A 52336-nucleotide genomic window follows, 5' to 3' on the forward strand; every position below is an offset into this window, starting at 1 on the left:
GAAAAATAATTTAGCATTACCGGAAACTCAGCAAAATGTAACGTCATGTCAAGTTTTGGATATGTTTGATAATTAATTATCTTGCCACACTTGGGATTATGGTTGCTCACTGTTGTTTCGAACGTTGCTCACCGACTTTGTGTGAACGCTCAGACCCGTAAGGAAAATTAGAGGGAACATTGATGATAGGTAGCTAAGTAGATATCTGTCAGGAATATCTTGTCATCATAAAGAGCTAGGATTATTTCTGAAACACAGACATGCTCCCAGTTCTGGCAGATGCCCCCCAATTAATGGAACTCTTCCCTGCTTCTGTTTCTTCCCATTCCACTCTTCCTTCTTCTTCTTTGAAACAATTGTGGTGCTAATTCTCCTTCTCCTTCTCTTCTTAATCTTCTTCTTCTCCTCTTCCTTCTCCTCCAATTCATCCTCCTCCTTCTACTTCTATTAGCAAAGAACCACAAACAAATCACCTCCCTGCCCTTCTTCCTCTTGTCCCTCTTAGTCACCTCTCCGTCCTGCCTGTCTCTTTGAACTACTCCTCTTATCTCCTTATTTTTGCCTTTCTACTTCCCCTTCTTATTTTTGTTCTCATCCTTTCCGATTACTCAACCATATATTCCTTTTTCTCTTTCCCTCTTCTCCTCCCTCTCCTCTCCTTTCTTCTGCTTGCTCTTCTTCTGCCGGTTCACTTTAAAAAAGAGAATTGTCTAGACCTGGGCAAAACAACCCTTGGATTTGCTCATAGTCTTGAGGCTACAATGGAAAGAAGAAAAAGATGGAAAGGAAAGAATAAATAAAAGCTTATGTAACAACACAAGACACATCTCTTGTAATTTCTATCTTTTTTGTAGCTAAGTGTCACCCAATGAACTTGAAATTGACTGTAGACGTACCCCGATTTTTTTTCTGAATTCCCAAAAATCAGTTGAGCTTCTTGTCGTTAGTACAGCAAAGTACAAATATCAACGTAAGGGTTTGTAGACCCCTTCCCCAAAGTCCAGCGTTGGTTCACACACTCGTTCGCTGCACATTCACTCTTCTAACTGTGGCCTTAGATTATTAAGGTGAAGTTTGAGGAAACGATTGCCGCGCTGATGTTTCCAGTCACAATGCGACAGGCCAGAACAATGTAGTGTTAATTTGTTTGCTTTCCGGCCAAGGGCTGCCAAAACAGCCGTTGCCGTCCCGACAGGAAAAGCCTTTCGCAGATGAAGGAATGCGAGCCCGCTGCAAAATAACAACCAAACGGATCCGATTGGGATCGGAAAGGGATAAGCTGTGGATGTACATTAGAAGAAAAAAGAACTCTGTCATGATTACCGATGTGAATCACCTTTGTGAGCTCATATGGCGCCAACCGCTGCGGGCTCTGATTGGCTCCCTGTTCCTATTTATACCCAGTCCTGTCAGTCAGTCCCCTGTTGTCAATCCGTCTGCGAACCTCTGTTTTTACAAGGCAAGCCTTTTTCGACCCTGACTCCCGCCTGTCCCGTTATTGCTCCCGTTTGTTTCCGGCTTACGACCCATTTTTTTTTACCACGATTACGTCTACTCTCCTGTCTTGGCTTACGACTCGTTTCCTACCCCAACTACGCTTTTGCTCTTGATTACAGAGTTGAATCACCTGTGCCCGCCCATTTGGCGCCAACCGCCGCGGGTTCTGATTGGGTCCCTGTTGCTATTTGAACCCAGTCCTGTCTGTGCCCTGTTGTCGGTCCGTCTGCGAACCTCAGTGTATACCAAGCAACCTTTTTCGACCCTGACTCCCACCTGTCCCATTTTTGCTCCCGTCTGTCTCCGGCTACAACCTTTTTTGATCCCGACCACGTCTGCTCTCCCACTTACGACCTTCTTTGTCCCCGACTAAGTCTACTCTCCTGTTCTGGCTTACGACTCGTTTCCGACCCCGACCACGCCTTGCTCTCCCAGTCCCGGCTACCGACCTGTTTTTCCGTCCCTGACACCGCCATCGCACGCTACGGAAGATCCACTTCTGTATTCGGATCACAATCCGAGTGCGAGAACGACTTGCTTCCTGCGCCCAGTGAGCATCAGATCGTGGGCGCTGCCCTTCCTCTTTCTTTCAATAAAATTGTGAGAAAACGTTACGCGATTGGGTCTTCCTTGTGTGGTGGTTGTGACAGACTCACATTGGTTTGAACCCATAGTTTGTCCACAACTGGATACAATAATTTGGATAAAACAGGCTTAGTTCTGGGGAGTTATTGCTAAATGTTCGAACTGGGTTCAATGGTTACATTCCAGCAGCCACTCCAAGAAGACACTAGATCCAGCTGAGAGTTTCCTCGGCCACATCCACTTCTTGTTTCGCTGACAACAGCTCTTTGCCGGGACGTCAAGCGTTTTGGAGAGGCGGAGGACATTGGCCCAGTTGTGCAAAGTTCTCCAAGTGGAATCGACGCTGCGTTAAAGCTCACCAGGTTGGGAAAAGTCACTCATGCACACTATGGTTTAAGTAAGTAGCACTGGAACCACCTCTGAAATTACTTAATGTTTGGTATTCATCAGTTATCTAACCACTGTAAGACATATTGATTTTATCAGCAATGAATCATTGAGTGACCAGCATCTTTACTTCAATGAAGGGAAGTTCGCTTCTGGTTCGAAATCATTTTCAGATCAGGTTTGTTTGCAACAGCCTCCTGAACCCATTCTTCTAATGACATACATTTATCCATCCATCCATCCATCCATCCATTATCTGCACCGCTTATCCTCAGTAGGGTCACGAGAAGGTGCTGGAGCCCATCCCAGCTATCTTCGGGCAGTGGGCAGGGGACACCCTGAAGTGGTTGCCAGTAACACTCACATAATCATTATCATATTGCAGAAATGAGCGTTCATCAGTTGAGTTGAATTTAATTGAATTGCATTGTATTCGTTGTCCTTGATATCAACGTTGTGAAACCTTGAATGAATGGAAGATTAGACATGGCACTCCAATGTTTACAAGTGATAAAGACTTTAAAGAGAAAAATAGATAAAAGACTATCAGGATAAAAGGTGAAAGAATAAACAACAACGTAGTGTTTAGAGACTGGCTCAAGTTATTATAATATTGTGCAATGTTTGTGAATGGACAAGAAAAGAGCATCGTAACAACAAATGAAAAGACGTGAATAACATTTAGCAGGAAAAAAAAAATCCCGAAATAAGTCACAAGGTCTTTATCTACACAATTTCCTTGAATAACATTCCGCAGCACCCAAAGAAAGGAAAAAACAAAACAAAATAAGTCGCAAGATATGTTTTCACAGTATTGTGTGCTTGTTTAGGATGGTGATGGCCCTGGAGGGAAACACTGTCTTTGAGCCTGTTTGGCCTCGTTTTGAAAACTATTTTCAAGATTGTAAAGATTAGTAGCCCAGAATGATCTATTGTTTTAAAGAATAATTACTGGAGGATTCTCTCGTGATTATAGTCGGTGGCGATTTTAGGTTCAGAGCTTGGGGATGCTGTGCACCCAGAGAGTTTGGCAGTTTTAATTTTTTTCTATTTCACTTAAAGTGATTTAGGACCATTTAACACTGTTAAGGAGTGTCATTTACCATTTGTGAACATCACATTACACTCCAAACTGATCCACTGGGTAGCGTTGACAACCATATACAAATAAATTAGGAGGAGGTTTTGTGTATTTCTTCATAGTTACTGTAGGTAATAGACTTACACCTAAATATGGTGCTTTTTTTCCATAAAAAAACTGTGAATGTTAATGCTGGTGCTGGGAGGATGACCACACACATAGCCTACACACACGCAAGAATGAAGCTATGCTGATTATTGTTGCATTCGATTCAATGCAGCTAAAATGAGGACTAATATCTGTTGATGATAAAGGTGTCCCCTGCCCACTGCCCTGATTTAGCTGGGATGGGCTCCAGCACCCCGTGACCCTACCGAGGATAAGCGGTGCAGATAATGGATGGATGGATAACAAAGTCATGGTATCGTGTGGTAAAATAGTAGTTCAACATAACCACTGTATTATATACTCTCACTGTAATACATCGGTGCCTCTATATGTAACAGGTGTAATAATAACTTTTGTTTTATTGAAATTTCTGCTGAAATATGTTGTATAGTTTCTGTATAAGTGTCATGCAATGATGAGTCCAACAGTGCCACCTGCTGGTATGTGGTAAGGTTTGGTTTGGCTTTAGACTTTGCGACAGGAAGGTGGGGGTTTTTGGCAGTCTACAACGAGTTGCCAACGGTAAGACACGATCTTTTGGTGCTCCGCAAAAAAAGTTAATTTTAAACATTAAAACCACAGCTGACAAATCTCTCAACATGCACAGTAATGTGATTGATGTTGTCAAGCTGTTTGGATTTATTTTCGTTTTGTTTCTGTCGCCTTTTATGTTAGTTTTGCCGGACGTTGCATGTTGTGCTAAAATGCTAATTCCCCTTATAGATCAAAGAGATCAAAGCCAGCAGAGAAGGCTAACCACGTGCTGTGACTCATTCATTTGCAGGTAAATTGTACCCGTTTTTATACTCATCATTGTTATTATTTCTATTTTCTTATATATATAAAAAGGATGATGTCGGTTAAAATTCAGACGAAAGAAAAATATGTTGAATTCATTGTAAACGTTAAAAAAAACCATACGATCTCTTGTTAAAAGTATCTTGTTAAAATGGATGTCAAAATGTATTGTGATGGTTGATGTTTTAAAATATATTTTATGTAAACTGAAAAGAAAGCTCTTTGGTACGTTTTGGGCAGTCTACAACGAGCTGCCAACGATCAAAGAGATCAAAGCCAGCAGAGAAGGCTAAACACGTGTTGTGACTCATTCATTTGCAGCAACTGTGATAAAAACCTCATCATCCAGTCCAGCGTGAATGTGGATCTTTGGTGGGACAGGTTACATATAGACTCGGCCGCTATGCCGCAAGTGACACTAGCTGAGCGAAAGAGGGGGGTGTTACGTGGCTGGAATGCTTCTCTGTTGCAGTAATGTTCATTTACTCTGTTTCAGCTGCAAATCGAATTTTGGAAAACTGGTAGAGTCGGTAAATAAGTTCTGCCTCCAAACGTGTTTCAGGTTATCGCTTCTCAGCGCTTTGGATTACCTTGAATTCGGGCTGGTTACGCCCTTGATTATAGTTTAACATACTTTACTTTGATTTGTAATACCACACAAACTCATCCATTTTTGCACTAGAGGGCGTCCTCTAAAGGCCATCAACAGAAAATACAGATCTCACATCTTACTTCGTAGTTATGACTTTAATAAAAAAGGCATTGGTTGCAATGTGGCACCTAGCTCTGAGACTGTATTATCATTTCTAAATGGATCAAGATGAGAACATTTTAAAATGTTTGCTCTAAATGCGGGATTTCCTTGGACGCTTTGTTTTAGGAGTGTGACCTACAATAAAGGTCAGCGGGCGCTGGCTGGCCACAGACAAAAGGAAGCTGGCAGGAAGCGGGTAGCCGCCTGCAAAGGAAGCTGTCCGAGGCCGCATCCTCAGAGGGATGGCCAACATGTGAACGTGTCCGCTTCCGAACATCGCGTACGGATGAGCTTTGTAGAATCACTAAACACCAAACACACTTTCCAAACAATGATTTGACGCTTTCATTTATCGACTCGGTCCATGGAGGGCCTGTGAGTCACACTTGCATAGTCCCTTAATCACAAAAAGTCTCAAAGGGGGCACAGACTACAGACAATTACATCATCCCCTCATCTAAAACCTACATGAGGGCAAGGAAAAACTCAAAAAAACATTAGTAAAATTTAGAAACCTTGAGAAAGGGTCACAAATGACATAGTCCCTCTTCCAGGACAGACAACATCAACAATAAACATAAGTCAAATCATGTTTATTTGTGACGCCCTTAATCACAAAGAGGCTCAAAGGGCTGCACAGACTACAGATTATTGCAAACCAAAGACTATTATTACACCATTCCCTGATCTAAAACCTACATGAGGGCAAGGAAAAATTCAAAAACCTCAGCATGAGTTAAATGAAGAAACCCAAAAACCTCAGGATCAGTCAAATCATGTTTATATGTGACACCCTTAATCACAAGGAGTCTCAAAGGGCTGCACAGACTAGCAAACTACAGACCATTATGACACCATCCCCTGATCTAAAACCTATATGTGCACTACAGTACTGGTAACCAGATGTTAATGAATCGCTTTTTGTTTGGCATATATTCTTTTGTTTAAATATCAGGCTGCTCGTTTAAAACTGTGGGTCATTAATTTAGACAATATAATAAAGACATATAACGAGTTTTTGTATAGATAGAGATTCGGGGGAATACATATAAGAGCAATATAGAATCGTTTATTTAATTACCGAAAACAATTATAAGGATTTTGCCTAACGTTCGGTTTAAAGAACATACGACAAACTGTTTATAAAATCCAACTTGTTAAAATTTAAAGATATAGTCAAGTCATGTTGATTGTATAGCCCTTAATCACAAGGACTGCACAGACCACTACAGACTATTATGACACCATCCCCTGATCTAAACCCTACATGAGGGCAAGGAAAAACTCAAAAACCTCAACATGAAGAAAATTAAGAAACCTTGAGAAAGGACAAGTAATAACTGAAACCCTACAAAAAGTCCAATTGACAACTGAGGTCACCAATGAGTTTATTTCAAATTTTCCGTTACTCATCAATGTGAAAGACTATCAGTTTAATATGCATTCGTAAAAAGAGCTATTATGTTATTACTATGTTTATTACGTTATTACCATGTTGTACCTAAAAAAAGTGTGGTTAAAATAGGCTTATTCAACCACTTTAACAATACCTTACTCAAGGGCATTAAGTGATTTACATATATTAATTATAGGCTGATTTGGAAAATTATTTTGGAAGAATTGATCATGTATTTACAGGTACTGCTAATGTCAATGATTTCTCATGCCAGTTAGAAATCAAATCTCCTGATAAATCCCAAAGATCCATTGCTGGTGAGATATTGTACATCCTCACAGGTGTTTTTTGTGGGGATAACAGATGGCTGCGGGCACCAGGTTGGTGAACCCTGGCAAACAAGTTGGGGTCCCATAGTAGAGCTTAGTTGGCCGACCTGGAAAAAAAATAATCTTTTGAAAAAGATCCATTTTACTTGAGTGTTTTTCATGTCAAAAGAATACTACTGTATTAGTGTTAGAGTCATTATTACTTCCAGCCATCCATGATCTGCACCGCTCCTCAGTAGGGTTGCGGGGGTGCTGGAGCCCATCTCAGCTGTCCTTGGCAGTAGGCAGGGGAGACCCTGAACTGGTTGGCAGTCAGTTGCAGGGCACACAGGGACAGACAACTAACTCGTTCATTCACACCTAGGGACAATTTGGACCGGCCAATCCACCTGACATGCATGTTTTTGGAATTTGGGAGGAAACCGTAGTGCCCGGAGGAAACCCACACAAGGACGGGGAGAACATGCAAACTCCACACAGGAAGACTGGTAGCTAGATTTGATCCCATGATCTCATAAATGTGCCGCGGACGCGCCAACTACTCAGCCGCCATGCCGCCTCATTGTTACTTGATCTGAGTACCGTAAATTCCGGACTATAAGCCGCTACTTTTTTCCCAAATGTTCAACCCTGCGGCTTATTCAATGATGCAGCCAATTTATGTATTTTATCTAACAGCCGCCAGCGGCGCTCGAGTACAAAAGGTAAGATTTAGACCAGTGGAATATATGCGAGTGTGTTGCTAGCGTGTTTTTGAATAAAGGAGCGTAGGACGACGTCTATATGACTAAGTCTCTTTCCTACACTGGGGAAGACGACTTTAATGACGTCAGTTATAAGGAGGAAGATGAGCACGGTTTACCATGATTTTTACAAGTACCGTAATTTTTTTTAGCAGACCCCTTTCCTTGCGTTGCGAGCGTGTTCCTAGTAGCGTTTTGCTACCCTTCACAGACACGGTTTGGGATGAAAGTTATAATATTATTATTAAAGCTTTGAAAACTCTCTCGGTGTACCGTCTTTCTTTGTAAATATGTGTAAACATGTATAATATGTATTTGCAACTGTATATTTTTGTAATGTATTTATTTTAGAGACTTATTCTGATATGTTTTCCACGGGCGAATCAAAAAGAAGGGGCGAATACAACGGGGGCTGATGGGAAGTGGAGTAAAGGTGAGACGTGTTTGTGGACGCAGCGGACAATAGTGGATATATATTTTTCCCACCCTTACCTTTGGAAATATACATTTTTTTTCCTTGGATTATTTTCAACGGGACCCGGACCCTGCAGGTCTGCATCATATCTTAAGGTCTGGTATCATTTTACGTTCAATTTGCCGGCTGTTGTTTTTGGACTGTGTACTTCATGTTCAGTTACAATTGCGGGACTCAAGGACGGGTTTGGGTTAATTTCGTGATTGGGTTGCATGTTTTAATGTGGGCGCATGTTATATACAGGTGCGGCTTGTGTAAGTACAAAAGTGGTTATCCTCTTAAAATGGGGTGGGTGCGGCTTATAATCAGGTGCGCTCTATAGTCCGGAATTTACGGTAATTGTATTCGAAACGGAACATGAGTTTTTTTTTTTTAAAAGCTGTTCTGAAAATGAAGAGCATGAAGCTCTACATATCAATAAAATATACAGCGAGATTTTCGGAGCGTTCTAATGCTTTGAGAGCTAAAAGCATTTTGCATCTGTCGTCTTTCTTACAGTTCTACTTTCCGCGCAGATGTCCGTTGTTTCCTTCCATTGTTTCGTTTTATTCCTGCAGCTCCCCTCAGTGACACACGCACTGTGAGTACGTGTGTGTGTTGAGCCACTTCTTGTTTTGGGTGAAGTAATAAGGAAACTCATAGTCAGGGCTTTTGTCAAGCCACACTTCCAATTGGCCAATCCATTTCAAGAACAATAGCAGGAAATAGAAAGTGGTTGTGTAAGCTGCTCAAAGGCTGCTGGTGCGAGAGTACAAATCTGACATAGTATTTACTATTCCTTCAGACTTGATGTTAATGTGCGCATGCAATCACATCACTTTGAATGAAAATCTTGCCATCAAACCTGGGAGGCAAAGAGCAGATCAGGCCCCAGGCAAATCTGAAAAAGAGTTGATATTTTGGTCCGTCTGTTGAGTGAATCACAATATTTCCTTTTCCTGCCGAAGGTTTTCTGCTGACTTTTGCAGGTGACCTCAAGTTCAGGCGGCAAAACTTGCAGTGCTGACATTTTGCTGTCACAAAGTCAGAGATCCTGAATCAAAGAATGGACGGGCAACGAGTATACGCTGCTCTGCCCGATCCTCCGAATCAAAGACAAGACCATAAGCAAGAAGAAGAAAAGGCTTTTGGGAACATTTGCGCTGAACTGGAATCAGTGGATCTTCCTCTGGGAACCACTTTAAGGTATCGTCATCGCTTGTTTCGGCGACAAGCCAAGCTGGAAATTTCCGCAATCGAGACAGAATGTGCAAGATAATTAAGAAAACCTTATATCAGATCAAACTATCTTTTGTGAAATGTTCAAATTGTAATTAACTTAGTTATTAATGTACAAATACTGATACAATGCAATAATACAACAAACCTCTTGAGGTGTGTTTAAGGGTAATATTTAAAAAGCGGTTCTTTGGTAGAGCTGATTCAAATGTGAACACAGATCAAATTAAGTAACTTGATTGAGTTGTTTCTTGCTTTAAATATGTTTCCACTTGGGATTTCTTAGGTAGGAACACGTGATGTAAAAACAAACGTGTAAAACTTATAAACAATAGTGTTCAGAAGATTGGGGTCACACAGACAATAGTGTGTTTTCCATGAAATGTCGCATTTTTTATGAACAAATGTAAAGCAAAATAAATAAATAGTTGAGACATTGAGAAGGTTAGAAATTAAGTATTTATATGTAAACTAACCTTGGGATGACAAGGATACTAACAATATTATTTTCCTCAAGTGTTTTCCTATTGCCAAGATCACATCAGTGAGATGTTTTTTTTTTTCTTTAAATTGGAACTTGATGAAAAACAAAACTACCACAATATAAGAAAGAAAAAACACAAAAGACAAAATAATAAGGCTATATCACTTGAATAAATGATTCTTTCAATGAATAAACATTTTTCTAGGTTAATGTCAAGTGATTAATTAAGCCTATAAATCAAATTCCACCAGAAATACATGAGACATTGGAAATGTTTTTGATATTGATGAGTTGTGGAAAAATGAAATTAAAAGGAAGGGATTGAATCCAATGAAAAATATTTACATGTACGTAATTTTTTTTTTTTAAAAACGATTGTTGTGACATTTCCTACGTTTTTAGGGGGTCGAACGCGCCCCATCCTCTCTATTTTATTTCCGGGTTATACACATCGTTAGCGAGTGCGGCGCGCCCCCTGCCGGCCAGGCCAGTGCGTGCACACTTACTGGCCTCCAGCTGCCGTCATGGCGGAGAATGAAAGCTTGGAGTGTGTAACGGAGCACGAGCGGATTCTCCAGGAAATCGAGAGCACGGACACGGCCTGCGTCGGCCCTACTCTTCGGTAAAAAAACACACAATTTTCCCTTAACAACAAGACATTTATTGTCATTTTCCGCTCGCATTTAAGGCAAACGTTAGCAATTGGACTCGGTTATGCTAGCAGTCTTAGCTCAAGGGCTATTGTTGAACACAGGGAAATAAATTCCCCTGCGTGAACTTGCATTGGAATACCCAACAAGGTTTTAATATAATGGGATCGTCTATTAACGTTATATACAGAATTTGACATTTGACGCCCGATGATCTGTCCTAATGTAAACACGTCGTGTGGGTGTGGTGATGTGGCTGTCAATCACGGACTGGACCATTATTGTTGTCAGCTAACGGTTTCTGATGATTAGCTAGCTGCAAGGCAAAGGTTGCATCTCTGCCTTTCTTTTGGCAAGTTTATTTTCACATTCGCTTTTTCGTCTCCAGAGGTGGGTAGATTAGTTTAAAAATTACCCAAGTAACTGTACTGTTACTTCGGAATAATATGACTTAAGTACAAGTATAAAGTAGTCATGCAAATAAGTACTTGAGTAAAAGTGAAAAAAACTACTCAAATACTGAGTACCGTAGCAACGTCTTATTTATTGATTTTTTTTTACCCCCAAACGACCTTTAGATCAGATCATCAATGTCCATTCAACCAGGTTATCAAAGTCCATCCATCAACAATGAATTACAAGTCTGTATAATTGTAAGTCTGTGTACTCAGGACTGTCTGGTGAACCCTCTTTGGATGAAAATAAAATATAAAATAATTATATACAGTCGAACCTCGGTTCTCGACCATAATCTGTTCCAGAACCCTGTTCGAAAACCGATTTGTTCGATCACCAAATCATTTTTCCCATTAAAAATAATGTAATTTGTTTTAATCTGTTCCAACACCCTGAATGTTTACCTTGACTGTTTACCGTGAACATAAAGCTAACCCAGGCTAATCGTACGTTCGCGTTTTCGTAATCTTCCGTACGAAAGATTACGCTAACATGAACGTGTAAAAATTAAAAAAAAAAGGATAAAGAAAAGAATTATGCATAGGATTTCTTACCTTTGTGGTGGTCAGCAGAAGGCGCAGGTAGACGGTGGGGAGAGGATCAGACACTCGCACACCTCCTTTTGCTATTATTTCTTTCTTAAATGCAATAGTTGTACGCACTACTTTTCTTTTTCCACCTGTAGCAACTTTGCTGATTGCACTGACTTTCTTCGGAGGCATAATTAGGGGCTAAAACACTTTGTACACCTACATTAAAAGCGAAAGCAAAACGAAGCACGTCCGCACGCGATAACAGTTGGTCACGAAAAGAGCGATCTACACCCGTACGCCGCTCAGCATCGCATCCTAGCGTACGCACTCACGCATTACCGGCGTTCGAACTCTGATTTTTTGACCGAACAGCGATGGTTCCACTGTATATCCAACCAAGCCATCCATCATCTTCACCCTTATCCACAGTAGGGTCACGGAGGGTGCTGGAGCCCATCCCAACTATCTTGGGGAGGGGGACACCCTGAACTGGTTGCGAGGCAGTTACAGGGCACACAGAGACATACAACTCACTCGCTCATTTACATTAAGAGACAAATTTGGACCGGCCAATCAACTTGACATGCATGTTTTTAGATTTTGGGAAGAAACCGGAGTGCCCGGAAGAAACCCACGCAAGCACGGGGAGAACATGTTAACTCCACACCGGAAGGTTCGATCTCATGACCTCAGAACTGTGCCGCACATGCGCAGTTTAAAACATCTATAAATTATTGAAACTGAAAATGTAGTTGGTGTGCCAGGATTTTAGTTGCTAGTCGTTATGGGGAAAAAGTTGGCAAAGCTATCCAACACTGTGTGGCTTTTTTTCCCTTCTAATCAATTTAAGCAAATTATTATATTTTGTGTGCCGGGATTTTTTTTTTGTCAAGTTGATAAGAAAAAATATTAGCATTAAAGCCAAGCTAAGCTAGCCAACAATCCAAATGTCATGTGAGAATGTGAGCATGTTTTTAGATTGTGGGAGGAAACCAGAGTACCAGGAGGAATCTCACGCAGGCACGGGGAAATCATGCAAACTCCGCATGGGGAGGCCGCGGTAGCTGATATGGAACACTGGACCCCTGCCCCGTGGGGCTGCACGCTAACTACCCATCGGCCGTGCCGCACTAATATATAGTTTGTGTGTATGTGTGTGTCTACAGCTCTATATACTGTGCATCGCGCATAAAGTACAGGAAAAAAACTTCCTAACCCTGCCTAAAAGTGCCACCCGCTGGCTGTTTTGGTCACTGGTAAAAATCTAAATAAAAGAAACCAGGTCTCTGACTAAATAGAATCGCCTTCGCAGAGACACACAGACTTGTACTTACGTGGAGGGGATTTAAGTGACGGCTTCAATGTAGCCTATAGTAGCGGAGTAGGAGAACAGTTTCTTCTTCACTAATCGACTCAAGTAAAAGTAAAATGTGTGTTGATTTAAAGATACTCAAAGAAGTACAAAATTTCCCAAAACCTACCCAAGATAATTGTAAAGGTGTAAATGTAACTCTTTATTTATTAATTTTTTTCAATTTTTTGGGGGGGATTTGAACAATTTTATTGACACTATTGAAAGCAATTGAGCATATTCACTATTTCGTTATATCTAACAATATGACGTTTGAACAATTTTTTTCGGCATTTTTAACAGCAATTAAATACATTCACAATTTCATTATATCATATTCTAACAATATGAGGTTTATTACCTACTTCTGACTGTCTCTCACTTTCAGTTGTGAGACAACAAATGGTAACTTGGGTGATTTTGCAGTTCATTTTTATTCGTCACTCTATTTTTGTTGGATGACATAAGGATTCTGTTGTGTCAGCAAAAAGCTCTCTTACAATCACTCAGACATCTTTGTGTCTACATACTTCAGGAGTGGTGCAAGATGTGGTCAGGCTGATGACTTCTTGCAGTACTCTTTGACTTTGAAAGCAACATTTGCAAGATGTTTTGACTTGTTCTGACAGTTTTTACAGAGAATGCGTCGATTCCCATATTTGTTAGTTGAGACGTTTTGTGAAAATGAACTGAGTGCACGGTTCCTGATATTCCCCAGCATTTAATCTTTTTGTCAATAGATGGCGCTGTAATTGCACAAAACAATCAGGCTTGTCTCAAGTAGGTGTGAAGTTGCGTCCAGCTATAAATTGATAAATTGTCTACAATTCAAACCTTATTACCTTATTTATTTAGGCTTGAAGTGTGTAAAACTTTGATATGTTGCATGGATGCAATTTCTTTGGAGTTTTCATATTCTGTTGTGACCGGGTTATGAAATCTATCATTTACATAATGACAATAATAAAGTATATCTGCTAGCCCATTCTAGGTTTTTGTTCAAACAAGGATAAATTGCTTATAAGATCAAATATGATAAGGGTTTACAGTTGTAGTTGTTGACTTTGATTTGCATTCATTTAGCCAAAATTCAACGGACAATAGATAAATACTCTTTACACCAGGGGACTCCAACGTGGTCTCCGCAGGCATGAGGGTCCCCCCTTAGGACAGCTGAGGTGCCTGCGGACCAATACCTCACCACTGCTGGGTCATTGTGATTTTCTAGTAAAATGTTTTGATTGTGCTTTTCTATTTAACCATATTTCCAATAATCAACCCGGTAATAACATATTAACAACATAGTAATTAAATATAAGTTATTTTAGAAATATATATAACACTTGGTGCCCTTTGCGCTAATTACCAACAAAAAGTAGCTCTTATCTTGAAAAGGCTAGAGAGCCCTGTTTTACACCATGAACTGATGAACCTTTTCTTTTTAAAAACCGTTTTTTTAATGCTGATGATATGTAAAACATATGTAGTGTATCCATACTTTATGACTTAATTGAGTTAATTATATATTTTTATGTTTTTCTCATTAAGTGAAATGTATCTCTCAAGGTGGGGTGCATAGTTTAACGTGCCCTTATATCGTCTAAAATGAAATATTTTCTCTATTAGGTTTGTGTTGACCATGCCTAACTGAGTTTAGAGAGTATTCTAATTTGTTAGATTAACAGAGGCTGCAATGATGATTTCAGCCAGTAGGTAGCATCAGGAAGTAGACTATTTTGAAGTTCCGGACACCACCTTTAATGTAGCATTCTGATAATGATAGTCAAGTTCCATTTATCTGGTAGGATGTCTACTCATCTTCAAAAGTATGCTCTGGGTTGGCATTTTTTTCAACACTTTGCTCTTGTGCGCCAGGTCAATCTACGATGACACGCCAAATGCCCACATGCGCTTCATGGAGAAGCTGGATGCCAGGATAAGGAATCACGACCGTGAAATTGAGAAGATGTGCAATTTCCACCACCAAGGATTTGTGGATGCCATCACAGAGCTCCTCAAAGTGCGCACGGATGCAGAGAAGCTGATGGTGAGCCGAGATTGTTCGGGCTGTAACAGATTTTGAGAGATGTTCTTGGGCTTAATGTCCAATAGATTGGCATAATTTGTGTGATATTATGCTATCCGGAGCCCCAATTCTGCGCTTCTTATTTGGGATCTAATTATTATCATTGGAGTTACATTATTAGCGGATTAGTATGTACCCCAACTGAAAAAAAAAGAAAGCAAAGCCCCTCAATATTATGATGACAAACTTTGCCACGCTAGTCAGGAAACTTCCTGGTTGAAAGGGTTGCATAAAAAGCCGACTGGTCAATTGGGTCATGGCGCTGAGCCGTGTGACAGGAGCACATAGTTCAAAAATCCCCGTCCAGAATCGAGAAGTTTGTCACTGAATCTGTGAGAAAGAGCCTGTCACAAGCCATTAAACTCCATGAAAGGCCCAGTGGAGCGATGATGGGTTCAGGTCCCCGCTGCCTGGTTAATCTGAATTTGCCCGGCTTTGTCCTTGGCCCTTCATGGACAATGAGCTGATTACAAGGTTGAGCAGCTGCAGGAAGAGTGCTGCAAAGGGAAGAGAGAGGGCACGCAGGGGGCATAGGGGCAGGGGGGGCATACAGCCGGGGACAAATTGACTCTCTCTACCTAAGGACTTTGCTTGATGTCTCAGTGAAAGGGTCAACAGAGACTTGTGTAATGTCACAAAAAGATTTGCCATTGCCTGATTGAGGCAATAATATTTTGGGGGGGATTGATAAAAACAAGTCATTGATGATTTGTAAAAACGACAAATAACTGTCTGATTAGAATTAATCTGGTGTTTTACTTTTTCCTTGTAAGTTAAAAGTGTAAAGTATATCTTTTTGTTTTATTGTTGATTGCTTAGGCTAAAGTTTAGCATTGTGTTTTTTTCCCCCAAAGGGCCAGGTGACGGACACAAATCGAGGGCTGCAAGAGGCTGGAAGGGAGGTAGGTGAAATGTCCATTGTGCCATCCGTCCCTATTAAATTATATAGTTCTTGTTGGAACATACAGGGTTTCCCTACGTGCTTTATAAGCGTGGCAGCACATCAGGAATGTTATGTTTCCCATCCGGCTAAAAATGAATAGTAATATTTAAACTCTCGCATTTAATCGACCGCCTGACTTAGTTTTTTCAGCTAAAATAGAGTTCAAAGCCTTTCCACTGTGACCAATAAGATTACACATATGCTGTTTATAGTTTACCCCCAACACTCACACGTATACACACCCATTTGACCATTTTTTCCCCATGTTCATTTAAGTTTCAATGTTGTACCATCCAAGACTCCCAGTTTTAGCAATATTTCTGGGGGAAACCTGACCAACCCAAATTATTATGACAGTTCTCTTCAATTTCGTTAATGGGGGCTCAGTTTTGAGAACGGTAACTTTCAACCTGATTTCGACAGGTTACGGCTCAAACCGGGGAGGTGATTCGCTGTCGAATCCAGCAGAGGAACATGGCCACAACTGTTGAGAAGCTTCAACTCTGCATACCAGGTAACACCTCAGAAGGGCAAGCGTCATCAAGGTATTGATGCTGTGCTATGGAAAATAAACTGGATAAGGTCATAAAATGCCAATGATAAATTAGATTGATTCGGCACTGGTTTACATCTTCGACTTTGTGTTTGGATTTCGATGAATTTTAACTTGTTTTGTTCTTTCTTGTAGTGCTGGAAATGTACAGCAAGCTGAAGGAGCAGCTTGAGTCCAGAAGGTATCACTTTTACACATACGGGTCAATGTTTTGGGAGGTTTTTGTTGAAAATTTGGGTCAATCCTTTATTTCTCCTCTGCGCCTGACAACGATCTCATCTGCTTTCGAACCGTGTTGATCCTTTTCCTTTAATTGATTCTATAAGAACATTTCAAACGCTGATTAATCTGTGTGTAGGTGGTCATCTCTAACCATGCAATACAATACTGACAAGCTTCACTTTTATGACATTTCTTTATGAGGATTTTTTATGGTATTTTTAGGAAAAACAGCTGCAAGCATACTTATTATAGTTTAATAAAAAGTCTCAAAGTAGTGAAAAAAAGCCTCTTCTTAATATTTTTATTGAAAATAGAAACCTAATGTTTTGTGAGTTAAAACAATTGTCATATTAATGTTTTTTTTTGCTGAGTTGTAAATATCTCCTTAGCGATTTTGCCTGAACTTCAGTTTCCCCCTTGAACTTCAGTGCCCGACAAAAAATCTTCCTTCTTTTTTTTGTTTGATGGCTGCGTAGCAAAGGAGCAGGCCATTCACTGGCAAGACAATTGACCCTCAATGTGGCCTTGTTTGCGAGCGGGCCTCCTCGTGGCGGGCCGGTCCAGGCCCGCTGCCAATGGGGGGCAATTAGACCATGTTTGCCACTGTGTGGGCTATATGGATGCGCTTCTACTTTCAGCTCTAATGACACGGCTGACACGCCGTTCCTTGAAAGCGACTGGAGCGAGACTGACTGCTTGAATCCTGAATGTGGTTGCCAGGCAGGTTCCAGTCCCGCCACTTGTTGCTTTCCTTTCCTGGTGTGCGGCACTCTTGACAGAGCTTTTCACCCTACGCATTATGAGGCCGTCTTCTGTTCATGAGTGTGTTCAGTATGAAACTGGCCGGGCCAGCAATTAGATCCCTCACAGGCTGCCTATCAGCTTAATGATGGGAGTTGAGCACACTGAACTGAGGGTGAACCCTTTTAATTTGTGCTCACTGGAAAGAGCCGTGATGTCTTTAAGGACCTTGCATCACACCGTTGCCGAGTTCTGCACAGCTGTGATGGGCTCGACCCGCTCTGCTTTGCCTTTTACAAAAGAGGGATACTCTCGTGGCATACTTTCAAAGCACGTACATGAAACGCATGAGATGTGTTTGGCTTTTTGTAGAACGCCGATTAAATCCCTCACGTAGTCTCAACTCTCAAGCAAGGTTGAAGTTAGTGTCTAAAATCCAAGTTCCTCTTCAACTCTTCGGCGGCAAATAAGCAAAACCATCAACATTATTGCAAGGAAGTTGCTAAAGAACATGTCACAAGCCAAGTGAGAAGCTATAAAGGCTAATGCTATTAGCTAAATCAACAATCGCGTCAAACAAGGGCAAATCGAGTGCTTCATGTCCTGTGCACTACTTTCACAAGTTTGGCTAATTTACTTAGCCACTCTTATTGCCACCTAGATTTATTTACCTGGGTTGGCGCTGACTGAATCTGATTTTTTTTTTTTTAAATTCAGAAATAACTAATATTGGTTGTGTATTTTTTGTTTCTTCCATCATTATATTTTTATAGATACTATGCTGCACTGAAAACGATGGAACAACTGGAAAAGGTCTACATCCCTCGGTACGAAATTCCCATTTTCTTAAACTGTTACCAAACTGTGATGTTGCTACTCACAATAGTCATAAGAAAACACCTTCGCTTTTTCTGAAGAAGAAATAATAAGCCACTGGTGTGTGATGTAAATGTGACCGGATAGGATGAGACAACAGCAATTTTAGTGACTACTGCTTCCCACATTGGCAATTCATTTGAAATGGGAAGGGGAAAAATGTTGTTTGGTTTTTTGTTGTTGCTTTTTTCATCCTGTGGTTGCACTGTTCCCATGCAGAGTTAGCAAATATAGATTCTGTCAGATCATGGCTGAAAACCTGCCCAGGCTGAGAGAGGAGATCAAGGAGATTTCCATGTCGGACCTGAAGGACTTCCTAGAAAGCATAAGAAAACACTCAGACAAAGTTGGAGAGACTGCCATGAGACAGGTTCTCAGATTTGTCTTGTCAGCAGCCAGCCCAAATGAGCGTTTGTTGCTTATTGCATTGTGTGTCCGTCCAGGCACAACAACAGCGGACGTTCAACAGCGCTCTGGCCAAGCAGGCCGGCACAGGCCACCACACTGCGCCTTTGTACTCTCTTAACGGGCAAACTCACTCGCACAACAGTATCATGATGGACAATGACGCAGAAGATGAGGATGGCACTGATGAGGAGGTCATCAAACTGCATGCTAGTTACAGCATCAAATGTAGTGTCGACGTTTGTTGACATCGGTGGTGTTTGAATTTTAATGAGAATGTTGTGATCGCATTGAATCAGGAACATTACTTCAATTTGAGCTGTGCCTTTATCTGAACAGATTCTTACTGCTCAGGACCTGGTGGACTTCTCCCCAGTTTACCGATGTTTACACATTTACGCCGTGCTGGTATGTTGAAGAAATTTGGCAAATCATTTTTTCGCCTTTCATAATGATGAAGAGATAATAATAATACTCCTCATTTTGTGTATTTGTAGGGGGACCGAGAAACATTTGAGAATTACTACAGGAAACAGAGGAAAAAACAGGCCAGGTTGGTCCTGCAGCCGCAGGCTAACATGGTGAGTGACCCTTCACCCAAAAATTTAATAGCAAAGAAATGTGTAACCATCAAAACATAGTTATTTCTCGTTTACATTTAGCATGAAACAGTGGAGGGCTACAGGAGATACTTCAATCAGATTGTTGGGTAAGTTTCGCCTTCTTATGAAAATCATCACATGTCAACAGAATTTAGTTGTTCAAATTAAAGATTTTAAACAAATAATTAAATAAACACAAATTAAAGAATGAATAAATACATTTAAATCTATACATTTAAATCAAATCATATCAACATTAATTAAATTTACAATTTTTAACAAAATAAAATAAGATAATAAATACAAATACTTTAGAATATTCAATACAAACAAAACATATTTTAAAAAACGTTTTATTTGGAAATAAATATACTAATTGTGCAAAATATTATGGCGGTTGAGTGGTTAGCGAGTAATCCCCATGGTGCAGAGGTCGAGGGGGTAATTCCAGCTACCGGAGTTTGCATGTTCTCCCCGTGCCTGCATAGGTTTAGTCATCCCACATTCCAAAGACATGCGTGGCAGGTTTATTGGCAAGCCCAAATTGTCCTTAGGTATAAAGGAGCGAGTGTATGTCTCCATGTGCCCTGCGACTGGCTGGCAACCAGTTCAGGGTGTCTCCTGCCCACTGCCCGAAGATAGCTGGGATGGGCTCCAGCACCCCCGTGACCCTACTGAGGATAAGCGGTGCAGATAATGAATGGTTGTAAAGTCTTCTTGTTGTCAAGGGAACGGGAGAAAGTTATTGATAGTTTTGCTTCCAAAAGTAACAAAGGTTCTGCTGGTTCTTTGTTATAAAAAGGAGGCAGAAAAAAGGGAAAAACAGCATGTCAGGTGTGATCACAATCCTATTAATGGCTATGAACATGACTTTTTGTGTGGACACATTCAGGTTCTTTGTTGTCGAGGACCACATCCTACATGCCACTCAAGGCTTGGTAACCAAGGCCTACACGGACGAATTGTGGAATATGGCATTGTCCAAGATCATCGCTGTGCTGCGGACGCACTCTGTAAATTCACACTCACACATCCACTCAGATACTTTCAGAGAGAGATAATACTGTCCCCCGAGCATCTATTTATCCACAAGGAAGATGCATTTCTTTTTTTCTTTTTTTTCTTTTTTTGCCTGCGCGTAGACACCCCACACAAAAGCATGGCAGAGGTCAGCACCCCCACAAATACACTAACGACTTGAAGGGTGAAAACACAAACAATCAAACAGGTCATTGGCGCCTTAATGAGCGAGCGACTGCAACAATAACAGCGGTGGAAGATGGCATCTTCCTGAGCGCTGAGCTGCTCTCACTTGTAAATGAGCAGGGGGATTATGCTAACAGACAGTAGAATGAGCCGCCCAGTGTGGGCCGGGTCGTACAAAAGCCTCTGGTCGCCCTCCTACCGGCAGGCCTTATTCCTGCACGCCGGCAGCTCCGCATTCACAGGCGGCGCTGTACCTGTGTTGCCGTTTTTGCCTTTCTCTCGGCTTTGTGACCAAGTCAATAAGAAGTCATTTAAGTGCTGCTCTGTGTCAAATCTCAGGCTGTGTTCATTCTACTGGCTGATTTACAAACTCCAGAGTTTGAGGGTTTCCCCGGGGGGTTAAGACAAACACAATCGGGCCACTTACTTCGTAGATTGTAAATCATTCCTTCCCACTTTTTTACTTAGCCTAATATTACTCTTGATGAGTTTACAATTTTATGTTGGCTTTATTTAAAAAAAAGGAGATTTAAATGTGATTTCCTTTTGTATGATCAATCACTATAAATTACGGTCTCTACTGTACGCATCATTTATTTTTCCCCTCAGTCATACTGTGAGGATCCAGACCTGGTCCTGGAGCTGAAAAACCTCATCGTCATATTTGCCGACACACTGCAAGTTCGTGTTTTCCTTCTTTCCCACTTTTCCAATGCCTAACTTCAATCTGTAACTGAAATTCACATGCCTCCTTAAAGGGTTTTGGTTTTCCTGTAAATCGACTATTTGACCTCCTGTTTGAAGTCCGAGACCAGTACAATGAAACGCTACTGAAGAAGTGGGCGATGGTATTCAGGTGTGTATTTTTTTGTAAGACTCGATTATGGGCTGAAAGCGATGCCTGAAATAGAGAACGTCTTTTTTTTTTCATTTTTTAAAGGGACAGTGTGTGATATTTAGGGCCTCCCAGTGGTACAAAAAACTTCCATTCAACAAAAACAATCCATTGATTTGAATATTAGGCAAAAATACCTGAACTATCATACACATGTTAATTAAAAAAACAACATAATTCGAGAAATTTGTATTTCTTTTGCATAGTGGAATCCTTACCTAAGGTTATCGCCATGTTTGTCTGGCAACCGCTACCTTGTGCCCTGGGGCACTGGTTTTCGTTCGCATTAGACAATAAAGTTCCGTCTAGTAGTCAAATATTACACAGTGTGGCTTTGAATTAAATTTAACTTTTGTAATTAAGTATCCACTGTCATGATATTCCCAATGCTTCACTGTGATTGTTTTCCATTGGCAATTATTCATTTTATCTGTGTAGGGAAATCTTTGAATTGGACAACTACAGTCCCATACCAGTGGAGACCGAGGAGGAGTATAAATTGGTCGTTAGTCGCTTTCCATTTCACGATGCAGAAATAGAGAAGGTACATTTTTACATTATCATTGAACTGACTTTCTTTCATTGAAAATTGAACCCTAAGAAAAACGTCCTTTTAGTTTCAATTAACTTGTTTGGGCAAATAGTTTGGATTATTGTTCACCTCTGAAAACTTCATCAGAATGTAAAAACACATATTAGTGTTAATTTCAGATCTCAGGTTGTTAAAGCTTAGTTTTGTGTGATTTATTTTTGATCCCGAGCAGCAAGATTTTCCCAAAAAGCTGCCCATGTCGCAGTCGGTGCCGCAGATCTATATGCAAGTCAAAGAATTCATCTATGCCAGTCTAAAATTTTCTGAATCACTGCACCGGAGGTTCGTATGTCTCAATGTAGACATATCCAATTGTTCTAGCTCTGGGTAAGACATTTTTTTTCTAAATCCAGCTCAACAGAGATTGATGACATGCTACGTAAATCCACCAACCTGCTGCTAACCAGGACACTCAGCAGTTGTTTGCAGAACCTCATTAAGAAGCCGCATATTGGCCTGACAGAGGTATGAAACAAATGGCGCCAGCTTTGCTGTTGCCCCACTGTTGATTTTTCTTGTCTTAAAAGTTAGTGCAGATCATCATCAACACAGCCCACCTGGAGCAGGCCTGCAGGTACCTCGAGGAATTCATCACCAATATCACCAACGTGTCCCCCGAGACCGTGCACACCACACGATTATACGGCTTGTCAACTTTCAAGGTTTGTCGTTTTGCTCTCTATTGCAAATAGTTTGTAGACGGTGGTGATAGGACTAACATAAAGGACGTTTTCTAGGATGCTCGTCATTCTGCGGAGGGGGAAATCTATACCAAACTCAATCAGAAAATTGATGAGTTCATACAACTGGCCGATTACGAGTGGGGCATGGCTGAGCCTGACGGTCGGGCCTCAGGTTATCTCATGGACCTGATCAATTTCCTGCGATCCACATTTCAAGTCTTCACGCATCTGCCGGTGAGCTAGCTCGACTTTTTACACCTGTCCACATATTTCTTTTGACTGCGGCGTGCCGAATTCTAATGAAAGCGGGTGCTTTTTTGTTCCCCTCGGCAGTACATTTTTGCTTTGCTGTATAGACAATATGTAGGTGGCATTTTTTTCAAAACACCCCTTTATCGTGTTTATACATGAGCAGCATAGTGATTGTATATGAGATCATCAAGTGAGTTCTGTTAATTTATTGTATGGGTATTTTTGCATGCAGGGAATAGTCAGATCAACATCAGAATATTTGGACCAATTTGAATACTCCGTTTACATAACGAGGGACAAGAATTTACCCAGAACTGTGGCCAATTCACTTTACGCCCGTCTAGACAGTTAGCCACAGTTAGCATGTAAAATCATTTTGGTACTTTAACTCTAGTTTTTAACTGCACCAACAAAGAAAAAAAGAATAGAATCAAAGCATGTACAATTCTGCACAGACTAGTCAAATGGGTTTACATGAACGGGTTGTCCGACAATATAAGGATTAATTCAACCCTCTTGAGCACACTATTAGCGTTCTAAATAAGAACATATTCGGATTCCTTGAAGCGTTTAAATGGCTTTACATAACCCAAATATTTCCAATATGTCATCCATAACAAAGCAGATCTAGGAGCGACTCGGGATTGGTCATTGATGTTGCGCTTTAGCTCCTGCTGCCTTTTACTATGCTTCCTTCTCCTAATTATCCACTTCCCTTCTCATTTTTTGAAATTTCTTATGATTCCCTTCTGCTTTTTTATCCCTTGAATAATTTGACTTGTGTTTAGCACGCTGTATTGCGTGACTTGAAATTGTTCTCCTCCTGTCCATTTATTGTTGCCACCTTTCTTTTCCTGTCCTGTTCTGTCCTTCCCCTTTGCTCCCACCCTTTGGTCCATTTTGGGTTGCTTTGGTTTCGGCTCAGAATAACAACAATGACCATGCATCGATGTCGGTGAGTATTGCTTTATGGATGTTGCACTATTTAATCTAATTCAGGGCTGTAATGAAAAGCATGCCAGTGATTTGTTGGGTTTTTACTAGAAATTGATGTCGATGGAGTCATACCTTTTGGTTTTGGTTTCCAAAGTTGAGTGCTGAACCTGCAGCAATTAACCTTAGAGAAAAAGGGTTCTTGGGCTTTCCAGGGTTAAAACTGTCAAAAAATGATCACATTTGGCAAATACGTTACATAGGGCCATTAGAAAAGTGATAGCAAGAGGAAGGAGGCTATTCAAGCATCTACACATTTTCCACAGCGTCTACAATTTTGCAACAGCGGATCGATCTGCTTATGACTGTTCAGAAAAAGGCCTCATTGATCTTTGCTTGGTTTGTTTGTTTTTTTTTCAAATGTGGCAGAAAACATTTTATGCTGGAGTCAGTTTTTTTTCTTCTGCATTTGTTTTCATTTGTTCTGTCCGGGCACGAGCGGGCAATATACAGTGACTTTGTGAGACATGCTCTGTGGGCGCTCTGTTACCTATAGTTATCTGAAGTTGGGAGCCCCTCTCACTTGGCCAAAGTGAAATAATATGTCGACGGATATGGTTAGACACAGATGGCTTTAAATGTTCTCTCCAGTTAAAACAGGTAACATTTCGGTAGGTAAAAAGCATGCACTGGAAACGAGCAACGGCAGCTCACATACAGCTTTGGCATGTCCTTGTTATAAACTTAACCTGAATTTTGATGCCCTCCCATCCACTTCAGAGATTTTTTTTGCTTTCCAAAGGACATGACACCTTTTCATCTGTATTGATAAAATCCCTTTTGTTTCTTTTTCTTTTATGCCTTGTCTTGTTGCTAGGGCAAAGTGGCCCAGACGGCTTGTATGTCGGCCTGCAAGCATTTGTCAACGTCTCTGATGCAGATGCTGCTGGACACAGAACTCAAACAGATCAGCATGGGCGCCATTCAGCAGTTCAACCTGGATGTCATTCAGTGCGAATGTGAGTCCAAATAATGGTTTAAGTATTTGATTTCATCGGATTGTTTTTCAGCGGGAAGGCAGTCAAGCGTCATTACAATTGAGTGTTTTAATTATTGTTAAAACAAAACAAAACAATGAGTTAGCACATTTTTGACCATTTTACTTTCATGTTTTACTAGAGGAAACAATCCGACATTTTAGGATATGTACTGACTAAATGAATGGGGTTTGATTTTAACAGTGCGATTGTAAAACATAATGCACATGTTAAAATGTAAGCATCAATGGCTCAACACTAGCATTCACAGCTAGCAGCGGTATCCATAATGTTTGCATTAATAATAAGTGTTTGACACACTTGCACAGGGGACTCCAACATTGTGGTCATTGTATGTAAGGACAGCTGAGGTGCCCATGGACCTCTTCTGAAAATTTCTCACCAGTGCTTAGTCGTCGTGTTTTTCTAGTAAAATTATTTTTTTAGTGGTTGACTGATTCTAGTCGGCGAGCCACAGGACTGTTTATAAGCAAATACATGTCTGTATGACGTCACCAGTCACTGAATTATGTCATTCCACATGTCATTGGAAAGCTTGTCTTGGGATTCACGATATGATTTAAAAATATACTCGTCACACAAATATTATGATCAGTCTGAAACAAAACACCTGAAAACAAAAGAGTTGATACCATGAAGCTTTTTCCGCCAATTGCTGGGTTTTGCTAAAAAGGACCCCCCTTCTTTATCCCAGAATAACTTAAGCCAATAATTACCGATTCAAATGATGATTGACACATTGGTTAGCCAAATTGTGTTTGAATAAATTGATATGAAGAAGTCCCTATAGTATTCAAATCAGACCTGGAAATAAGTGTGTGTAATACCAATAGTGATTCATTTTTTTATGCACCATTTTACACACAAGTGTGCACAATGATTGATTTACTTCTGGCAAGAGAATTTAAATGTTTAAAACTCTTTCACAATGAATATAAAAATGGCCAAAGTAAAATACACATTTTCAAAGATTTCAATGTTGAAGACTGGTCATCTCCAAATGGCCACTTTTGGGAACACCGAAACCTACTCAGAGAAACATGTGTAAAACACGGTGTTTAGTTTTTCAGATTGTGATCAGATTTGTCAAGGTACCTAGTATGGCTTCAAGCTATTGTCTCACCTGTTTTCCAGCTAAGATGTCCATGCTACACTCATCTGCAGGCAGTTAATTGCAAATAAAAATCCCCCCAAAAAACCCTTCTATTTCTGTGTGTTCTAACTCGGATTACTCAATGTTAGTAGCACTTGCGGTGATTATTTCACTTTGGGACAAAATTTCAGAGTCTTTTTAAAAGAGACATAAACCGTCTATTTTCTCCAAATGGTTCAAGAACAGAATTTAATTTACTTTGGATGCGTCTTAGATTGGGTTTTTAGTTTAATTTTACAGGAACGTTATGGAGTTAACCATACTTCCATTATTCACTGTCTTACTGCTGTAACAAGATAAATTTCCCGATTGTGGGACAAACAAAGGATTATATTATCTTATAATTCCAATAATTAATCTGGTTAAAACATAGTAATAACTTGATTAGTTGTTATTTTAGTAATGCACATCAAACTGGTAGCCCTTTGCACTAATTAGTAAGAAAAAAAGGTTTAAGACCCCTGCACTAGCATCTTCCGCTAAATAAATTAGCATTGAGTGCTAAAATGATGCCAGTGGCTCAATCGAAACTAGCCAACTAAGTGATGCTATTTGCTAATGCAGCTAGCGGTTGCGTCATCAACAATATGCGACTGCCAAAACAGAATGGAATAAAATCTTCCCACTGCGTTTGCATTTAGTGTTGATGATTTGCTTTGAGGATTATTAAAGTTTTTTTCTGTCTCTTGGTCAGTGTTTGCCAGTTCGGAGCCCGTGCCAGGCTTCCAAGGAGACACTCTGCAACTGGCGTTCATCGACCTAAGACAGGTAAGGCAGGCAGAGTCCAGCCGGTCCTCACTCAAGTGTACTCGTCCCAATTCCGTATTTCTGCTGAGCTCTTTTTGTAGGACCATTTTCATGCTCTAGCTTATTATTGTTGAAAAAGCTTCTTTTGTTCTTTGTGTAACCTTTTAAAATTTTCACTGGCCTCTTTTTCAACTGCTCGAGCAAACCAGGGCTCAACATTTTACAGGCGTGATCTCACTAAGTTGCTTTTTTTGTAAACAGCAGTGGTATGTAAAGTGTTGCCAGCTCTCATTTACTCGTGTGGAAGTTGACCCGTTAAGCTCGGCCTGAGGTGCAGACTCGGCTGATCATGCAGTTCAGGTCACAACCTTCCTGAGCTAAACTTTGCTGTGTATAGGTTCTTACCAGAGGTGGTTATAGCCAAACATTTTACTCAAGTAAAAGTACTGTTACTTCAGAATAATAGTACTCAAGTAGAAGTAAAAGTAGTTATCTAAATACTTACTTGAGTGAAAGAAAAGTACTTGGTGAAAAAAATAACTCAAGTACTGAGTAACTGCAGCGACATTGTGTTTATTTTTTTTTTTTAAACAACCAACCAGATTATCAAATTATCAAAGTCCATCCGATCCACAAAAAATACATTGAATTTCAATGTATATTAAAATAATCAACGGAAATTCAAGTGTTTTAATAAACAATGAAATAAAAATAGTATAAATCAAATAATTAAATTACGCATATGTAGCCCCAAGTAGCACATTTAAAGCCCCAATACTTATCTTAACAAGCTCTGCAAGCAGAACAAGCTAGCCCATGAACTCAAACAAAGGAGACATTGCATATTGTAGATGGTGTTTCGCACCCTTTTTAAGGGGAACATGCTTTTGATGTGAGGCCAGGGGTATTCATCCTTTTCTGTGTTTTCATAGTCTGTATTGCTAAGCGACATTTTCGATCTGTTTAATCCGTAAACAACTCTTCCCCCGCTGAAGATGAATATGGTCATGTGGCGAGGCTGCTATGTTTAATTGGTTAAACATGGTAGAGCCTGGCGGAGTTCTGCGTCCAAATAAATGCGCCTTAGCGGAGACAGACAGACGCATACTTACGTGGAGGGGATTTATTAAGTAATTAAGTAACGACTTTAATGTTGCCTAATATAGCGGAGTAAAAGTATCGTTTTTATCTTCACACATTTACTCAAGTGAAGGTAAACGTATAGGGATTTAACAATACTCCTAGAAAGTACAACATTTCCGAAAACTTACTCAAGTACTCTGTTACTACCCACCTCTGGTTGCTACCAAATACTACCCAGATTTGAAAATATATTCGAACAATGGTTTGAACATATTTACAGGTTGATGTAGATGCGTGATGAGCTTCCGTGGTGGGTGACAATCAGTTGACTTGTAGTGTCCACGATTAACAAGCTTCTCTGGGAATATCTTGGGATATTTTGTACAATAATTACTCGGCATTGACAGCTGATAACGAAAGCAAAAATTATGAACAGATTCTTGACAAGAACTTGCTGGGTCGCTTCGCTCGTGATATTACGAGTAGCTAAAACGAGGACCACCCGGGACACGCTGGAGTTACGCGCCCTGCCCTGTTTCTCATCCATGTGGAACCTGGACAAAGTGGCTTAGGAAAGGAAAGTCGGGGCTTTGTTGTGTTTTTTTTCAACCAGAGCTAGATAAGCATTGGAAAATGGATGGATTGACAGATGAGTGTGCGTGTTCGCATGCTTGACATGGTAATCCTGGCCTTAGGTAAAAGATTTTGGAGTCATCCACTGGGTGAGGTTACGCGAAGGCCATCCATTGACTATTGCTTAATCTCACTTTTGTTGATTTTCGGCACAAATCTTCATTGATGGAAACTTGAGATTTTGAAGTGGTGATTATGAGCGAGCAGGTCCTTTTCAGAAGCCAATTCCTTCAAGTGACAGCTGGTCTTTAGAAATCCCTTCCAACTGGATCAATCTGAATTTCAATTCAAGATCTCTGGCTCAGCAATGCAAAGACAATGACATCTGAATTTCCAAGTAGATTGAATCTTGCCCCTCTCCATGAATAATTAGTCTGCCCAAGTGGTCAGAAAGAGCTCGCTACAACCAGCTTCCATGAATGTATGTTGAGATGCAACCAACTCTTGCATTTCCTGGTATTAATCTGGAAACCTATTTTCACCCCCTCAACAATCCACAAATACTTTTCAAAATCGAGCACTGGAAACTATTTATTAGCTACTTGATCTCCTTCAGCTTATTGGAACTTGGGATCCTGGTTTTCAGGCTTCCGGCCAGCTTAGTTGCTTAACACATCAATGAGGCGCCGATGAGCTTATGGAGAGTTGTAGCACACAATGCTGATGGGCTCGTGGCTCCTCACGAAGCTTCAGGTGAGAATAAAAAGCATTGTTGTGGCGCCGCACTCACTCAGCCGAATAATCGTATTATCCCTAAGCTGCTCTTTCATTGGGAGCTAAACACCCAGCTGCTTCACCCTATGACATTAGCATACACTGTGAGTGGGTGCACAAGAGGAAGGGGGGGGCACCAGGTTAACTTGGGGTCACTTGAGAGGGTCATTCGAAACACTGTCCAAATTTAACGTTTAAAACAAGAATTCCTGCTTGCTTTACAATTTTTGTTGGTGAATACTCATCCATCACAGGCTTTCACTGTTTACAATTCTTTAATGGGGTCTTAGATTTAATGAGCTTTTGGTTTCTGGTTTGCAGCTCCTGGACCTCTTCATGGTGTGGGATTGGTCGACTTACCTGGCGGACTACGGTCAGCCAACCTCCAAGTACCTTCGTGTAAACCCGTCCACAGCCTTGACTTTACTTGAAAAGTGAGTGCTCCCGCCGCTAGATTTTTAATTCCACAAAGGGTTGCCTTGACTTATGCCATATCGTTTTTTATTTCAACCAATTCCTAGAATTATTTCCTTTATTTGACCTTGAAAGGTGACATACCTTAATGAGATTAGCAGCAATTATTTATCATTCATTACAGCCTGGTTGCAGATTGACACCAAAATTCAGTTTCCTTTATGAAAGCCTCTTGACTGACAAACATGCCGAATTAAACAAAATTAGTCTAATTTCTGAAAGTGTTTGCATGAAATGATCTGAGTGTTTTTTCTCTTGTTGTTGTGCTGCCAGACTTTGCAGAGGGTAGGTGCAACTTTCACAAACATTGATAGAGTTACAATGGTTAGACTCTAATCTAGTTTCGGAACCGTTGTTGCATGACACAATAATAATAATTAATTAATAATTTGTGTAATAATTCCCCAAACCCCTCTTTCTCAAGGATGAAGGATACAAGCAAGAAGAACAACATCTTTTCTCAGTTCAGGAAGAACGACAGAGACAAGCAGAAGTTGATGGAGACGGTGGTCAAACAGCTGAGGAGCTTAGTCAACGGGATGTCCTCCTAAGCTCCTACTATAGCTTTGAACCAACCAAGAAAATGACCTCCTCAAGCACACGAGCTCAGATGGTTAAAAGGTTTGTGCAGTCGTAAAAGGGAACATACTCACGGATTTGCTCGATTGACATTTTGGTTCCGCGAGAAGAACATTGTCAGGTCCAGAGCTCCGAAGTCCTTCTTTGCTTCATGGTAAATTCTTTCAAAAATCCACACAATGTGTGTGGGTGTTGTTTTTAAGAATGATTACATAATGTTTCCAATATTTTTTTTATATACATATATTTTACTTGGGACATACTTCTAAGTAAGTGCTGTCCATTCAGCTCAAGCCAAATAACGTCAACTAAAGTGTCTTTATTTTCCAGACTATTAAAAAAAACCTTAAAATAAGCCACATCTACTCTAGTAAAAAGAAAAGAAGAAAAAACAGATTCTTTCCCAAAAGTTCCTTTTAATAAGGTATCACTTTTTGTTGGATGTAAATAGAAAATAGGGTAATTTAACCAACCTAAGACTTGCATCATATAAACTTCTTCGTTTGCGTTCCCTAATGGAATGAGAATTTTAAAAAGAATCAGCAGTTGGCCATCCTATATGCCAAAGACAAAGTACAGTATTCTTCTCTGCATTGTTTTTAATCACTTATTTTTCATTTCAATTACTTAAAGCGCCCCTAGCGGTGGAAAAGAAATCCACGGGACTACATGGGGGTCACCAACGTGGTGCCCGCAGGCACCAGGTAACCCCTTTTGAGGGGTTAAAGGCACAGAACATGTAGTTTTCCTTCCCCACAATCGTGGAAATATGTTTCAAAATATTCCACGCGCCATGGATCTCGAGGAATTCATTTTCAAAATAGACAGTTAGGCCTCATAACCCCGAGAGCTGTGACGTCACCGGATGACAACTGGAACCGTTGAAAATCAGACAGCGATTATAGTATTCAGCCAAAGTATAGCGTTGATTTTTGCTTGGAGTAATTGGAACATTGCCTATTGTGTTGCTGGGGGACTTCTGACTGTGTGCAGTAAGTTTACCTGCTGTCTTGTACATAGTGCGTTCCATTTTTTTGCCTTTTTGACATTTCCTTTCATGTATTTCGCCACGGGTCTTGCGATTAATGTAATATTATCCAGATAGCTCCCCATTAGCGTGCGGGCTCCTGAAGGCTTCCAGTTTTGTTTGGTCCAGGTTAGCCCTGTTAGCAGTCGGCTAGCTGGCTTGCCTGCCATGCTCATTGTTTTTTTCTCCCGGCTGGGTTTGTGTTTATTGCTGTCATGGTAGTTTTTCGTCATTGGCCTGCAGTTATCCAGGATTCTTACTGCCTCTCATTTTTTTTCCCCGCTGATCGGTTTTTGTTCGTCCTCTATTGTATCCAGCTAGCCTGCCGTGATCGTTTGGTATCCAGACGCTTCCCTAATTACGACCATTCGACTTGCGTAAAACGGTAGGCACAACATTTTTTTCGGGATGTTGAAAAATACCCGTAAATTGCTGTAAGTTAGATTTTGTATTGTATGCACCTTTTTCCGATTACAGGGCATTACTATAGTGCTGTGAGTGGTCACCTAGCATCCACCCCGAAGAAGAAATTCGGCTTCCTCTTCCTAGTTCATGTTAACATTCTATACTGTATACTGTATCTTCAGGGCGCTAAGAACTTTTACATTTTAATTGTTTAATATCTTGTGCATCCATTCAATATGGTGGGTGTGAAGTGTAAAGAAGAGGCGAGCCGTTTCATTTGAAATTAAAGTGGAATAAGAAAGCTTGATGCGGTTGGGAAAATGGTTGAATCGTTTTGTTTTTTTTCGTCCACTCTCTACCACGGAGGATGACCTCTTGAAGCTCATCTCCCAAAAGTAAGTTAAACCTTAGTTAAACTTAAAGGTAAACTAAGCCATTTTTAGCAGACGGGTAGCTTGCCGTGTCCGTGTTAGCTCTGTGTGTGTTATTTTTGCCATTTCGCCACATTTTGGCTGCTTGCCATCTGTTGGATCGTGGCTGCAACCACCTGCGACACAACACCTAGGCATTCTCCACAAAAACTACCGAAACTTGCTTTTAAACACTCAAAACCTTTTCGACTGATTAACATGTAAACCAATTTTGTGACCCACTTGCTATGGTGCAAGTGTTCTTCACATGACGTCACAGCTCAGGAAGTCAAAGAAAAGGCAAACTCTCTTCAAAATGCATTATCTCTGAAAATTATTGGAATGTACTAATGACATATCTATAGATATTATGCAAAAATATTTACTGTTTTCTCACGTTTTGTATGTTTGAAAATTTGGGTATCCCTTTAAGAACACTTGAGTAGCTCATAGACCGGTTTGGAAAATAACATCACCAGTGATGGGTCATTGTGATTGTCTAGAAAATTTGATTGCTTACTTGCATGGTATTTTACTGGTAGACTGTGTGTAGTTTAACCCTTATTCTGATCATTACAACCTGGTAATAAACTAATAATAACACAGTAACAAAATAGTAACCACACAAGTTATTTTAGAATTTAATATTATACTGGTAGCCCTTTGCGCTAATCATAACACAAAAGTTCTCAGCTTCAAAAAGGTTGGTGACTCATGGAATAGACACTCATAGGTAAAAATCTTTGAAAAGCCATATGAATTATAACCTTGGAAAAAGGTAGTGGCTTATAGTCTGGAAAATAGAGTAATTGTAAAGAGAAGCAGATAAGAAAATAGTTAAGAGGATTTTAATCACTATTTATTTACTAACAAATGGATAATGATGTCTCGAAAGACTGATGTTCATTTAAAAAAATGGTAGATTTAGATAACCCTCCTCGCTCAAGTTGTCCAAAAATCTCAAAGATCGGGATCAAGCGTCTCGTTTCACGGGTAACCAAAAGGAAGCGGCGCTGGTCCGCCATCGCTTCCTCTAATGTGGGCTAATTGCTATCCTCTCAAATGTCTTAATTGTTGTGTATCCCAAAATGCGAGCACATTTAAAAGGTTATGAGTACTTGAGCACTTTTTGGTTTCTTTGTGCTCCCCGTAAAGTTCCAGCCTCACATTGCAAGCTCTGATGCAGTTGCGGAGCTAAACTGGGCATGACAACGACTTTGGGGCTCCATTTGGGAACGGTGATTGTTTGACAGGAATTATGTGCGGCTGCCGGGTCGGTAAATGACGTATATTTACTTGGACTTTTTTATTTTATTTGAGTTTCTCAGGGTGAGTTGAGGCTTTCAAATGTGCGCCAGCATAGCAATAATGACATAGCCTCTTTGCTTTTCCAATGCCGTGCATCCTTTTTTTTTTTTTGAAATGTTTCGTAGTAATCCCTTGTTTTTACCCTACACTCCACTCTAAAATCAACCAATTCAAGTCTGATTTTCTTCTCTTAGTTGTAGTCTCTTTAAGAAATGTAAAGTGTAACCAAAAATGATTTTGTTATTTATCTATATTTTTTTGTTGAATAAAAATGGGAGTTTTCATTGTACAGCAAAAATATTGGCGCAGTTGTTCCTAAAAACCTCTTGAGGGGAATGTACATGTATGCGCTTGTGAAATGCTTACTATCATTTTCAAAAAATTTAAAGTCAATCTTTGAGTTTTGGGGGGTGTTGTCTTTCATGCAAATGTGGGAAACGTGTGTTTCCTAAGTGATGGAATACCTGAACTGAAATCTGCATCCATGGTTTGAATGAGAATGTAATGAGAATGCAGTTTACATTCTTTTATGATTTTTTGTATTTACAGATGTTTATGTACAAATCAACATTTTGCTGAAAGACACCCTCTAATTTTAACATTTGCTATAAAATATGAATGCACCAGTAAATTCTAAGCTTTGTCAAATCAAAGCAACTGTATCTATGACATTTCAAAATTAAGTGAAATTAAAATGCCGTTTACAGGAAAAATGTCATTTAAGATGAGTGTGGCTTTCTCAATGTTTAAGTGGCCTTCAATTAGTGTCTTGACAGTGTAGTCTTTGTGGCTAAGATCACGTTACGTTTTCAAGCAAAAAAAAACATACAAACAATGATTTACACCATTAACAGATAGAGATGTCAGTCTTTTGTGAGCTCAGCCTCCCTAGCAATCCCTGTTCCTCAAATAGTCTTATTTGAGTTTATGGAAATCACCTAACCTTCTGTGTCAAATCTCAGATTCAAACTGATGCTAACTGTTGTCATTTTATTCTGTTTTTGCTGCTTCATCCTAAACAGCCATCGCCCCTCCCCTACTTATCCCTCCACATACTAAGTGGGAAAGACAGCAAGTGAACTTTAGCCCGGGTTAATGTCTGAATGTGAAGATCCCTGTCGCCGCAAATGTAATGAGGCGAGAAAGATTGAGCCGGCTCCATTCTGAGCGGCCGGCGGCTTCCCTCGGCCAACACTCGCACACAAAGAAACATGTTTGTTTTGCCCTCACATCAACTCTCTTTATGTTCTCATCAGAGTAGAAAGTTCGGCCCGGTTCGGATCCGAGTGATTTCATCCAGATCTGCCTGTGTATTCCGTTCCCCTCACTAGTTATGCGGTAATCACTGGCTGATAGTATATAAATGAACTGAATACCTCAGTTCCATGCAGTTGGTTAGACCGGCAAGCCTTCAGTCCACACTATTCCAAACCAGGTGATCCCCACCAATTCCAACCTTTATAACTATTCCAGGTAAACAATTTGGAGTCTAAACTTTTCAGAAAGCGGGCCTGATTTGGTAAGCTGAAAATGTGTGAGGGCTGACTTTGAACAGTCTTTAATAAATTCACCCTCCGTAAAAGGTTTGCAGTGCTAGCTGATCATCGTCACGACCTTGTAGCCCTAACTCTCGTGAAAAAGCTCTGCTGGGCCGTGAAAACAGCTTCCAGTTGCTTCACCTTTTCACAGCTTTTGTTTCCAGTAAGCTTTTTGTAGTCTGGGTTTTTCATCTGGCAGTGCCTGTTAATATTACAGTCTTTAAAATAGCCACAGTCTCTTGGCAAATTAGGCAGAAGCAGTTGTTTGGGATTTTGGTGAAGCAGCAGTCTTCACAATCAACTTTCCTTCCTTTATTTACAGTCGCCATTTTGTAAATGGGGTGGGCTAAGATTTTCAAAAAAAGCCAAGGGCATTGTGACCAAAGGGCTATTTCCATTATATACAGGATTTTTTATTTTTTTTATCCATGTGTACAAATTTATTTCATACTCCAATTAACACATATTATTCATTTTCTGACAGATGCCGCGGGCCAGTAAAAAGCTGATCACAGGCCGTAACCGGCCCCTGGGCCGGACTTTGGTTATGCCTGCCCTCTGCGTTCTCATTTTGCCTTCCTGTGTCAAATGAGGAGTTGTAGAAGGGCCTTCTTCCTGACTGTTAACGCGGGTGACAAATGTTTTAGTGCCGGGATCAAACGTTTTAACAAGGCCGTAAATGGTTGCACGTTCACTCCGAAACGACAGGCTTCCACGGATTTTGTACCGTCTCATTTTCTGACAGAACACAAAGTAGTTCATCTGCTTCCTTGCTTGGAACTTCAAACTATTCTTTATATTAACAGTTCTGTTCATGATTCAAATTCCTTTAAGGGAGTATATCAACTGGAGAGCAAAAATGTATAAAGGGGAAAAAATGCTCTATGACCATTAAATCCTGACATCTTTGAGAATTTTTGTTTGAAAATGCTTACCAAAAGCCATTGATAGCTCAGATCAAGTGGAAACAAGACTAACCGCCCAATCTGCCTGTGGTACATCCTCCACCGGATGCTAGGCTACTCAATGAAGTTGAAATGTGTAGTTTAGAAAAAAAAAAAACTTTCAAATGTTCCTGGCTTGTCCAGAGTTTCATAGAAATTTAGCTCCCGTGACAGTTTTCATCAACGCCTTCATGTACAATTGTAAGAATCGTCTTTTATGTCATTGATTGCAACGTAGTGTAATTTCCCAACAGATTTAGACCCGGCACTCCAGGATAAACATGCAATATTTACACGGTAGTGCTTGTAAGAGTAGTTGGATTGAAAGCTTATTTGGGGTAGTGATGGTTCCAGGAAAGGTTCATTTGAATTGAACTGAATTCATCAGTTCCAAGCTGTTTATTTGACGAGCAAGTTTTAGCTGCCGCAGAAGACCCAACAATATCCTCCGGACTGCGCATAGAGCAGTTGATGACCTTCTGTAAGGTTCTCTTTTCCTCTGCCATATGCCAGTATGCTCTCCACAGTGGCTCACCGGCAGCTTCTGTCCCAGGTTGTTTTTCCTGATCACTTTCAGATCAGCTCTGGTGTTGGTAGACCACCCGAATTTTCTACTATGAAAACGATCTCTGATTTACAACCCTCTTGGAAAAAACAGTCCAAGCCACTTTTGCACCAGTTGTCCATCGTTTGCTGACTTTGACAGGAATCCAAAACAGGCAACAATTTGTTGTGGTCTATTGGAGATTCGTAGCTGAGGGCTTTGCTGTCTGATTGTTGCCCCCATTACCTGTGCCCAGATACAGAAAGAATAATTCCCAGGGAATATTTAGTTCCGCAGAACTTGTGGTAGCTTTACAAATCAGGTTCCAATGACTTGAGCTGATCTGGTGACCAAGCCAGGGTCTTGTCAACCATTCACCCAATGTGCTTTCAAAAGGACTGCTGACAATTGTAAGGGTGCAATTGCTTGACGTTTAATTTTTCATTGACGCCACGAAAGTCCAAACAAGCGCACGGAGAACACAGAGTGCAATGTAGTAGGGACATGACTGATATTTGATACATCGTCCTTAAATGAATTGTTTGGAGGACACAGTAGTCAACTGAAGTTAGTTGTTGATTCAAGTTTAGTACTGGCTTCTTGTCATATCATCTCCGCTGGAGAAGGTCATACCTGAGCTAGATAATGCTCCTAAGCCATTTTTGCCACCCTGTGGTGCCAATTGGTACTACTGTTTAAAACTGACCCACAAAAAAAAAGATAAACTGATTATTGTCTCTTTCTGTATGAGGTACTCAACGTCCTGAATGTCATAAATTGGCCAACTGATATTTTATGAGCAAACAAAGCGGCCATCACCGCGGTCGGATCGGTGTTATCGTAAACTTCCCGGAGTAAATGTTTAGTGGAAAAACAGCTAGCGACCTCACGTTGAACCAGCAGCTTGACACTCCCCTTGACCTCATCTGGGGAATGCACCTCCGATTTGCACCTCCAGCTATAAACTTGTACATCCCACACAGCTGGTGTTGTCTTCTCCCCTGACGCCAGTGATGCTGGAATTCCTGACAAATTTACCAAGATCCAGAGGGGAAACATTTCCCTTCATTAAACATTTTGTGAGGAATGATTCGGGAAAGCCATCGATTGCACCCGGCCCTTGTTTAATTAGTGGAAATGATTGAGACTGACGAACTGTAAGGCAAAAGGAAGGACTAGAAAAGAAGTATTTTTAACGTCATTGATTAAACAACCGAGTGTACATTGCCTACATATGAGATTAGATGTGGCACTCATCTAAAGGATAAATCTGTAATAAAATAAAAAAGGATATTCGGATAAATAGTCAGTTATTTATAAGATTGTGTTTGTGGACTGGGCCAAATTGTACTGCTTCAGAAAATAGTGCAATAACATTAGCAGCAAAAGTTCCTATATTTAGGGTAAATGTATTTTCTCACAGTCTTGTGATGGGTCTGGGGAAGAAACTCTCTTGAGTCTGTTAGTTTTTGTTTTAAGAGAACTGTAGCATCTACCAGAGGGTCAAAGAGTTGGTGCCCAGGATGAAAGGAGTCCTTGATAATGTTGTGGATTCTGCTGTTGTAGCATGAACGGGCAATGTCCTTCAGATTGAGCAGAGAGCATCCAAGTTTTTGAACTCTGTTATTGACTCTGTAAGGCTCTTTAAAGAGTGTGATCTCTAAAGTATTCCAAAGATTAGAAAAACCTATCCCCTTTTTTTCCTGGGAATATCAAAACCAGTAAGGACAAAACAGATGCATCAACATGTCCTCAGTATTTGCTAAATAATGCAGCCCAGAATTCTCTGTCCTTGTAATTGAGCTCAGGAAAGAAACCCTGTCGAGGTTTGTATCCAGGATCTTGTTCTTTTCAGGTAAGAGTAAAAACATTGATGGTGCTGAAAATCCAGCACTTTTTGATGGTGGTGGTAGCTGCTTTTGAGGAACTGTCAGACCCTAACAGACTCAGGGGTACCAGTTCATGCTTACGACCTTTTCAACCAAAGTCGTACCTTTCACACACCAATGAAGGCAAGGTGTGTCAAATGTCTTGCTCAGACCAAACCTCTAAAAGAATAGTTGATTTCGGACTCCTAGGATTGTCTAATTCCATCAAAGTACTGAGATTGTGTGGTTGAAAATCCCTCTACATATCTGCAAGGCAGTCTTTTCTCTCCCAAAGGTTGATGTCTTGGGAGTTTGAATACCGAGTCAACTCCTTTTAGACAGACTTAAAAGATAGTTTCCCCGGTAATGTGTTTTTTACCTTCAACTCTTATCTTTTCTCGGAAAAAGGCAAGTTCGTTGATGGTCAGATTCCGGTCAACAAAGGAAATCCCGCTAAACATTCGCAGAATAGCGAGCGAGTTCTGAGGAGTTAGTGTTTCTCCGAGGGAGAGAGAATGAACTTGGTGGAGAGTTCAGCAAAGTGTCAGGGTCAGCGGCAGGTCAGCAGCGCGGGAGCTCGGCTCGGAGTGGTTGGGGGGGGGCTTGTTGATACAAGCTACAAGCGTGCCCGCTCCCAATGCAGCTGATTGCTGTGATTGTCGCGGCCTCTGTGTGCTTTCATGCTGGGTGGGGCGGGGCAGGGAGAGCGCTACCGGCGCTAGGAGAGGATTAGCGCTCGAGTTTATCTGCAAAGTTGCTGCTTTGGTGAGTCGTGTTGGAAAGACGGGAGCCGGTGGGTGTCTGTTCAACCTCCGCTCTTAGACGTCGGTTTCAGGACTTGCCAGTCAGTATGTTTCAGATCAAGATTAAAATATTGAAGCTATTTGGATTTCGTCATGTCAACTCACATAGTCTGAATATGGTCTTATTCGGATTGCCACTCGTCTGAGAAGATTGGGTTAGTCCGTCCATAAATAAGTTTCGATGCAAACGACTAGAAAACAGGAGAAGCAATCGACAGACCTTATTGACTGCCTTGAAGACTTCCATCTTCATCTTTGGAGCCGCTGACCTGGAATGAACCCGCATACCCGATTTGGTTTTGACTAAAACAGTAGAGCAGGTGAAAATCTACCAAATCGGCAAAAATCAATTTATACTGTTATTTTTTTCAAGTGTTCTGTAAATAAAAAGCTATTGCATAGCAATAAAGGCTGGGAATTGCTGTCCATCCTTTAGGCCCCCAAAAATCAATTTCTGTTTGGTATTCCACATATAAGCGCAAGACTCTAATCAGCTAAATCAACTCTTGGGAATTTTTGGGTCTAGTCAAGTCAAGTCACATTTATTTGTATAGCCCTTGATCACAAGGATCAAAGGACTGCACAGGATTACAATTACAAGATCCCCTGATCTTAAACCAACATGCAGGCAGGGAAAAACTCAAAACCTCAGCATGAGGAAAATTACCATTAGTAATCCCCCTTCCAGGATGACCAAGCTGAAATTGACCATTTTAAAATGCTAATTTTGAAATAAAAACACAGTAAAGGAGGTGTTTGGCTCCAGTCGCTCATCTATGAGAATTTCACCACACCCTAGCGCCCATCCCGTCTCTTAAAAATGGCTACAACCGAGTACAACTAAACTGTATATTTTGTTTCCTGGCCATACTCGTGATATCATATGTAATTAGTGTTTATCAAGTGAAAATCTTTGATGCATGTGAGTATAGACAACTATTTAGACGTCGAATAACTCGGAACATAGCTGAAAAACTAAGTTTCGGATGTCAGGGCCATACATGTCAACCTTTTGACATTAGAAAGCTGTAGATGTTATCGTACACTCTGTTTTTTTGTGCAGAACACAATCGGTCTCCAGAATATTAAAAAGCAAACAAACAAAGATGTTCTTGTTTAAAACCAGAAGTGGCAAACTTTTACCAAACAAATCTAATGTGATCGTAGGAGCCATATCAGTATTGTCACACTCAACTCTCCGGGGATGATGCTTTACATCGAAAAACAATAGAGATCAGATGATGAAGGTGCTGTATCTGAGTTAGATCAGAAGGTTTCTCCTGCCACTGGTATCCATGGAAACCAGTACTATCTGTTTCATGTTGGGTAGCAAACACCTACGCCAAAACCAGCCTGGAGAGGGATGGGCGCCGCCAGGCTGTACTTGCCCAAGACACACCCCGACAACCATCGCGGTTAAAGTATCAGAGAAACCGTGAATACTATCTTCATTACAAGATTTTATTTTTAGTTTTAATTTAAATAAAAAGAGATAAATTAAAATTTTTACATCGGTTTGTGTTTATAAGGGGACAAAAGCACTAGTCTAACAAATAAAAGACTGGTGTTTGTGAGTATGCGGAGCCCTTTTTTTTTTATATTTTAAAGTTCCGATTCTTGAAATTCAAGCGCAAAGTGTCTAGGAGCGTCTTAGTACTGGGTTAGAATTGGCTCCATCTAAATAACTTTTATTCTAAATAAATCCCTGTGGCTTTGTCGAAAATATATTCATATCTATATAGGATTTGCACGGGTAATTTGAATCCTTAAATATTCTTAAATTTAATATTGGGTTTTCATGGATTGAAAAGTGCTACAATTTTGGGTGAAGTGCTTGTAAATGCTTGAAATTATTGACATCTTTCTCAACAAGTCTGTTTAAAAATGATGCCGACACTGCTCTCTGGTGGGTTCATTTTGCCTTTGCATTTGTTCTTCCCCTTTGGTTAACGGCAGCTGGCATTAGTTTGTACGGCATTGGCCTGTGAAACGTCGTCGCCCCGTATGGGTCGTGCCTTATTGTGTAGTAATGCAAGGATTGCAAAATATTAGGATAGGGTTTCCCAGTGGTAAATTGTTTAGTCCTGCAACTGAAAATAAGCTACAAATTACTGTCCTTATTAGCCAACACTTATATCGGGAGAGGTTTGTTTCAAGTCAAGTCAAGTCATGTTTATTTGTGACGCCCTTAATCACAAGGAGTCTCAAAGGGCTGCACAGACTACTGCAAACCACAGAGTATCAATCCACCATCCCCTGATCTAAAACCTACATGAGGGCAAGGAAAAACTCAAAAACGTCAAGTCATGTTTATATGTGACGCCCTTAATCACAAGGAGTCTCAAAGGGCTTCACAGACTATTACAAACTATAGACTATCATTACACCATCCCCTGATCTAAAACCTACATAAGGGCAAGGAAAATCTCAAAAACCTCAGCCTGAGGAAAATGAAGAAACCTTGAGCAGGGACCGCACATGAGGTAATCCCCCCCTTCCAGGATGACCAGGCTGCAATGGATGTTGCATTTTAAAAATGTTTGCGTGCATTATGTCCAGCTCCACAAGTATATTTGCGATTTACTCAAGAACTAAAAATCATATGTCTTTATAAAAGCGAGATTAAAAATCGTATATCTAAATCTCAGACTATGGCTCTCTAGAATACATGATTAACAACTGATTTTTTTTCCTGTTTAGGCATTGGAAAATTGGCTTGGAAAGCTCTTTAATGGTTGGATTTTGTCTTAAAAAGGGTGTACGAACCATGTCAATAGTTTAGTGAGAAATAGCTTAAAATCAGGGTTGGGTAGGGTTACTTTAACTGGATTACTTTCAATTACTTTTGGATTACTCCAATACCAAATATGCTAATAAAAGACAAAAGAAACTAAATATGAATAAAATGACTAAATTTTGTGCTGGCTTGGGGAGTAACGGAATACGTGGAACGGCAAAAATGATGTTGGTAAGCTGTTTGGATTTATTTTCTTTTTGTTTCTGTCGCATTTTATGTTAGTTTTGCCGGAGATCAAAGCCAGGAGAGAACGCTTACCACGTGTTGTGAGTCATAATTGTATTCATATTTAGTTTCTTTTGTCTTTTATTAGCATATTTGGTATTGGAGTAATCCAAAAGTAATCAAGTTAAAGTAACCCTACCCAACCCTGCTTCAAATCAGAAGCTACCTTAAACCGCATTTTTTGCTGGGTGGTGACGTCACAGCCTCCCTTCTTCAAGCATTCTAAAGTGAAAGGGAGACAAGCTGCATGAGGAGATTCGATCGCGTCCTGCAGGTGGTACTCTTTATTTATTTGGGAAGGCCTCGTCTCCTTTCCCCAGGTCGTTGCTCCAGGAAGGACGGATGAAGATGCGCGCCTGCCCCCGGAACAAACGGCCAGGCCATCCAGCCGGGACGCGCCGGGGGCGGGGCCGAGCGACACCCACAATTAAAGATGAACTTTGAGTGAACTAATTCATCGCACTCGGCCTATAAAAGACGACGGAGGGGCCGCCAGCCTCAGTCGCCAGACCCACGCACACCTGAGCGGACCCACAAGACCTCCGAACCGAACCCAGCGCCACCGTCATGGCCCTGAACACGCTTCTAGCCACCGTTCTGTGCACAGTGCTTCTTCCCGCGTTGCTCTTCTTGGTTGCAGTCAAATTGTGGGAGGTGTACCTGACCCGGGGTCGAGACCCGACCTGCAGCCGCCCGCTGCCGCCCGGATCCATGGGGCTGCCGTTTTTCGGGGAGACCCTGCAGCTCATCTTGCAGGTGAGCAACGCCTGCGACTTGCGCGGAATTACGGGCTCCTTGGAGAGAACCGGCTTTTTCGGCTGAGTTTTCTAAAAGAAGCCGGCTCTCTCGGCTCCCAAACGGCTCTTTTGATTTATTTTGTTGCTTTAATCGGTATATTACCAACAGGGTTGGGTAGGGTTACTTTAACTGGATTACTTTCAATTACTTTTGGATTACTCCAATACCAAATATGCTAATAAAAGACAAAAGAAACTAAATATGAATACAATGATGACTCACATCACGTGGTAAGCTTTCTCTCCTGGCTCTGGCTTTGATCTCCGGCAAAACTAACATAAAATGCGACAGAAACAAAATGAAAATAAATCCAAACAGCTTGCCAACATCATTTTTGCCGTTCCAAGTATTCCGTTACTCCCCAAGCCTCTAATAATTTTATTCATAGTTAGTTTCTTTTGTCTTTTATTAGCATATTTGGTATTGGAGTAATCCAAAAGTAATTGAAAGTAATCAAGTTAAAGTAACCCCACCCAACCCTGATTCCCAATTAATAGGAAATGTACATGAAGTTACATTTATTAAAAAATGGGAGGGGGATTAAGTCAAATGAGATAAACATGAAAGGAAAAAAAAGGAAAAGTTGGGGAAAAATAAATAATAGAAAAATGTTAAGATAAAAGAATAAGGGAAAAGAGAAAGAAAAGAAGAAAAATGCAATTAAAAGCAGGTAATATGCTAGGAAAAAGAGTACAAGGAAAAAGGAGACGTCAAGAAAAAAAACAAGAAGTAAATTAAAGGGTAAAAACGTAACATGCTAGCAAAGGTAAAACAAAAAGAAAAAGCTAAAAAAAAGAAAAGAAAAAGTATAGTATACTACCACTAATAATGTGACATCATGCACAAAATGATGAAATACCTTTTACAAAATCTATCATTCTTCTAAATAATAATTCAATTATTTGTCACTCGTGAACTCTAAACTCATTTAAGCATTTTTATACTAAGCAACTTTAAAGTCGAGAAACTCAATCTCTGAAAAAACACACCACAACAAAATTTTAACTAAAAAATATTGTCAGTGCAACAAACTACGAAATAAAATAATAGACTTTTTGACTTTAAAACACATTATACCAGTAAACAATTTAAAATATTTACTGATTTATAAAATTAAATTAACTTATTATAATCCCATAAATGTAATGGAATGCATAGGTGGAAAAAATGGATATTGACCAATCAGAAAAGAAATAAAACCTCGAAAGGAGCCGGTGGCTCCTTATCAATAAAGAGTCACTTCCAAGAGTCGCCTCAAAGCGCTTTTTTTCGTCCGCGAACGACACCTCACTATTGGCTGAAACGCTCTTTGGCTCATATCTGATGATTCATATTTCCTAATTTGTGCAGCGGAGGAAGTTCTTGCGCATGAAGCGACAGAAGTACGGCTACATCTACCGGACTCACCTGTTCGGGAACCCCACCGTGCGCGTGACGGGGGCCGATAACGTGCGGCAGATTCTCCTGGGGGAGCACAAGCTGGTGTCGGTGCAGTGGCCCGCTTCTGTGCGCACCATCCTGGGCTCGGACACGCTCTCCAACGTGCACGGGATTCAGCACAGGACTAAAAAGAAGGTGCATGCTTGTGTTTTTTTATTTGGACATATCACAATGTTGAGCAAGAATAATGGCCCTTAAAGCGATAGATTCCCCTGAGAGGAGTGTCTGCTTTGTAGAGAACCAACTGTTGAATATTTGTTTGGTGCTAATATTAGTATATTTTAAAATTTTTATATTTTGGATTTTAGAAACACTTGGTATGTTCTTTATACCCAGCGTTATGATAGATAGATAGATACTTTATTCATCCCCGTAGGGAAATTCACACTTCCAGCAGTATCCTTGTGTTGAAAAATAAAATAATAAAATAAAAGATATAGAATACAAAAATACCCAATATAACGTGTTGATATAGAGTATTTAAATAGTGCTAGAGAAAATACACACTGTATTAAAAATAGGGTAATATGCAAATGTGGGGGTGGGGTTTAATGTGGGCTTCTACTCCCCTGGGTGGTGTTAAAGAGCCTCATGGCATGAGGAAGAAATGATCTCCTCAGTCTGTCCGTGGAACAATATGCGCAATCTTTATAGTTTTTTTTCTGTAATCAAATGAGCGTTTCTACTGTATCTTGTTGTTATAGCTGTTTCCCCATATCTCAATACAATATTTTAATAAAGCAAAATTAATTGTTTGGGTTAAGTATGTCTTCTCTACTAATTTTTTTTTTCTTATTTGGATTGTATGCTATCTATATGAGGTCTCCAGCTAATAATCACTCAGAGAAACCTAAGCTCTTTTACTTTTTTATTGGAACATTAACTCAATTTGTATTTCAATGTCTTTTGCGTATGTGTTTTTGATATACAACAAATATCTACATTGCTTTGTGCAGGCCATCATGAGGGCCTTCTCCAGAGAGGCCCTGGAGCTGTACGTGCCCGTCATCCAGGAGGAGGTGGGCGCCGCCGTGCAGGAGTGGCTGGCCCGGGACTCCTGCGTGCTGGTGTATCCGGAGATGAAGCGGCTCATGTTCCGCATCGCCATGAGGATCCTGCTGGGCTTCCAACCCGAGCAGATCAGGACCCACGAACGGCAGCTGGTGGAAGCCTTCGAGGAGATGATCAAGAACTTGTTTTCCCTGCCGATTGACGTCCCCTTCAGCGGCTTGTACCGGGTACGAAAGTGCAATTTCTGCTGCCGGGCCACTGGATGCTCAGTTCGCTTTTTCCTCCTACAGGGTCTCAAAGCCCGAAATTTCATCCATTCCAAAATTGAAGAGAACATCAAGAAGAAGGTCCTGGAGTCACGCGAGGAGTCCAAACATGGAGACGCCTTGCAGCAACTCATCGACAGCAGCAGGGCCAACGGCGAGGCCTTCAGCATGCAGGTAAGACCATTTTCGGTTTCTCGACCCTCACGTTTTTCGCTAACGCCTCCTTCCCCCCAAAGGCCATCAAGGAGTCCGCCACCGAGCTTCTCTTTGGAGGCCACGAGACCACCGCTAGCACAGCCACATCTCTTATCATGTTCTTGGGCCTCAACCCACAAGTGGTGGAAAAGCTAAGGCAGGAACTCAAAGACAAGGTAAAATCCCATCCACTTCGGTCATCGCTAACCGCTAACCGCTAATCGACTGCTTGGCGCTCAGGAGGAGCAGGGAATGCCACGGCACCGTTTGAACATCGAGTGGCTGGAGCAGTTGAAGTACGCCGCTTGTGTGATTAAGGAGACACTGAGAATCAACCCTCCCGTCCCCGGCGGATTCCGTGTGGCACTCAAGACCTTCGAACTCAATGTAAGGTTATCATCATCTGCTTACCCTAAAAAAAAAAAACATTTCTAGAAATTCAAGTTATCCAAAATGGCTCTCCTAAATGGGGTTGATTCTTTTAGATAAACCCTAAAAAATGTTTTGGTTTTTTTAGACACCACCAAACGGTTAATGTTCGTACAAAAGTCTGCCCAAAAAGGGTCTTTCTAGTTCCTAGACGTTCCCTGAAAAATACTGTCCTATCCAACCAAAAATCCCACACCCCTGGGCCTTGGGCATTTATATAGCGCTTTTCAAGTCTATGACTTCCCAAAGCGCTTTACAATGTGCTTCACATTTCCCAATAGCGGACTTGCAGCCATGTAAGGCGCTAACCTGCTTATTGGGGGTATTAGGGGTTCAGTGTCTTACCCAAGGACACTTCGACATGTAACACGGACGCGCCGGGATTCGAACTGGGATCCCTTGATCCCAAGACGAGCGCTCTACCTCCTGAGCCACTGCTTGAATTGAGTGTTGAGTGTTTTAAAGGAGGCCAAAAGTGTCCATTCTGTCTGAAACAAACTCAAAATTTGGGTGCAAAATGGGATACTAAACCCACTCCTCGAACCCTCATTTTGTTTCATACCGGCCCAACCATTCATCCAAATTCCAAAATAGATGAATAGACTCGTATTGTTTGAACCACACCCAAATAATTACTGCTTATTCCAGAAGAAGTCCTAAAATAGTTATTTTTTTAGGTTTTACATCTACATGCAAAATTTTGTGGTAATCCCCTAACATCTTATTCTTTTTTTCAAGTAAGAACCTGTTTTTAAGTCGGAAATGTTTACATTTGTTGGTTGGACAAAACCTATAAAAATGTTGTCCTTTTTTCCCAATAAGAACCTTAAAACTTATCTCAATATGTCTTGCATGAATCACACCAAAATAAATGTGTTTTTTTTATCAATAATCCCTAAAAAATGGCTTTTTTCGATTGAAACAAGACCAAAAGATTAGTGCTTGTCCGAGAATAACCCCCCCCCCCCCTTTTTTTTTTTTTTTAAATCCCTAAAATTTTTCAAGAGCTTCTACAAAAAAGCCCCTCCTCGCTCCTATATTAAATAATCTAGTTTTTAAGTACTCCCAAAATTTGATTTTGGACTGTTCTAAAACTACCTAAGAATTTTGGGTGGTCATCCCTCTAAAAGAGTTCCTCCTTTCTTATTCAAGTCAGCCATCACTAAAAGTCTCCAAGTCTTTAAAAGGGTCTTTTTTTGGACCATCCCTAAAAAATGGTGGCAGACCCTAGTAAAAAAAAAGGCCCTCCTTTCCAAATCAGATGATCTTGTTAGAAGTCCCAAATAATTTGATTCATCCATCCATCCATTATCTGCACTGCTTATCCTCAGTAGGGTCGCGGGGGTGCTGGAGCCCATCCCAGCCGTCTTCAGGCAGTGGGCAGGGGACACAGGGACAGACAACTCACTCGCTCATTCACTCCTTGGGACAATTTGGACCGGCCGATTAACCTGATATGCATGTTTTTGGAATGTGGGAGGAAAACCACGCAAGCACTGGGAGAACATGCAAACTCCACACAGGAGGTTTGATCTCATGACCTCAGAACTGTGCCGCACACCCGCTAGTCACTGCGCCGCCGTGCTGCCCAATAATTTGATCCTTTTTCTTCAAAGAACAACGCAACAATTTTTTAAAAATTTCAAAGCACCATTTACTTACATTTGTCCTGTATAAATTGTGAAGTTCTCTCCAAAAAGTCTTGTTTTTATGTTTTTATTTTTTTTACAACTACCCATGATTTTAGGCGGTAATTCCCCCGAATGATTTTTTTTATAATAAGTCGACAAAAAATGATTTTTTTTACATTTACGACAACCCTAAAATAATTATAAAATTTGTTTTTAAATTTTCTTCCCAAAATTTTTCTTGCGTATGGCTCCAGCCTAGCCAAGAATTTGGGTGGTATTACCCCCAAATTGGTCTTTTTTTAAATAACACCAACAAAAATGTATTTTTATTTTAAACCAATCAAAACTCTCACCTAGATTAGTCTTATCTGAAATCAGGCCTCCAAAAATGTCTTGAGAAAATTTGGGGGGTAACCCTTTGAAATGATTCCCTTTTAAAATTTCAACCTAAAAATTTGCTGAATTTTGTCTTGTCCAAAACTTTGTTTTTTTTAAAAAATAATCTATTAAAAAATATAATGAGTAAGGTTCCAACCTACCTGAGAATTTGTGTGGTAATTCCCCCAAATCACTCGTTTTTTTAAGTAAACCCCCCCAAAAATGGATTTTTATTTCAAACAGCACTAAAAATTCACCTAAGTTCGTCATGACCAAAGTTAGCACTCCAAAAATGGCCCAAGTGTGATTTAAGCCTGCCTGAGAATTTGGGTGTTAATCCTGACCCCCAAATTCAGGGATCAGAATGGAGATTTTCATTTTCAGCTGAAATAGCCAGGGTCCAGGAATAAAGCAGTTCAGTCCCTGCAGCTTGAGCAACAATGCGGCCAATTTTTCTAACGGCCGCCAGGGTGCGCCAGAGCAATAAAGGAAAGAGTGAGACAGTCGGATTTTGAATTTGTTTGCTACGCAAGAGAAAAAGTGAAAAAGTCGGAATGCCTTTGGGGTTCAAAAACAGCGGAAATCCGCGGATCCGCGGAAAATTCTGATCCCTGCAAATTGGTCTTTTTTCCTCCAATAAATCCCACAAAATTATTTTATTCTTATTTCGATCCTAAACATTCACCGAAGTGTGTCTGGTCAAAAATAGCCCTCCAAAATGGTCAGAGTATAGCTCCAGCCCACCAAAGAATTTGGGTGGTAATCCCCCAAAATTGGTCTCTATCTTTTTTTTTTTGTAAGTGACTCCACAAAAATCGTAATTATTTCAAAGTACCCTAAAAAATTGCCTAAACTAGTCTAAAATAGTTCTTTCTTATTAAATTAAAAGACTTTTTAATGTAGTTTAAGCCTACTTGAGATTTTGAGTGACAACCCACCTAAATGTGTCTTTTTTTCCTTTTTTATTTTTATAAAGTAAAAGTATAGTGTCTTAAAAGGATAGTGGGATGTTTACACGCGTTCTAAGGGATGGGCAGGGCATCCATATGATGCGGCAGGGGTAAACCAGTGAAAGCTGTCGGGCCCTGCTGTTGAACAGAAGAGTGTGTTGTGTCACCCTGACCTGAGTGATTTGTTTGGGTGTTTGGGCAATTGGGTTGGCCATGGTCCAAATATTTTTTATGGGGTTTTTTTGGTCCTTTTTTTCCTTTTTTGTTTTTCTTTTTTTTGTGTATGTGTTTATCTCGCTGTCGGTCACCCCTCTCGAGGGATATGGCCAGGGTAGATAGATAGATAGATTAAAGAAACCCCATTTGGCTCAATGTGTCACGTCCAAAATTAGCCCTTCAAAAATACTTTAAGTGTACTTAAATTCTAACTAAAAATTTGGGTGGTAATCCCCCCGCCCCCCAAAAAAAATATTGTTTGTTTTTTAAGTAACCCCACATTATATAATTGATAGCAGTAGCCTAGATGGTAGGGCGCCCGCTTTGAGACTGGGAGGTCGCTGGTTCGCGCCTCGGCCGAGTCATACCTAAGACTTATAACATTGGTAAAAATGGCGGCGCCCTCTGTTGGCTGCGGCTGCATCGGCTCGCTACAACGGGTCAGGTGTATCGACATTTCGTTCTGTGTACATTGTTACAAAGAATGACAATACAAAGGAAATTATTATTATTATTATTATCCTAATCATTTGCCTAAATTTAGTCAAATCATTTATATTTGTTTGGCCCTTAATCACAAGGAGTCTCAAAAGGCTGCACAGACCACAAATAATTGCAAACTGTAGACTATTATGACACCATCCCCTGATCTAAAACCCACATGAAGGCAAGGAAAAACTCAAAAACCTCTAGTCATGTTTATTTGTATAGACCTTAATCACAAGGAGTCTCAAAGGGCTGCAAAGACCACGGATTATTGCAAATTACAGACTATTATTAGACCATCACCTGATCTAGAAAGCAAGGAAATTTTCAAAAAGCTCTAGTCAAGTCATCATTATTTGTGACGCCCTTCATCACAAGGAGTCTCAAAGGGCTGCACAGACCACAGGTGATTGCAAACTACAGACTATTATTACACCATCCCCTGATCTAAAACCTACATAACGGCAAGGAAAAATTCAAAAACCTCAAGTCAAGTCATGTTTATTCGTGATCCCCTTAATCACAAGAAGTCTCAAAGGGCTGCACAGACCACAGATGATTGCAAACTACAGACTATTATTACACCATCCCCTGATCTAAAACACACATGAAGGCAAGGAAAAACTCAAAAACCTCAAGTCATGTTTATTTGTATAGACCTTAATCACAAGGAGTCTCAAAGGGCTGCACAGACCACTACAGACTATTATGACACCATCCCCTGATCTAAAACCTACATAACGGCAAGGAAAAACTGAAAAACCTCAAAATGAGGAAAACGAAAAAACCTTGAGAAGGGACTGCTCATACCCTCCTCACGTTTAGCTTAAGCCTACAAATTGGTCTTTTTCTCCTTTTTTCTTAAAGACCCCGCCCCCAAAAGTATTGTATCATTTCAAACCACACCACACATCTACTCAAATCTGTCCTGTAGTTTTGTTTGAATCAGAAATGATCTTCAGGCTTCTCACCACTCATCCCCAACTTTTCCCAGGGTTATCAAATCCCCAAAGGCTGGAACGTGATCTACAGTATCTGCGACACGCACGAAGTATCGGAGGTGTTCCCCAACAAAGACGACTTCCAGCCCGAGCGGTTCCTGAACGCCAACTGGACGGACGCTTCCCGCTTCCATTACATCCCCTTCGGCGGCGGTTCCCGAACGTGCGTCGGCAAAGAGTTGGCCAAAGTTCTGCTCAAGATCTTCCTGGTGGAACTGGTCAGCAAGTGCCACTGGACTCTGCTCAACGGCCCCCCCGCCATGAAAACCGGACCCACCGTCTACCCTGAGGACAATCTGCCCACGAAGTTCACGCCCTACCTCGGCGACTGAACCTTATCTGTATTTTGTACTGGCCTGTATATATTGTAAATATCCCAGAAAAGCATTTTCTATGTGGTTGTGGTGGGTTTGTACTGTGGATATACTATTTTTTTGTTTTTTGGAACTTAAACGAGAGGCACTATTTCCACGCGGGAACACTTTATCGAGTCTGTGCAGACGTATCGTTAGCGTTGTGTACATTCTATATGTAAACTTTTGTATCTTAATGCCAACTTATTTAAGTGATCGGCTTTTTATTTAATAAAAACTCATTGCGGCTAATAATGGAATGTTCTCAAAGTGATTTTTAAATGTTATTTATTTGGGGGAGTCCATTTTAGTAAATATATATTAGTTCACAGCCCTAACTAAATAAAATGTGTATATATATATATATATATATATATATATATATATATATATACTATACATGGGAAAAGAGTAAAATAATGAAGTTCATAATACTCTAAGGCACAGGTGTCAAACAGGCGGCCCGTGGGCCAGATCAGGCCCGCTAAGGGATTGAATCCGGCCCGCGAGACAACAATCAGAGAAGTGCAAGAGAAAAACAAAGCTGCAGGTTGAAATATGTCAACTTGATGTTGCCAAAGCCAGGTGCCTCGAACAAAGGCACTGTACATCTCTCTCTGTCTCTCTCTCTCTCTCTCTCTCTCTCTCTGTCTCTCTCTCTCTCCCTCTCTCACCCCTATACTCCCACTCTCTGTCTCTGTCACTCTCAGTGTCTCTCTTTTTCTCTTCCTTTGTTGCTCTTTGTCTCTTTCTCTCTCTGTCTTTTTAACTTTTTTCTCTTTTCTCTTTCTCTCTTCCTACCCTTCGCGCTTTCTTTTCTATTTTCTCTCCTTCTGTCTGTCTTTCTATTTCTCTTTGGATAGCTTTCTTCCTCTCCCTTTCTTTTGCCCCTCTCTCACAGCTTTTTATCTCTTTTGTTTCTCACGCTCTCTCCCTCTCTTTTTTCTTTCTTTGTCCCGCCCTCTCCTTTTGCCTCCC

At 40.6% G+C, this 52336-nt stretch overlaps 2 protein-coding genes across 4 annotated transcripts; both read left to right on the forward strand.

Annotated features, from left to right (window-relative positions):
* Nucleotides 1-10402: 10402 nt before the first annotated feature.
* exoc6 (exocyst complex component 6) lies at nt 10403-42643 on the forward strand. Of its 3 annotated transcripts, XR_015847895.1 has the most exons (25): nt 10403-10537; nt 14781-14952; nt 15846-15893; nt 16358-16448; nt 16623-16668; nt 18224-18277; nt 18546-18696; nt 18770-18925; nt 19071-19139; nt 19229-19312; nt 19394-19440; nt 20226-20346; nt 21149-21220; nt 21298-21395; nt 21873-21978; nt 22199-22308; nt 22380-22491; nt 22554-22688; nt 22764-22943; nt 23887-23916; nt 24772-24913; nt 26800-26873; nt 29604-29716; nt 30181-30377; nt 42525-42643. XR_015847895.1 is itself a non-coding variant. In XM_088323150.1 (24 exons), exons 1-24 carry the CDS (start codon nt 10440-10442, stop codon nt 30305-30307), a joined length of 2436 nt encoding a protein of 811 aa, XP_088179276.1. In that variant the 5' UTR covers nt 10403-10439; the 3' UTR covers nt 30308-31634. The 3 variants fall into 3 exon arrangements, 2 of the variants coding, with proteins under 2 accessions (XP_088179276.1, XP_088179277.1); XM_088323150.1 differs by lacking the exon at nt 42525-42643 and having other exon boundaries at nt 30181-31634; XM_088323151.1 differs by lacking the exons at nt 23887-23916; nt 42525-42643 and having other exon boundaries at nt 30181-31634.
* Nucleotides 42644-42764: 121 nt separating this feature from the next.
* Nucleotides 42765-51710, forward strand: cyp26a1 (cytochrome P450, family 26, subfamily A, polypeptide 1). The gene is made up of 7 exons (XM_088323152.1): nt 42765-42960; nt 44353-44577; nt 45399-45680; nt 45744-45893; nt 45956-46090; nt 46155-46301; nt 50999-51710. The coding sequence occupies exons 1-7, from the start codon at nt 42772-42774 to the stop codon at nt 51335-51337; spliced, it is 1467 nt and encodes a 488-aa protein (XP_088179278.1). The 5' UTR covers nt 42765-42771; the 3' UTR covers nt 51338-51710.
* The last annotated feature ends 626 nt before the right edge of the window (nt 51711-52336 follow it).

This window comes from Urocampus carinirostris, chromosome 19 (genome assembly GCF_059441175.1).
Source record: "Urocampus carinirostris isolate Australia breed hairy pipefish chromosome 19, RoL_Ucar_1.0, whole genome shotgun sequence".
Taxonomy (NCBI): Eukaryota; Metazoa; Chordata; class Actinopteri; order Syngnathiformes; family Syngnathidae; genus Urocampus; species Urocampus carinirostris.

Excerpts from the sequence above, each read along its gene's own strand:
- exoc6 (XM_088323150.1), top strand. The coding sequence starts at position 10,440 with ATGGCGGAGAATGAAAGCTTGGAGTGTGTAACGGAGCACGAGCGGATT. Across the intron at positions 22,492-22,553 it reads CGCATATTGGCCTGACAGAG|TTAGTGCAGATCATCATCAA; the intron begins GTATGAAACAAA and ends TTGTCTTAAAAG. Across the intron at positions 22,689-22,763 it reads ACGGCTTGTCAACTTTCAAG|GATGCTCGTCATTCTGCGGA; the intron begins GTTTGTCGTTTT and ends GACGTTTTCTAG.
- cyp26a1 (XM_088323152.1), top strand. The coding sequence starts at position 42,772 with ATGGCCCTGAACACGCTTCTAGCCACCGTTCTGTGCACAGTGCTTCTT. Across the intron at positions 44,578-45,398 it reads AGCACAGGACTAAAAAGAAG|GCCATCATGAGGGCCTTCTC; the intron begins GTGCATGCTTGT and ends TGCTTTGTGCAG. Across the intron at positions 46,091-46,154 it reads GGCAGGAACTCAAAGACAAG|GAGGAGCAGGGAATGCCACG; the intron begins GTAAAATCCCAT and ends CTTGGCGCTCAG.